The sequence below is a fragment of the Pseudophryne corroboree genome, chromosome 9 (genome assembly GCF_028390025.1).
Source record: "Pseudophryne corroboree isolate aPseCor3 chromosome 9, aPseCor3.hap2, whole genome shotgun sequence".
NCBI classification, from domain to species: Eukaryota; Metazoa; Chordata; class Amphibia; order Anura; family Myobatrachidae; genus Pseudophryne; species Pseudophryne corroboree.
In genome coordinates, this window is record NC_086452.1 from 209713859 (window position 1) to 209785947 (window position 72089).

Consider the following 72089-nt stretch of genomic DNA (forward strand, 5'->3'; position numbering starts at 1 on the left):
CTGCACCAGCCAATCAGAACGCCATCAGCCTTCTCACTCCCTCCTCCATTATAAGTAAGTCCAAGGGTCCTAGTGCCTGTCTGCTCACTGGTCCTGCTGGCGTCTCCCAGGCAACAGCAGAAGGGAGTGTTAACCCCTTCAGCATTAACAGGATGGGTAGTAATCGAAGCTCAGCAAGGGGGAAATTAGGGGACATTTCTCATGTCTTATCCAGTCTGACAGTTGCCTGCAATGCATACTCTTTGTAGTACAATTTAAGGGGGTCCAGTTTAGAGTGTCACACTGACACTGCGGGTCCCAATTTCCCTCCTCCCCTGCCAAGCAGGTCCGCGCCGGTGTCTGTCTTCCTTCACTTCCTGGATTGGTTACATGACCAACCCGAGCTGTCCATCAGAGCTCACACACGCCCCCACTGTGAGGCATGCCTCACATTTCTCTGGTCTATGCGGTCTGATTGGCCGCTGTGTAGCCCCGCCCATCTGTAGAGGCAGTGTCTGACAGTGTAAGAGATGAGGCTAAGCTGCTGCTGCCTCATCTCTATCTCTCCCTGCAAATCTGGTAAATTGTATCTATAAAGATGATTGCAAAAGTACAAAGAATATGCTTACACTGTAAATTATAAATATCTTCCTTGTGATCTTCCAATCATTTTTAAAATGAGAACTCTGAGTAGGATAGGGAACATGACAGTTAAGGCTCTGCCTCCCCTGACTGCCTGTCCCTGTCCAGCACCCCCACTCAGGCAAGACTTTGTATATTCAACATACACTGACATGTTTGTCGCAATATGTGGTATACCAACTTTTGTGCCCCTGTGGCCTGTCATACATTGAGTAAAACTGAACGGATGTTCAAAGAATGTATGAGAGCCCGCAGGTCAGCAATAAAGGTTGATAATGTCGATATTATCTTAAACCATAAAGCTATACCTTTAAACATACTTTTACCATGGAGCCGCTGCGGCCGCTAGACTTAATACACACGCTACGTACTTTGTACGCTATTTGCATACAGAGCCCCGTACCGTGTATGTACTTAGCATACAAACGCCACGCTGGGGGTACAAAGTACACACAGCGCATACACACTCTTGATATACTTTAAACCTTATTAGTAATGCAATGCAATGATATTATTACACTTTAAACCTTATGCAGCAACGCACTGCAATGATGTTACACCTTAAACCTTATGCAGCGCTGACGGTACAAAGTACCCGCAGCGCATACACACCTTATCAATACACTTTTAAACCTTATACAGTTAGGTAATGTAATACGCTTTTAACCCTAGCAGGGAAAAGAGGACACAACTCCGATTTGTAGTTAAACACTGGGCTCCGACACCTCAGCGTATATATCTGGAAGGGGATAACAATACAATTTATACACTACAATACAACAGAGTAAATGGCTACAGTCAATGTACATACGTGAGAATATTCGCATGCGCTTCCTGGTCCAGTCCTCCGCTAATCAGGTAGATAGCATTAAGAGTCTTCTGACCGGCCAGGCAGCAACAGGCTTTTTATACACTACTTCCAAAAGCAATGCAATGGATACTGTAATCCCTTTGTCCATTGGACACAGGGATGCATCTTTACATTACAGGAGAGGTCATAGGTTGATTTGAAAAGGTGGGCGATGTCTTTCTCAACTGCTCTTGTGGGTGGTCTCCTCTTGATTCCCGCCGCATACATAATATACAGTAAATACAGTTTATATCTATATTCTACTTCTGCACATAACTATACGCAGGAACATGTGATCTTCCTCTAACCAACACCGGAATGTTACCCTTAAAATACCCTACAGCTGGATACCAGACATCACCTTAGTCTGTCCCTTACTATCATGCAAAAGTGAATCCCTAAGTCCTGGAATCATTTAAACTGTTGATACTTGCTGATGTGGTGCAGGGGGGCTATGTGTACAATGTGCACTATTTGGATTAAATATGTAATGTTTTGATAACCCTCTATGCGCTCACAAACTCCGCGGTAAATACCCATACCACGCGCAGGACCGCGGGAGCGACCATACGCAAATTGCGGATATGTGCACGCACGGCGGAACAAGTGCACGCGCAGCGGGCATGTATGTGTTGTTACTTAGTACGTGGTGTGTGTACTGGAATATTTTTGACTTTGACAGTCCACCTTTTGGCAGTCAACAGTAACTGCCACTATCTAAAACATTAAACAGAAAAATATACAATACAATATCTACAGATGATTGGATGGTAGGAGGAGAGGTGTAGGTGGGAAATGTATGACCTAGTGGGATAGTAAAAGCATGTATGTATGAATCCATGTCTGAGGGGCATGTATCATTGTGCCGTATATGTTCTAGATAAGCTTCGAGGTATTGCGAAGTATACATTAAATCCTTCTTATCCCGTATTAAGGGTCTGTAAGTGGGCCAACAAACACTACTGAGCTCTTTTCGGCTTCTTGTTCCAACAAATGGGGTGCACATTTAGTTGATGATACATGAAGTGGGAACATATGTGAGTGCTAATATATGTGGATATCACCTATCGACTATGTGTGTCACTAACTGAAGATTGTAGAGATGAAGATAAGACACATATCTAAAATACATTCACATAACATTTTCGTAATCATTCTTGGGTGTAGTCGGTCTTTTCCGGATCAGTGTATCTGGGCAAAGGGGGAGACAAAGGAAAAACGGGTGAAAGAAACAGGCCATGGAATTCATTTGCAATCCTTATCATAACATTGTCTCTATGGATGGGTCGTAAATTAAATCTGCTGCTGTAACAATGCCCCCGCTCCTTAAACTCATCAATTTTGTGCCGTGCTTGCGCTGCATCAGAATTCGAACACACCTAAATATCAAACCAAAAATTATGACGACTCCCAGGATACAAAGGAGAAACTTTCCTACACTCATAATAATATTTTGAGCCCACTCTCCTAATCCTGAGAACCAATTTCGTGGGTTCAACCATGAGACCCAGCCGGTCAGTTCATTACTCACAGCCGTCAGGGTAAGGTTGTGTCTCTTTCGGAACTCCCACTTCAACTACAAGATATCGTCCATATTTTGATCGATGATCTCGGTTGGGTCATCAGTGCTGTTTGTAATATACGTGCAGCACTTCACACCATATTGAGTTGCCAAAGTGACACAGTACCCATTCGTCACTGCTGTGATATAATTGAGGACCATCCTATGCTGGATCAGTTCTGTCTTGTAAGCTTGCAACTCCCTACCCATATACCTGAAGGTGTCGTCATACATCTCAGTGATATTATCTATCAAGTTAGCTAGCGCATGGATATACCTATAATTTATAATTCCTCTGGCAGTACGGGTGATGTCTAATGCGAGAAAGAATTGAATCCCGGTGGATTCGTGGATCAAATCAGAGGCTACGTGCTCTGTCCTATCTATGAAGTGTCTCTTGACGATGTGTTCATAGTGAGTATGAGTATAAGGAGCCTGAGCACTGCGGTGAACATCTTTCATCTTATCATGGGTTATGGTCATGACCTCTGGCAACACTCTTCCAACATAACACAATCCCTCTGAGTTTGGGGCAAGCCACTTATACGCCTTCCTCCCACATATGAAATAGGCATCATCGGGGAGAACATATGGGACAGAATATGACATTACCATATTACAAACTTTCCAAGTGAAAAACCCAATCCCTAGTTCTCCCATCTGCTCAGTACAAGTATCAGGCTGGATGATATGAGCACAGTACCCTGGTGATACTTCTCCAACCCACATGGTCTTGCTTCCTCGAGTATACCTATACCGAAAATACCTTCCACTGTTGGCTATTTAGCGTACAAGTTCAGAGTCTATGGGTATCCTATCAGCTCTATGCGAAAAGGCCATGGTCTGGTTATTCCATGTCACCTCCCAATTTCCTGGTTTTCGGTAATTGGAAATGTTGAAGCATAATAAGGATCTATCTACATAATACTGGTGGAGCTTCAAACTAGGGGGCCTAGAAATATTGAATTTCTTGTCCACCGGTCTCCCACCCCGTAATTCGAGTACCTCATCTATTGCTAAAGGGTACGGTACTAATCCTGACTTGCTCTGACCTTGAGGTACTTGTGAGCACACCCAGCATTCTGTTTGTTTTAAGACCTTACCCACTAGTAAGTGGTAATCATTCAATGGATGACGGTCCATGTTGATATTAAGGCTGGACTGACATCTCTGGATGCACCCATCCTCCACTATGTTCTCACAATTCTTACAAATGCAATTTTCCTCAGCCAATAACCCTTCACAGTGCCTCCGAGCTCCCTGACTACCAGATCGTTTTCTGATACTCACCTTTTCTCGAGTGATGTGTTGCTCTTGGAATTCTACAAATCCATCCTCGCCATCAGAACCCATTCCAGATCCTTTCTCGACCTCTCTGGGACTCTCACCGAAACAGACTGTTCTGGTCAACAACAGGGTTAACAGGAAAACCCAGAACGCAGTCTCTTGGGATAAGTCCATCTTGTTAAGGGAAGAGAAAGGAAACAAGAAGGGGGGAGGAAAAGGGAAGGAGAGAAGGAGGGTAGTGGGAGATGGAGAAAATAATAAAAAGAAAAATAAAAACTGGTGCGACAACCGCCTCTGGTCTTGTTGTTCTCCGCGCTCAGGTGCCGTGACAACAGTCCTGCCTCTCAACCTTTCCGGAACAGACACTCCAGTGATACGATGTTCTCTACACTCTGCTCTTTGTCACGGGTTCTCTCTGGGTCAGCGACCTTCTTACAGTGGGACGAGTGGACCCAAGTCTCTCTTTCGGCAACCTTTAATGCTGTCGTGCTGGTTAGTAAGACTTGGTACGGTCCTTCCCTCCTGTCATTGAGGCAACCTAAGCATAGAAATTTTCGAATCATCACATAATCACCAGGTTCAATGTCATGACAATTACTGTTTGGCAGGTCAGGAATCACCAGCTTTAGATTTTTGTTTTGATTCCTCAGCTGCTGGCTCATCTTAACCAAATATTTTACAGTCACTTCGTTATTGCATTTCAAATCATCCTGGGGGTCTATCATTACATGGGGCTGTCGACCAAAAAGAATCTCAAAGGGTGATAGGTTAAGGGGGGACCTGGGAGTGGTTCTGATGCTGTACAATACTAGTGGCAAAGCTTCTGGCCACAACAACCCAGTTTAAGCCATCACTTTGCTCAGCTTATTCTCAATAGTGCTGTTTACTCTCTCCACCTTCGCACTCGCCTGTGGGCGGTACGGAGTGTGCAGCTTGCTATTAATTCCCATCAGTTTGCACATAACCTGAAAGACTTCACCTGTAAAATGGGTACCCCTATCGCTTTCAATTATTCTAGGGATACCATATCTACACACAAATTCCTCCACAATTTTCTTTGCAGTGAACGTAGCAGTATTTGTGGCAGCAGGGAACGCTTCTACCCAATTGGAAAACACATCAATACAGACTAATACCTTTTTTAAATTCCTACAGGGTGGTAACTGTATGAAATCAATCTGTAAACCTGAAAAGGGCCGTCTGTCGGCAGGATATGGGATGGTTCTGTTGGTATTGACTTTCCAATATTCTTCCTCAAGCAAATAAGACATGTCATTGCTCTCTTACCCGCATGAGAAGAGAATCCTGGCACACACCAGTAGACTCTCACCAGCTTACACATACCCTCTTTACCCAGATGAGTCAGACCGTGTGCTGCCTCAGCTAAGCTTGGAAGATATGCTCTGGGGGCCACTGGCTTACCCTGTCCACCTGTCCAGAGTCCTGAGGACTGCTGGCCATATCCCTTTGACCTCCAGACCGCCTTTTCCTGTGAAGAACACAAATTTTGCATTTCACTTAATTTTTGTGTGTTGATGGTGTTGAATATCATCAGTGATACTGTCACAATCTTGACTATAATTCTCATATTTGGTGACTTACCCCTGCTTTCTGTCCTGGATCCTGTGTCTTTTCACTCACGGAGTTAAACAGCTTGTCAGCACTGAGTTTCCTGAGTTCTCTGCCCGAGAGGTAATCAGCTCCACCTGTGGTGATCTCCTGTGTGAGGCTGAATTCAGTAATCTAAAAGCAAGCATCCTGTGTTTTGCAGAAGTCCAGGCTTCAGTGTTCTCTTGGCCTGCTAGGCCTCATTCTACATCACAGCCTTGGCTAGAGTAGTCACATGACAGTGACATCACCTAATCCTGCCCACCAATCATCAAGGACCAGGAAGTATAAATCAGGAGGCTGAGTTGGAATCTGGGCCATTTCCTCGTGTCACATACAGCCTTGTGAGAGTCTTTATGCTGAGCTCCCTTAAGGTAACCATTGTACCTAAGTTCCTGTGGAAACTCTGTTCCCTTGTTCCTGTATGGTTACTTGTGTGTTGCCATTTGATTTCACCATTTCCCTGAGTCTCAATGTAAAGGCACAGCTGCAATGTTTCGTCTTAAAGGCACAGTACTGAATTCCATGTTCTCCACTGAAAACCACAGCTGTCGTGTTTCAGTTTTACTACTGTTGTAGTTGGGATCTCCAGAGCTCAGTACTTCCGTGCTTCCAGCACCTCCGTGACTCAGCATCTCCGTGCCTCAGCACCTCAGTACCTCCGTGCCTCAGGACCTCCGTGCCTCAGTACCTCCGTGCTTCCAGCACCTCCGTGCCTCCGTGCTTCCAGCACCTCCGTGACTCAGCATCTCCGTGCCTCAGCACCTCAGTACCTCCGTGCCTCAGGACCTCCGTGCCTCCGTGCCTCAGTACCTCCGTGCTTCCAGCACCTCCGTGCCTCCGTGCTTCCAGCACCTCCGTGACTCCGCATCTCCGTGCCTCAGCACCTCCGTGCCTCAGTACCTCCGTGCTTCCAGCACCTCCGTGCCTCCGTGCTTCCAGCACCTCCGTGACTCCGCATCTCCGTGCCTCAGCACCTCCGTGCCTCAGTACCTCCGTGCTTCCAGCACCTCCGTGCCTCCGTGCTTCCAGCATCTCCGTGACTCAGCATCTCCGTGCCTCAGCACCTCCGTGCCTCCGTGCCTCAGCACCTCCGTGCCTCAGTACCTCCGTGCTTCCAGCACCTCCGTGCCTCCGTGCCTCAGCACCCCAGTGTCTCTACGCACTCGTGTCTCTACGCACCCCAGTGTCTCTACGCACCTCAGTGTCTCTACGCACCTCAGTGCCTCTACGCACCTCAGTGCCTCTACGCACCTCAGTGCCTCTACGCACCTCAGTGTCTCCAAGTACCTCAGTGTCTCCAAGTACCTCAGTGTCTCCAAGTACCTCAGTGTCTCCAAGCACCTCAGTGTCTCCAAGCACCTCAGTGTCTCCAAGCACCTCAGTGTCTCCAAGCACCTCAGTGTCTCCAAGCACCTCAGTGTCTCCAAGCACCTCAGTGTCCCCAAGCACCCCGTGCCCTTTAGCACAGTTGTACCTGTTATTCTTCACTGATTCATCAGCGCCTTTCCAGTTCTGTCTTTCAGGAGACCTTCAGCGCCCACACGTGCTTCCTGTCTGCCGACCTCATCCTGCATGAGGAGAACCTGGATTCGGCCATCTCTGCCGCGGTTCCTCTTCCCAGTCACCGGAAGAGACCCCGAGTCCACAACACTTCCAAAACCAGGTCAGTGGTGGTATTCGTGTAGTCCTCCAGTCGCCCGCGCAGACTTCGCTAGCACCGGGTTCACAAAAACCTTAGTCATGATAGTAGGAAATGGCCCCATGGACCCGGCCGAAAGTGTTTGTCTGACGCAGGACCTCCTAAGCAATATTGCAGGACGCTTGGAAGGTCTGGAGTCGACTCAGCATCAATTGGCACAGTGTCTGCAGCGGAATTCTTTCTCCAGAGATTCTCTGACCTTCTGCTCTAAGACTCCTGACCAACTGCAGATATTCTACCAGATGTTATTACAGTTACAAGAACTTTTGCCTAGTATTCTCTCTGTAATGCCTGATCTCCTCAGGAATACTACCAACGTTGTTGATCCTGTTTTGTCCCAACCAGTTAATAGAGTCTCTTCCTCTGTGCAAGGAAAAGTTGTTCATCAGAGCTATCCACGGCCCAAGCTCTCTGAAGCTGAACGTCAGCGGCGTAGGGAGCTACACCTCTGTCTTTACTGTGGAAATTCCGGTCATTTTGTTAAAGACTGCATTCTTCGCAAGCCAGGGAATGGTGACAAATCGCAGTATCACAGTGCTCATGTCTACAAGTCATCCACAGTAGCCGATCCTGCTACTGCTGACGGGGGTATCAAGATGGCTACTCGGAAAGAGACTCAAATTTATGACTGGGGTCCGGTGATTAAAAGACCTTATCCCAAGTTGGGTGTCCAGAGAAGAATATTCAAGCCATTTAGAGTCACAGAGGAGTCAGAGTGTCCAGCCCCAGGGGGGGCGTCCGTGTCTTCAGCCCCAGGAGGGGCGTCTTCAGAGTGTCCAGCCCCAGGAGGGGCGTCTTCAGAGTGTCCAGCCCCAGGAGGGGCGTCTTCAGAGTGTCCAGCCCCAGGAGGGGCGTCTTCAGAGTGTCCAGCCCCAGGAGGGGCGTCTTCAGAGTGTCCAGCCCCAGGAGGGGCGTCTTCAGAGTGTCCAGCCCCAGGAGGGGCGTCTTCAGAGTGTCCAGCCCCAGGAGGGGCGTCTTCAGAGTGTCCAGCCCCAGGAGGGGCGTCTTCAGAGTGTCCAGCCCCAGGAGGGGCGTCTTCAGAGTGTCCAGCCCCAGGAGGGGCGTCTTCAGAGTGTCCAGCCCCAGGAGGGGCGTCTTCAGAGTGTCCAGCCCCAGGAGGGGCGTCTTCAGAGTGTCCAGCCCCAGGAGGGGCGTCTTCAGAGTGTCCAGCCCCAGGAGGGGCGTCTTCAGAGTGTCTAGCCCCAGGAGGGGCGTCTTCAAAGTGTCCAGCCCCAGGAGGGGCGTCTTCAAAGTGTCTAGCCCCAGGAGGGGCGTCTTCAGAGTGTCCAGCCCCAGGGGGGGCGTCCGTGTCTTCAGCCCCAGGGGGGGCGTCTTCAGAGTGTCCAGCCCCAAGAAGGGGTTCTTCAGAGTGTCCAGCCCCAAGAAGGGGTTCTTCAGAGCGTCCAGCCCCAGTGAGGGGTTCAGAGCGTCCAGCCCCAGTGAGGGGTTCAGAGCGTCCAGCCCCAGTGAGGGGTTCAGAGCGTCCAGCCCCAGGAGGGGGTTCTTCAGAGGGCACAGCCCCAGGAGGGGGTTCTTCAGAGGGTCCAGCCCCAGGAGGGGGTTCCGAGGGTACAGCCCCAGGAAGGGGATCCGAGGGTCTACAGAGTGCTGCCCAGCCAGAGGGTCTACAGAGTGCTGCCCAGCCAGAGGGTCTACAGAGTGCTGCCCAGCCAGAGAGCCTTCAGAGCGCTGCCCAGCCAGAGAGCCTTCAGAGCGCTGCCCAGCCAGAGAGCCTTCAGAGCGCTGCCCAGCCAGAGAGCCTTCAGAGCGCTGCCCAGCCAGAGAGCCTTCAGAGCGTTGCCCAGCCAGAGAGCCTTCAGAGCGCTGCCCAGCCAGAGAGCCTTCAGAGCGCAGCCCAGCCCCGTGAAGTGGGGGCTCTTGCCTCAGCCCAGCCCCGTGAAGTGGGGGCTCTTGCCTCAGCCCAGCCCCGTGAAGTGGGGGCTCTTGCCTCAGCCCAGCCCCGTGAAGAAAGGACTCAGTCCGTCCCGGTTCCAGCCGGTCCAGCAATACTCCAGGCCCAGCCTGGTCAGTCCGTCCCGGTTCCAGCCGGTCCAGCAATACTCCAGGCCCAGCTTGGCCAGTCCGTTCCGGTTCCAGCCGGTCCAGCAATACTCCAGGCTCCGCCTGGTCAGTTCGTTCCGGTTCCAGCCGGTCCAGTGTTACTCCAGGACCAGCCTGGTCAGTCTCCTTTGGTTCAAGCCAATTCAAGCATCCCCGGATCCAATCCAGTCCTACTCGTCCAGTCAAAGATTTCTCCAGTTTCAGCCTCTAAGCTTTCGTCTGATGGTTTACCACCTATTTACTTCGATGGAGATTTACTGCAATATGCCGCTTTGGTTGAACAATTTCTGTCTCTGATGGAGTCTGATCCTTCAGGTGCAGTAACTCCTTCCAACGTTACTCGATATCTGTTCCTGGCATTCAGAGGAAGAGCTTTGGAGTGGGCCAACATGCTTTTTGAGAGTAATGATCCTGTGTTCCATGACTTACAGAATTTTAGTAATGCTGTGGTTAAAGAATTTGGTCCTAAACCTATGGAATCTGACTCGGTAAAGAAATCAGGCTCTAAAGGGAATGCAGAAGGAAGTTTGTGCTGTCCTCCCAGGGATAATCTAAGAATCTCCTTCAGTAAGAATCCGACCATTAAAATTGCTCATGTTGGAGTCTCTCCTAGCCCAGAGAATTTAAATCTCCAGTGCACCTCATTTTCATCTGCAAACTGTGTATCTATGGGAGATTCATATCTTCCATTAGACTTGGACTCAGACTCTGAATTTGATCCAGTCCATGATGCTACTCCTTTCTTGGGAGCCCCCATGTTTTCTAAGGAAGGTTTTTCTTTACAGGAGATCCCGCGGTCCTTGGTCAAAACCAAACGTTCCCATAAGAAGAAGAGGCATCAACGAAGGTCCTAAATTCTTCTGTATGAATTTCTCAAGTTCCCCTAAGATTAGATGGGTGTCCGGAGTCCACCCTCGAAGAGGGGGATACTGTCACAATCTTGACTATAATTCTCATATTTGGTGACTTACCCCTGCTTTCTGTCCTGGATCCTGTGTCTTTTCACTCACGGAGTTAAACAGCTTGTCAGCACTGAGTTTCCTGAGTTCTCTGCCCGAGAGGTAATCAGCTCCACCTGTGGTGATCTCCTGTGTGAGGCTGAATTCAGTAATCTAAAAGCAAGCATCCTGTGTTTTGCAGAAGTCCAGGCTTCAGTGTTCTCTTGGCCTGCTAGGCCTCATTCTACATCACAGCCTTGGCTAGAGTAGTCACATGACAGTGACATCACCTAATCCTGCCCACCAATCATCAAGGACCAGGAAGTATAAATCAGGAGGCTGAGTTGGAATCTGGGCCATTTCCTCGTGTCACATACAGCCTTGTGAGAGTCTTTATGCTGAGCTCCCTTAAGGTAACCATTGTACCTAAGTTCCTGTGGAAACTCTGTTCCCTTGTTCCTGTATGGTTACTTGTGTGTTGCCATTTGATTTCACCATTTCCCTGAGTCTCAATGTAAAGGCACAGCTGCAATGTTTCGTCTTAAAGGCACAGTACTGAATTCCATGTTCTCCACTGAAAACCACAGCTGTCGTGTTTCAGTTTTACTACTGTTGTAGTTGGGATCTCCAGAGCTCAGTACTTCCGTGCTTCCAGCACCTCCGTGACTCAGCATCTCCGTGCCTCAGCACCTCAGTACCTCCGTGCCTCAGGACCTCCGTGCCTCAGTACCTCCGTGCTTCCAGCACCTCCGTGCCTCCGTGCTTCCAGCACCTCCGTGACTCAGCATCTCCGTGCCTCAGCACCTCAGTACCTCCGTGCCTCAGGACCTCCGTGCCTCCGTGCCTCAGTACCTCCGTGCTTCCAGCACCTCCGTGCCTCCGTGCTTCCAGCACCTCCGTGACTCCGCATCTCCGTGCCTCAGCACCTCCGTGCCTCAGTACCTCCGTGCTTCCAGCACCTCCGTGCCTCCGTGCTTCCAGCACCTCCGTGACTCCGCATCTCCGTGCCTCAGCACCTCCGTGCCTCAGTACCTCCGTGCTTCCAGCACCTCCGTGCCTCCGTGCTTCCAGCATCTCCGTGACTCAGCATCTCCGTGCCTCAGCACCTCCGTGCCTCCGTGCCTCAGCACCTCCGTGCCTCAGTACCTCCGTGCTTCCAGCACCTCCGTGCCTCCGTGCCTCAGCACCCCAGTGTCTCTACGCACTCGTGTCTCTACGCACCCCAGTGTCTCTACGCACCTCAGTGTCTCTACGCACCTCAGTGCCTCTACGCACCTCAGTGCCTCTACGCACCTCAGTGCCTCTACGCACCTCAGTGTCTCCAAGTACCTCAGTGTCTCCAAGTACCTCAGTGTCTCCAAGTACCTCAGTGTCTCCAAGCACCTCAGTGTCTCCAAGCACCTCAGTGTCTCCAAGCACCTCAGTGTCTCCAAGCACCTCAGTGTCTCCAAGCACCTCAGTGTCTCCAAGCACCTCAGTGTCCCCAAGCACCCCGTGCCCTTTAGCACAGTTGTACCTGTTATTCTTCACTGATTCATCAGCGCCTTTCCAGTTCTGTCTTTCAGGAGACCTTCAGCGCCCACACGTGCTTCCTGTCTGCCGACCTCATCCTGCATGAGGAGAACCTGGATTCGGCCATCTCTGCCGCGGTTCCTCTTCCCAGTCACCGGAAGAGACCCCGAGTCCACAACACTTCCAAAACCAGGTCAGTGGTGGTATTCGTGTAGTCCTCCAGTCGCCCGCGCAGACTTCGCTAGCACCGGGTTCACAAAAACCTTAGTCATGATAGATGTTATATATGTTTGTATGGGGGTGCTGGCTGCTGATTTAGCAGCTTCGTCTGCCCGGCTGTTACCAAGTGAGATTGGATCTTGGTTGTAAGTGTGTGCTTTGCACTTGATAACAGCCGCTCTGTTGTATCGCTGTTAGAAGCCTTTTTATGTGTGATGCATGCGCTACAGTTGTGCCAGCTGCCGTCATGAAATTTCTGAGGCGCCATAGGGCCCCAAAATCATGCACTACTCCAAAGGCATACCTAGAATCTGTATATATATTGGCTGACTTACCCTTGGCCAATTCACATGCTCTGGTTAGGGCGACCAGCTCAGCAACTTGTGCTGAGTGCGGTGGGCCCAGGGGTTCAGCTTCTATGATACCTCTGTCATCTATGACTGCGTATCCAGTACACAAGTCTCCCGAGTCCATCTGTCTGTGGCAACTACCGTCAGTGTAAAAGGTAAAATCTACGCCTTCCAGTGGGTTGTCACTAATGTCGGGTCTTGCAGTGAAAGTCTGGTTCAGATATTCCATACAATCATGTGTGTCAGTATCTGCACTAAATCCTCCTTCACCATAATTCTCATCCTCCACGCTTTGTGCCTGTCCAGGCACACCCAGCAGATAAGTTGCAGGATTTAGTGTGTTGCATCTCTTTATAGTGATGTTTACAGGGGCCATTAGTGCTAATTCCCACCTTGTAAACCGCGCTGATGAGACATGTCTGGTTTGAGCGGAGTTCAGTAAGGCTGACACTGCATGAGGCATATGGACTGTCAGGTTGTGTCCTAACACTACGTCTTCGCTTTTACTCACTAGCAAAGCTATCGCTGCAACACTTCGCAAGCATGTGGGGAGAGACCACGCTACAGTGTCCAACTATGCACTGTAGTAAGCTACCGGCCAGCTGGCATCACCATGTCTCTGGGTTAGGACAACTGCCGCACACCCAGCACTTTCCGTACCGTACAGTTCAAAGGGTTTCCCCTAATCTGGCATGACTAATGCAGGTGCCTGTGATAGGCACTGTTTGAGTCTCTCAAATGCCAGTTCAGACTCATCTGTGTGCGAGATCCGATCTGGTTTGTTTGAAGAGACCATTTTTTGCAAAGGCAAGGCCAGTATGGAGAACCCTGGGATCCAGTTTCGGCAGTACCCACACATTCCAAGAAAAGTGCGGATCTGTTGCTGGGTTTGTGGCAGAGTCATGTCGTGAATCGCCTGTATTCTATCAGCAGTAAGGTGTCTAAGGCCTTGCGTCAAGCAATGTCCCAAATATTTTACCCTGGTCTGGCACAACTGCAACTTATCCTTTGAAACCTTGTGTCCCGTATTAGAAAGGTGAAACAGAAGCTGTTTCGTGTCTTTCAAGGACGATTCGAGTGAATCAGAACACAGCAGTAAGTCATCTACATACTGTATTAATACTGATCCGCTCTCAGGTTGAAAGGATTGTAAACAGTCATGCAGAGCCTGGGAGAAAATACTTGGGCTGTCAATGAAACCTTGGGGTAGGCGAGTCCAGGTGTACTGTACTCCCCTGTATGTAACTGCAAACAGGTATTGGCTGTCAGGGTGCAGAGGGACAGAAAAGAAAGCAGAACAGAGGTCAATGACAGTGAAAAATTTTGCAGTAGGGGGAATTTGCATGAGGATGACAGCTGGATTTGGCATTACTGGGAATTGGCTCTCAACTATCTTGTTTATCCCTCTTAGATCCTGCACTAGCCTGTAACCCCTCCCCCCACTCTTTTTCATGGGGAAGATGGGACTATTGGCAGTGCTGGATGTCCTAACTAGGATGCCCTGTTGTAGCAAGCGCTCTATGACTGGGTACACTCCTAATTCCACCTCTGGCTTCAGAGAATACTGTGGGATTTTTGGAGCTATCCTACCATCTTTTATTTGCACTACTACGGGAGCTACATTCGCCATCAATCAAGTGTCTTGTCCATCTTTGGTCCAGAGGGATCCCGGTATTTGTGAGCTCATTTCCTCCACCTTGGATGGACACCTGTCTATACCAGCAGAGTGTGACATTAGCCTTTGTGGGGTGTCTAACATATCTTGCACTTCCTGAACATGATTCTCAGGTATATCCAAGAAAACACCCTCAGGAGTACAATATATAACACACCCAATTTTACACAATAGATCTCTCCCAAGTAGATTAGTCGGAGCCGATGCAGCTAACAAGAAGGAATGCTTGGTCTGCAGAGGCCCTATCGTAATCTCAGCAGGTCTACTCAAAGGGTAGTGTTGTACTACTGCTGTTACTCCCATTGCCGAAATTGTTTTACCTGTGGTTTTCATACCTACCATTGAATTTAACACTGACCTGGCCGCCCCTGTATCTACAAGAAAAGGTTGTGATCTACCAGCTACATCAACTGTGATCTCAGGTTCACTTCCAAGGCTAGCAATCAACTTCACTGGCTGCAGACTACAGGTGTGGCCCAACCCCTATTGTATATTGTGACCCTCCCACAGCGCACTGGCAGCTACAATATGTGAGGGGGTAGCTGAGAATTTTCAGAGGTCTGCCAGTCCCTCCTAGGTGGGTACCTCCTTGTTTCCCCTGCATGCGGCTCATAACTTCTCCTATGCGATCTCTGATCCCTATCATGTGTATTATAATGTGGTTCATATCCTGGTCTAGGGGGTCGATATACCGTATGTGTGCCTTTATAACTACAGTTTCGTGCAAAATGTCCTTCCTTCCGACAGTTATAGCATACTACTAAACGTGACTTACCATCAGGGGTCTGGGGTTTTGGCAGATGCGGTTTGGATGTAAGGGCATTTATACTTACTGTCATCAGCTTATCCCCCTGTGACTCCCTGTGCTTAATGACGTTCCGATCGTGCTCGATAGCGGACTCTCTTAATGCAGCCACCGAGATACCTTTCCAGTTAGGTTGAGTGGTTTGTACCCTTGTTCTTAATGTCTCTTTTAACCCGTCCATTAATACTGACACAGCTACCTCCCTGTGATGTACATTTTCCTTAATGTCCTCGACCCCAGTGTATCTAGCCATTTCCTGCAGTGCCCGGTGGAAATATTCAGATGCCGTTTCACCTTCTTTTTGTCTTATGGAAAAGATTTTATTCCATTTGACAACAGTAGGGAAATATACTCCTAATTGCAGATTGATTTGTCGTACATTCTCCTGAGTGTACTCATCAGTGAGAGGTACTTCTGCGTCTAATTTACAATCAGTAATGAATTTCGCGGGGTCAATATTGGAAGGTAAACATACTCGTAGCACTGTTCGCCAATCTTTGTTTGTGGGTTCGGTGGCGTTACCTAATTCTTTAACAAACCTCTGGCATGCGACTAAATCCTTTCTGGGATCGGGAAATTCAGACATAATTGTCCTCAATTCTGTCCGGGACCAAGGACAATGCATAGCAATGTTCCTGATGGGAGTGACTCCCTGAGCGTCAGTCTTCCTATTGGGGACTGCAATCACCCTGACAGGATTTAATTCAATTACATCATTCTGAGCTGACTCCACAATCTGAGGTGCTATTGTCTTTGCATAATGTATGGTACCGTACTTACCTGTGGACACGACCTCACTTATCCCTCCGCTAGGGGGCCTTACAACTGATCTTATTGGTTGGGCCATGCCCACCTGAGTGTTCTGTATGGTGGCTGCTAGAGAGAGTGCCGATATCGTGCTGGGCTCATCTTCTTGCTCACAGTCCTGAGGAAAGTTTAAAATGGGATACAACTTGCACGGTTTAGCATTAGTACATTTATCAACTATACTCTTATCAGATACCAATATGCCATTGTCTGTAGCCACTTTCTCCCCTACAATATATACGGTGGTGGTGGTGCGGTTGCCTTAATTTTCCTGCTAGGTTTGGAACCTGCTGCGTAAGCTAGTTCCCTTTGCATATCGCCCTCTTGCTGCCATAAATTTAAACAGTTTGTGTGTCTGACCCTTTGCTTTCGGGATTGTATCCGACATATCCTAATCCTTAAATTCTGCAATACCTCTGGTTCAAAACTGCCTACCTTAGGGAATGGTTCCCTATCTTCCGCAGTCATACGTTCCCATTCATTGCAAAAAAACTTCTGTGTGTGGTCCATGCTTCTCACACATTATGTACCTCGCCGACCCCCTGGGCCGCGGAATGTCAACCTGAACCCTGGTTGACTGTCCCTTACTTGAGCAACTGGCCCCCATATTTTGCAGGTATAGTCCTTTTGGCTAATCCCACAAAAATAACCAAAATACTCAATATAAGGCAACGGTGAAAGTAGTGATGAGCGGGTTCGGTTCCTCTGAATCCGAACCCGCCCGAACTTCAGTTTTTTCTTCACGGGTCCGAGCGACTCGGATCTTCCCGCCTTGCTCGGTTAACCCGAGCGCGCCCGAACGTCATCATCCCGCTGTCGGATTCTCGCGAGACTCGGATTCTATATAAGGAGCTGCGCGTCGCCGCCATTTTCACACGTGCATTGAGAGTCATAGGGAGAGGACGTGGCTGGCGTCCTCTCCGTTTAGAGAAGAGAGAGACACAGTAGAGACGAGAGAGACACAGTATTTTGGGGAGCATTATTACTATTAGGAGGAGTACTACTATACTACTATACTACTTGCTGAAGTGATATAGATTAGATAGTGTGACTGTGTATTGTATTAATTATCTGACTTGTGGGGGAGACACTGACAGTGGGGAGCAGTTAGAGTCTGAGAGCAGGACTCAGGAGTACATATAACGTACAGTGCACACTTTTGCTGCCAGAGTCAGTGCCACACTGCCATTGTTGTGACCACACTGACCACCAGTATAATAATATATTTTGTGATTGTCTGCTTAGGACTCGGAGTACTAGTTGCAAGTTGCAACGTGACCTGACCACCAGTTTAATAATCAATCACCACCAGTTTAATATATATATATATATAATTGTATATAATATATATATATATATATATATATATATATATATAATATTGTATACCACCTACCCATGGTTTTTTTTTTTTTCATTCTTCTTTATACATACTACTATAGCAGCTAACTGTAGCAGTCTGCGGTGCTGCTGACCTGACAGTGTCCAGCAGGTCCGTCATCAGTCATTACATAATAAATATATATAGTACCTGTCCGGCTGCAGTACTAGTGATATTATATTGATTTAATCTCATTATCAATAATTTATCATCCAGTCTAGACTCTATATTAGCAGCAGACACAGTACGTTAGTCCACGGCTGTAGCTACCTCTGTGTCGGCACTCGGCAGTCCATCCATAATTGTATACCACCTACCCGTGGTTTTTTTTTTTCTTTCTTCTTTGTACATACTACTATAGTATAGTAGCTTACTGTAGCAGTCTGCGGTGCTGCTGAGCTGACAGTGTCCAGCAGGTCTGTCATCAGTCATCATTACCTAATAAATATATTATCTACCTGTCCGGCTGCAGTACTAGTGATATTATATATACATACATATATATATTGATTTCATCTCATTATCAATCATCCAGTCTATATTAGCAGCAGACACAGTACGTTAGTCCACGGCTGTAGCTACCTCTGTGTCGGCACTCGGCAGTCCATCCATAATTGTATACCACCTACCCGTGGTTTTTTTTTTTTCTTTCTTCTTTGTACATACTACTATAGTATAGTAGCTTACTGTAGCAGTCTGCGGTGCTGCTGAGCTGACAGTGTCCAGCAGGTCCGTCATCAGTCATCATTACCTAATAAATATATTATCTACCTGTCCGGCTGCAGTACTAGTGATATTATATATACATACATATATATATTGATTTCATCTCATTATCATCCAGTCTATATTAGCAGCAGACACAGTACGGTAGTCCACGGCTGTAGCTACCTCTGTGTCGGCATTCGGCAGTCCATCCATAATTGTATACCACCTACCCGTGGTTTTTTTTTTCTTTCTTCTTTGTACATACTACTATAGTATAGTAGCTTACTGTAGCAGTCTGCGGTGCTGCTGAGCTGACAGTGTCCAGCAGGTCCGTCATCAGTAATCATTACCTAATAAATATATTATCTACCTGTCCGGCTGCAGTACTAGTGATATTATATATACATACATATATATATTGATTTCATCTCATTATCATCCAGTCTATATTAGCAGCAGACACAGTACGGTAGTCCACGGCTGTAGCTACCTCTGTGTCGGCACTCGGCAGTCCATCCATAATTGTATACCACCTACCCGTGGTTTTTTTTTTCTTTCTTCTTTGTACATACTACTATAGTATAGTAGCTTACTGTAGCAGTCTGCGGTGCTGCTGAGCTGACAGTGTCCAGCAGGTCCGTCATCAGTCATCATTACCTAATAAATATATTATCTACCTGTCCGGCTGCAGTACTAGTGATATTATATATACATACATATATATATTGATTTCATCTCATTATCATCCAGTCTATATTAGCAGCAGACACAGTACGGTAGTCCACGGCTGTAGCTACCTCTGTGTCAGCACTCGGCAGTCCATCCATAAGTATACTAGTATCCATCCATCTCCATTGTTTACCTGAGGTGCCTTTTAGTTGTGCCTATTAAAATATGGAGAACAAAAATGTTGAGGTTCCAAAATTAGGGAAAGATCAAGATCCACTTCCACCTCGTGCTGAAGCTGCTGCCACTAGTCATGGCCGAGACGATGAAATGCCAGCAACGTCGTCTGCCAAGGCCGATGCCCAATGTCATAGTACAGAGCATGTCAAATCCAAAACACCAAATATCAGTAAAAAAAGGACTCCAAAACCTAAAATAAAATTGTCGGAGGAGAAGCGTAAACTTGCCAATATGCCATTTACCACACGGAGTGGCAAGGAACGGCTGAGGCCCTGGCCTATGTTCATGGCTAGTGGTTCAGCTTCACATGAGGATGGAAGCACTCAGCCTCTCGCTAGAAAACTGAAAAGACTCAAACTGGCAAAAGCACCGCAAAGAACTGTGCGTTCTTCGAAATCCCAAATCCACAAGGAGAGTCCAATTGTGTCGGTTGCGATGCCTGACCTTCCCAACACTGGACGTGAAGAGCATGCGCCTTCCACCATTTGCACGCCCCCTGCAAGTGCTGGAAGGAGCACCCGCAGTCCAGTTCCTGATAGTCAGATTGAAGATGTCAGTGTTGAAGTACACCAGGATGAGGAGGATATGGGTGTTGCTGGCGCTGGGGAGGAAATTGACCAGGAGGATTCTGATGGTGAGGTGGTTTGTTTAAGTCAGGCACCCGGGGAGACACCTGTTGTCCGTGGGAGGAATATGGCCGTTGACATGCCTGGTGAAAATACCAAAAAAATCAGCTCTTCAGTGTGGAGGTATTTCAACAGAAATGCGGACAACAGGTGTCAAGCCGTGTGTTGCCTTTGTCAAGCTGTAATAAGTAGGGGTAAGGACGTTAACCACCTCGGAACATCCTCCCTTATACGTCACCTGCAGCGCATTCATAATAAGTCAGTGACAAGTTCAAAAACTTTGGGTGACAGCGGAAGCAGTCCACTGACCAGTAAATCCCTTCCTCTTGTAACCAAGCTCACGCAAACCACCCCACCAACTCCCTCAGTGTCAATTTCCTCCTTCCCCAGGAATGCCAATAGTCCTGCAGGCCATGTCACTGGCAATTCTGACGAGTCCTCTCCTGCCTGGGATTCCTCCGATGCATCTTTGCGTGTAACGCCTACTGCTGCTGGCGCTGCTGTTGTTGCTGCTGGGAGTCGATGGTCATCCCAGAGGGGAAGTCGGAAGACCACTTGTACTACTTCCAGTAAGCAATTGACTGTCCAACAGTCCTTTGCGAGGAAGATGAAATATCACAGCAGTCATCCTGCTGCAAAGCGGATAACTGAGGCCTTGACAACTATGTTGGTGTTAGACGTGCGTCCGGTATCCGCCGTTAGTTCACAGGGAACTAGACAATTTCTTGAGGTAGTGTGCCCCCGTTACCAAATACCATCTAGGTTCCACTTCTCTAGGCAGGCGATACCGAAAATGTACACAGACCTCAGAAATAGACTCACCAGTGTCCTAAAAAATGCAGCTGTACCCAATGTCCACTTAACCACGGACACGTGGACAAGTGGAGCAGGGCAGGGTCAGGACTATATGACTGTGACAGCCCACTGGGTAGATGTATGGACTCCCGCCGCAAGAACAGCAGCGGCGGCACCAGTAGCAGCATCTCGCAAACGCCAACTCTTTCCTAGGCAGGCTACGCTTTGTATCACCGCTTTCCAGAATACGCACACAGCTGAAAACCTCTTACGGCAACTGAGGAAGATCATCGCGGAATGGCTTACCCCAATTGGACTCTCCTGTGGATTTGTGGCATCGGACAACGCCAGCAATATTGTGTGTGCATTAAATATGGGCAAATTCCAGCACGTCAAATGTTTTGCACATACCTTGAATTTGGTGGTGCAGAATTTTTTAAAAAACGACAGGGGCGTGCAAGAGATGCTGTCGGTGGCCAGAAAAATTGCGGGACACTTTCGGCGTACAGGCACCACGTACAGAAGACTGGAGCACCACCAAAAACTACTGAACCTGCCCTGCCATCATCTGAAGCAAGAAGTGGTAACGAGGTGGAATTCAACCCTCTATATGCTTCAGAGGTTGGAGGAGCAGCAAAAGGCCATTCAAGCCTATACAATTGAGCACGATATAGGAGGTGGAATGCACCTGTCTCAAGTGCAGTGGAGAATGATTTCAACGTTGTGCAAGGTTCTGATGCCCTTTGAACTTGCCACACGTGAAGTCAGTTCAGACACTGCCAGCCTGAGTCAGGTCATTCCCCTCATCAGGCTTTTGCAGAAGAAGCTGGAGACATTGAAGGAGGAGCTAACACGGAGCGATTCCGCTAGGCATGTGGGACTTGTGGATGGAGCCCTTAATTCGCTTAACAAGGATTCACGGGTGGTCAATCTGTTGAAATCAGAGCACTACATTTTGGCCACCGTGCTCGATCCTAGATTTAAAGCCTACCTTGGATCTCTCTTTCCGGCAGACACAAGTCTGCTGGGGTTGAAAGACCTGCTGGTGAGAAAATTGTCGAGTCAAGCGGAACGCGACCTGTCAACATCTCCTCCTTCACATTCTCCCGCAACTGGGGGTGCGAGGAAAAGGCTCAGAATTCCGAGCCCACCCGCTGGCGGTGATGCAGGGCAGTCTGGAGCGACTGCTGATGCTGACATCTGGTCCGGACTGAAGGACCTGACAACGATTACGGACATGTCGTCTACTGTCACTGCATATGATTCTCTCACCATTGAAAGAATGGTGGAGGATTATATGAGTGACCGCATCCAAGTAGGCACGTCACACAGTCCGTACTTATACTGGCAGGAAAAAGAGGCAATTTGGAGGCCCTTGCACAAACTGGCTTTATTCTACCTAAGTTGCCCTCCCACAAGTGTGTACTCCGAAAGAGTGTTTAGTGCCGCCGCTCACCTTGTCAGCAATCGGCGTACGAGGTTACATCCAGAAAATGTGGAGAAGATGATGTTCATTAAAATGAATTATAATCAATTCCTCCGTGGAGACATTGACCAGCAGCAATTGCCTCCACAAAGTACACAGGGAGCTGAGATGGTGGATTCCAGTGGGGACGAATTGATAATCTGTGAGGAGGGGGATGTACACGGTGATATATCGGAGGATGATGATGAGGTGGACATCTTGCCTCTGTAGAGCCAGTTTGTGCAAGGAGAGATTAATTGCTTCTTTTTTGGTGGGGGTCCAAACCAACCCGTCATTTCAGTCACAGTCGTGTGGCAGACCCTGTCACTGAAATGATGGGTTGGTTAAAGTGTGCATGTCCTGTTTATACAACATAAGGGTGGGTGGGAGGGCCCAAGGACAATTCCATCTTGCACCTCTTTTTTCTTTAATTTTTCTTTGCGTCATGTGCTGTTTGTGGAATGTTTTTTGGAAGGGCCATCCTGCGTGACACTGCAGTGCCACTCCTAGATGGGCCCGGTGTTTGTGTCGGCCACTAGGGTCGCTTATCTTACTCACACAGCTACCTCATTGCGCCTCTTTTTTTCTTTGCGTCATGTGCTGTTTGGGGAGGGTTTTTTGGAAGGGACATCCTGCGTGACACTGCAGTGCCACTCCTAGATGGGCCCGGTGTTTGTGTCGGCCACTAGGGTCGCTTATCTTACTCACACAGCTACCTCATTGCGCCTCTTTTTTTCTTTGCGTCATGTGCTGTTTGGGGAGGGTTTTTTGGAAGGGACATCCTGCGTGACACTGCAGTGCCACTCCTAGATGGGCCCGGTGTTTGTGTCGGCCACTAGGGTCGCTTATCTTACTCACACAGCTACCTCATTGCGCCTCTTTTTTTCTTTGCGTCATGTGCTGTTTGGGGAGGGTTTTTTGGAAGGGACATCCTGCGTGACACTGCAGTGCCACTCCTAGATGGGCCCGGTGTTTGTGTCGGCCACTAGGGTCGCTTATCTTACTCACACAGCTACCTCATTGCGCCTCTTTTTTTCTTTGCGTCATGTGCTGTTTGGGGAGGGTTTTTTGGAAGGGACATCCTGCGTGACACTGCAGTGCCACTCCTAGATGGGCCCGGTGTTTGTGTCGGCCACTAGGGTCGCTTATCTTACTCACACAGCTACCTCATTGCGCCTCTTTTTTTCCTTGCGTCATGTGCTGTTTGGGGAGGGTTTTTTGGAAGGGACATCCTGCGTGACACTGCAGTGCCACTCCTAGATGGGCCCGGTGTTTGTGTCGGCCACTAGGGTCGCTTATCTTACTCACACAGCTACCTCATTGCGCCTCTTTTTTTCTTTGCGTCATGTGCTGTTTGGGGAGGGTTTTTTGGAAGGGACATCCTGCGTGACACTGCAGTGCCACTCCTAGATGGGCCCGGTGTTTGTGTCGGCCACTAGGGTCGCTTAGCTTAGTCATCCAGCGACCTAGGTGCAAATTTTAGGACTAAAAATAATATTGTGAGGTGTGAGGTATTCAGAATAGACTTAAAATGAGTGGAAATTATGGTTTTTGAGGTTAATAATACTTTGGGATCAAAATGACCCCCAAATTCTATGATTTAAGCTGTTTTTTAGGGTTTTTTGAAAAAAACACCCGAATCCAAAACACACCCGAATCCGACAAAAAAAATTCGGTGAGGTTTTGCCAAAACGCGGTCGAACCCAAAACACGGCCGCGGAACCGAACCCAAAACCAAAACACAAAACCCGAAAAATTTCCGGTGCACATCACTAGGTGAAAGTCCTCCGAGTGCTTTCACCCACTCACGCCACCGTTGGCCAGTACTACCATACACTGTTGATAGCGCAGGCAATGTACCCAACCTAGGGCCCCTACGTAACCTTTATTTACTGGAAGTATCTGGGAGTGACTTACCCTTTCCAGTAAATATTGGTCGTTGGAGAGTTCCTGAGAGAGACCAGCGAAAACTCCCTAAACCTTTATAATACACAAATCACGCTTGCGTATGCTATATCCAGCGCTAATGATCCCGCGATTTTACGCAAAACTCGTAAAAAGGGTATCACGTTGCGCTAAGTATTGCACCCACGAACGCGCGGTCCAATCGCACAGCGTATAGGTAACTGTTACTTATCCGCTGTATGACCAATGGAATCGATTTTTCAGGCTGCGAAACCTCTGCCGGAGCGTATCAAAAACAAGCCTATATGGGTAAACCTCGCTAACCCCCTGGGCTGCAGTACTCTAAACCTCGCTGACCTCTTTGGCCGCGGTACTCTAAACCTCGCTGACCTTCTGGTCTGCGGTACTCTGCTACCTTGCTCCTTTATACTTCAATCTATATTAACATGAGTCAGCTGCCTCACGCCACCGAGCCTCCACTCACTCGGTGTACCACTTCTACGGGATCCCGAATTCCCTGGGTCCACAAAACCTTTATTATGTTTGCTCACTCACGTTCGCTCACTCAAATACACTTTGGTTTTTCTGTACAGAAAATGAACTTTCATTCAGATAAACAGCCTTAGTACCAGAGGTAATACAGTAAAAAAGGTTTTATTTAAACTAAATTTTGGAAACTGAGCAATTTGTGCTATTGTAGCGTGGCTACTTGTTCTGCCCCTAAACTAAACAATGCTATTGTGTAATTTGTACTTAGCGGTCGTACCCTTACGCACGTTGCGTAAACACGCGACTGTGCGTATGTCTTTACGTTGCGTACGCAGTCCTGTACTTTGTCCGAGACACGTGTACAAAGACCGTACGTCCGCAACAGTACAAATCCCACACTTCTATAAATGTAAGCGATATTACCTATAATCGTTTACTTAACACAACACAGTTTCTTTCTGTATAAACCTGTTTAACTAGGCCAGACTGTATTTGTGTTTTACGTTTACTTCCTTAATATTTAGTCTATGTTTTAACTAAATAGCAACAAATTTCTCCGTACAGGTCTAAATGAATCTAGTAATCACTATTTATGGCAACAATATGAGCAGGTATACAAATACAAAGTACAGGTGTATGCTTGTGTTGTGTGCGCATTTGGCGCCAAAATAGAAATTCACAGATTTTTAAAATAGCTTTGCGTATTTACTTTACGGGTCCCACCAGCATCCCTACAAACCATGCAGAGCAGACACCATCTAATCAGCAATAACTTAGGGTTTCCGGTGTATTCTACGGCCAGGAAAAGGTTCACGTAGGATACCCTTCCGCCCTTTGCTGATAGATAAAGTCTGCTTTAACCTGCTAGGCTGCGGGTATGAGGAAAAACCGGACGATGCCCCAATTGATAATGTCGATATTATCTTAAACCATAAAGCTATACCTTTAAACACACTTTTACCATGGAGCCGCTGCGGCCGCTAGACTTAATACACACGCTACGTACTTTGTACGCTATTTGCGTACAGAGCCCCGTACCGTGTACGTACTTAGCGTACAAACGCTGCGCTGGGGGTACAAAGTACACACAGCGCGTACACACTCTTGATATACTTTAAACCTTATTAGTAATGCAATGCAATGATATTATTACACTTTAAACCTTATGCAGCAAAGCACTGCAATGATGTTACACCTTAAACCTTATGCAGCGCTGACGGTACAAAGTACCCGCAGCGCGTACACACCTTATCAATACACTTTTAAACCTTATACAGTTAGGTAATGTAATACGCTTTTAACCCTAGCAGGGAAAAGAGGACACAACACCGATTTGTAGTTAAACACTGGGCTCCGACACCTCAGCGTATATATCTGAAAGGGGATAACAATACAATTTATACACTACAATACAACAGAGTAAATGGCTACAGTCAATGTACATACGTGAGAATATTCGCATGCGCTTCCTGGTCCAGTCCTCCGCTAATCAGGTAGATAGCGTTAAGAGTCTTCTGACCGGCCAGGCAGCAACAGGCTTTTTATACACTACTTCCAAAAGCAATACAATGGATACTGTAATCCCTTTGTCCATTGGACACAGGGATGCATCTTTACATTACAGGAGAGGTCATAGGTTGATTTGAAAAGGTGGGCGATGTCTTTCTCAACTGCTCTTGTGGGTGGTCTCCTCTGGATTCCCGCCGCATACATAATATACAGTAAATACAGTTTATATCTATATTCTACTTCTGCACATAACTATACGCAGGAACATGCGATCTTCCTCTAACCAACACCGGAATGTTACCCTTAAAATACCCTACAGCTGGATACCAGACATCACCTTATAACCTTAGTCTGTCCCTTACTATCATGCAAAAGTGAATCCCTTGGTCCTGGAATAATTTAAACTGTTGATACTTGCTGATGTGGTGCAGGGGGGCTATGTGTGCAATGTGCACTATTTGGATTAAATATGTAATGTTTTGATAACCCTCTATGCGCTCACAAACTCCGCCGTAAATACCCGTACCACGCGCAGGACCGCGGGAGCGACCATACGCAAATTGCGGATATGTGCACGCACGGCGGAACAAGTGCACGCGCTGCAGGCATGTGTGTGTTGTTAGTACGTGGTGTGTGTACTGGAATATTTTTCCTTCATCCACTAGGGGTCACTGGACACTGGAGCGTAGTTACAATGGGGAAATAGTAGGCAGTAATTGGGAGCTGGCACTTTAAAATTCTCACACTGTGGCTAGCTCCTCCCCTACTATCTCCCCTCCAAGCCAGTCTTAGTTAGTGCCCGAGAGAGCTGGTTCACTTGGGTTTTAGCTGAAGATTTTTTTTCTTTTTTCTTTATTATTATTTTTTTCTTTCTTACACACACAGACTGGCAGCTCTGCCACTGCCAGTCTGCACCGCGGGAGCTGCCGGCGGGGTCCCATCGCAGCTGCGTGCGGCTCAGGATGGGCCCCGGCTGAGGGAGACACTGAGCTCTCCTGAGCTGGCCGGACGCCGCTGCGTGCGGCGCGTGTCGGGGCCGCTCCACCAGCAGAAGATTCCGGCATCTTGGCAGCAGTAAGTATATGCGGCCGGACACCGCTCCACCAAGAACAGCAGCAGTGGTGAGTAATCTGTACTTTATTTGAGGTGGCTGTTATCAATGCACTTTTTTATTGAAACTGTACAACCCACTCCAGAAGGGCTCTCTGGGGCTGTAATGTACTGAGTGTTACAACAATAGGTGCGGCCCCCCCCTCCGTTCCCCCCACTCTCCGGTGGCTGTGGCTCACCTCCCCGCTCCCCCCGCACGGATCTCCGCTCATCGCGACTCACAGAGCCGGCACAGGGATCCCGCTGGAGCGCAAAGCAATTTTTAAATTTGGCGCCTTGTACGGAGGGGGCGGAGCTAAGTCCCGCTCTGTATAGCGGGCTCAGCGCTCCCTGCTCCCCGGCGGCGACTCGCGCTCTGTACAGCGCAACACTCCCCGGAGGCGGCTCGCAGACACAGGGCTCTGCCAGCTCTGTATAGCGGGCTCAGCGCTCCCCGCTCCCCGGCTGCGACTCGCAGGACCACCTGGGGGTACAGGGCGCTTCCCGCTTTGGTAAACGTAGTTTTTAAATAAGGCGCCATAACCGGGGGGCGGAGCTAACTCCCGCTCTGTACAGCGGGCTCAGCGCTCTCCGCTCCCCGGCCGCTGTTATAGTGTAGTGGCCATTTATCTGAGTTCATTGATTAATGCGGGGCACATGTTTTATGCTGTGCGGCAGTGCAGACAGGTGGTGCTGGTGAGAGTGTAATATACACTATGCAGTCAGAGTGGCTCAGCACTAATCCAGTTATCCACTATATTGATTTTATCTCCTAGCCCAGAGGAATTTCACTCTGGCGGCCATTTCCTCCCTGCAGGGGAAACCTCTGCCACATCCAGGTACAGACCTTGGTTGATATTTGCAGTGTCTCCTGTAGCCTAGTGGGCTAATCTTGCATACTCAGAGACAAATAGATAAAGTCCCATGTATATTGAATGTTCAGTTATAAGAGTTAACATAGCTCCGCCTTGCCACATAACATTTCTCCCCGGCTTTTATCACTGGCTGACCGCCATTTTGGGGACCATCGGAGCCTCCGAGACAGGTTTTCCTTCCCTTTATTATTCCTTTGTTTCACTTGTAATTTGGGGAATGTGTGTGGCATCAGACAAGTACGCTAGTAGCGGGGACATCTGAACACAGGGACCAGGGTTGGGATCCCAACAAAAACCTACTTTAAAGCTCCTATAGCCTAGTGGCTAAGACTCCTGTCCCGCAGTGCAGCAGTGGCGGTAATAGCCAAGTGGTTAGAGCCACTGCCTAGCAGTTTCCAGCAGTATCCAGCACCAGGTTCAGGACCCACTTCCCACTACAATCGATATTTACGGTGCAGGTCTCCGCTGCTTCAGAAGGTTTATTTGAAATGTATCTGTCACTGCACGTTATAGTGCAGACATTACATAGGGCTACGCATCTTTAACCCACCTTTTCTCCTTTCGTTCATATCACCTGGACAATCAGAGAAATCCCTGTTAGGTAGGGATTGTGCGGGGCAGCCATCTGTTCAGCCCTTAACGCAGCTACAGCACGCTCCTGTTTGAACAGCTCAGCATTACGCAGGTAAGGTCACTGTTAACCAGGGACCCTGTCCGTCATTTCCCCTCTCCAGATTTCTAAAAGGAGGTTGCTAACCTTCCATTTTACACGACTGCGGATGAGAGGCCTCTCTTGGAGGAGGCAAGAGCTGTCCAGGATACTGATGATGTCTGGTTTCTGTGTAGTCTGAACCAGTATCTCAGGATATCGAGGCGCATTGTACAGCAGTTCGTCTGGTACTGCAGGTAAAGGAGTCGGACACTTCAGGTCCCCCGGGGTTTGACGCCAATGAAGAAATGACAGCGACTTGTTCAGTTTCGGATGAGCTGGACATGCTCCGGTAGGCGGCCTGGAGACATCCGAATGCACAATTTCAGGTATCAAACAATGTTTGTTTTCCTATCCTTTTCCCGCAGACAGCAGGAAACGATATTAGACCTCTCCAAGGGTATACCCCTCGATGTATCGCCGGTCCAACAGGCTGCCATTTTCCTGAGGCAACCTTGCTGAGGGATCCATCTGAGAGACATTTGCAGCAGCAGGGGTTCTACCTTGTCCGGAGCAGGTAGGTTGTGGAACAATTGTCCTCTAGGTTACAGGATGGTTTGCATCAGGATAAACTGATTCTTTCAGACAGATCAGAGTCACGATTCTGCTTTATATTCTTTTGAGGTCTCCAAGGACATCTGTATACTCAGAGCCTGCATTTTCGCTTGGGCTGTCTTAACCCAACGACCTTTGGGGCTGCGACGGTGACAGGCGAACATGGAGCCCACGGGAAGGAACTTCCTGCATGATTTCTCCCATTGGGGGTAAGTCCACTTTTCTTTCCCCTACTGCTGCCCCAGCTCCAAGACGGACCTTTACCGGTCTTTCCTTTAGATCTTTCCGTGCCCTTCCCAGGTTTCAAGTCCATGACAGGGGCGGTATCTCCGTCACCAGGGGATCTCAAGTTAAAAGGCTGAAGCAGAGGTACAGCATCCTCTGACCAGTCTGACTGTAGGTCCTCCAACAACGGCCACACCACCCTGAACACACCCGATCTCGTCTGATCTCGAAAGATAAGCAGGGTCAGGCCTGGTAAGTACTTGGATGGGAGACCGCCTGGGAATACCAGATGCTGAAGGCTTTACACCGCAGGTCAGACCTTCCTACCACTTGGGAGGTCCCAGGGTGGGCGCATGTCTGTGGTCTTTCTGGGAGACCTAGGTATGCTTGAGCGGTTACAGACTCTATTTTGGAGTCCAACCGTCTCAGGGGTCCCACGCCATGGGTCGGCCGGTTTACGATGGCAATAGAGTCAGACTGCAGGCGGCGCTTCAGATGCTTCTAACCGCAGGGGTGTTGATCCCTGTTTTCACGCATCATTGGAATCAGGGCATTTTCTCAGGCCTTTGTTTTCTTTTCCCGTGCCGAAGCCAGTTGGCTCGGCCAGGCCTATTCTGGCATTAGAATCCTTTCAGTAGGAAAGAGGGGGTTTTACGCGTCCTTTGTTTTCAGGGATGCCGGTTTACTGATTTCCTATGGGTTTCCTCATCGGGCTTTTCTCCGATTCGTAGTACAGGATACTAATTTCCACTGTCAGACCTTTCCATTCGGTCTCTCTTCCGCTCCCACTGGGTTCATGAAGATCACAGGATGGCTCTTTTTCAAAGGCAGGGAGTGACGTTTGTTCCCTAATTGGACAATCTACTGCTGGAAGCCAACTCTGCAGATTAGGTTGCTTCTGAATATCCGGAGGCTCCAGGATCTTCTGATCGGAGGTCCCATTTATTCTCCTTGTAGACGGTTCTCAACTCGGTCCGTCAGAGGATTTTTCCTTCTCGGGACTAGTTCCCCCCTCTCTTCAGTCAAGTTGCGGCGCTGAGAGAGGTCGCCTACATTCTCCTCTGAGCAGAGAACAACAGTCTTCATTCCAGGTCAAGCCGCCAGGTCAGGCACCCGGGTGAGTGGACATTCCCCCGGAGTTTTGTCAGTTGATCCGCTGTTGGCGGAGATTTCGGATCGACCGCATGGTGTTCCGACTGACTCTTCAACCCTTTACTACTCTCGGACGTCTGCTCTGGCGGCAGTAGCCGAGGATGCCCTCACGGCTCCTTGGAGTTTCTGGTTAGTCTATATTTCCTCCTTTTCCATTTCTACCTCACTTTCTGTAACACGTGAGGGAAGAATGCGCGCTAGTCCTCCCAATGACTCCAGTTTGGCCGCGCATGTCTTGAAGATCCACCCTGCACCTGTTGTCAGTAGAGGAGCCTTGACTCCTACCTTTGCGGGACTGTCTACTTCAACAGGGTCCTTTTTCTTTGTTCAATCTTACACTGGTTTCATTTAACCGTGTGACTGTTCACGAGACCTCAGAGTTCGGTTAGGCCTACTGGGCCCCGATTTCAGAAGTCTGTTACCTCTTCTCGCTTTTGCCACTTTTGGAAAACTGTATGGGACATAATAAGGATAAAAGGGGTTTTTCCCTTTCTTTCAGTTACCATTCAGCCGTCATCTTTGGTTTCTCTGGGAGGTTTTGCTCCACTGCGCTTCAAACCACATTGACCTGAATTTTAGGTCTCTGCCTTTTTCGGTTTTCTTCCAAATGAGATTAGCCTGGTGGCCGTAAGTTCGGGCTCTCTTTCAGGGAGTACTCTATTGGCAACTCCCCCGGCTGAGCTTCGGCCTCAGCGGTCGTTTCTTCCAAAGGGGATGTCCGTTTTTCATATAAATCTGACACTAGTGTTTTTCAGTCCTCTTTGACCGTTGTCAGGGCTCGCCGACTCTCTCTACAGAGGTCTTAGGCTATTCGACTAAGGGTTTTTCTTCTTTGTTCTGTACGATGCTCCCGTACTAAATAGCCGGGATCCCAGCATATGCTGGGCTGTTGGATACATCTGACCATCAGAAAGTCTTCTTGGCGGTTGCTCGGGAGGCTCCGTTTTCCATTTCAGTGCACTTTGCGCGCGTTGTGGGACCTTCGTGGGCAGCTGCCCGTGGGGTCTCCATGAATACTTTATGTCGGGCGGCTACTTGGTCGGACCGACATTCGTTTTGTCAAATTCTACAGGTTTGACACTTGTGCGGCCTCTGCATCACAGTTTGGCCGAGCGGTTTTACAGGACTCTCAGCGCTCTCCCACTCGTTTTGGGAGCTCTGGGACGTCCCCATTGTAACTACGCTCCAGTGGCCCCTAGTGGATGAAGGAGAAATCAGGATTTTGGTACTTACCGATAAATCCCTTTCTCCGATTCCACAGGGGCCACTGGACGCCCGCCCAGCGCTGTTCCTCCTTGTTTTTTGCTTAACGGTTTGCAGTTCACCATATGACTGCTTGTTGAGTTCGGGCTAGCCGGTTGTTTGTTAGGTTCTGTTCCAGGTTTGGTTTGTGTTATCCTGGTTTACAGGGCTTCATTAACCTCCTCTACCTTACGGTTTGTTTATTCCAGCTCTCCTCTGGCACAGTTTTACGTAGACTGGCTTGGAGGGGAGATAGTAGGGGAGGAGCTAGCCACAGTGTTATAATTTAAAAGTGCCAGCTCCCAATTACTGCCTACTATTTCCCCATTGTAACTACGCTCCAGTGGCCCCTGTGGAATCGGAGAAAGGGATTTATCGGTAAGTACCAAAATCCTGATTTTTCGACTTTGACAAGGTGACTATTACCAAGGGGACCAGTCGCCAGATTCTTTTGCCAAGCACGACACCCACTGACCACTTTAAGATACCGTATGATCGACCAGGTTGATCATGGTGGCATACTGCTAAGGTTGGAAGCCCAGTGGACCCATTGTTTAAATACAGTGCATCCAGGGGGCTTAATGAGTATCATGGATATAATAGTTTCCTGTAATGATGTCTAGTTGTCCCTTGTCTACTTAGATATACACATAAGTCCATGTAACCCGATGGGTATATTATTATAGCTGCGTATCATATGACGTTGATCATGCAGTTAGTATCATAATGCATAATATGTGTGACAGAATGGAGTATGTTATCTTATGAATATACAGCACATGTCATGTTTTTTTTATACTGCGAGTAAGTGTTCAGTGGACTGGTATTGATGTATTTTTTAACCACATGCTTATATTTAAATTATGCTTGTACTTGATTGTGCCCATACAATGTTATTGTTGTAACTATGGTGATGGGAGCACTGAGGATGACGTACTATGTCTGACGTCATCGGATATGCGCCACCCGGCCTGGGCTGTGTCCCACTTTCCAGACACCGCTGATCACAGGGTGAAATGCCTTATTTAAGGTAAGATCTATTGTATGTATGGTTTAGCCTGAGGAAATTGCCTCGAATAAACCGGCATTGAAATGTTGCATAGTATGCTTGCCTGTAACGAGTGTTGTGTCAGACACCAGGAGTGCCATGCCTGTTGCCATTCTGTATTTCCACAGTATATGCAAGGGCACCCGGTGCAGATCTAAAAACAAGGGAGAGCTCGACCAGTGGAATATATCTATATATATATATTGTGACAAGAACACTGGGATAGTGTTTGAGGGCAGGTATATTTGTCCCAGGTTCTTGTCTTACATGTTTTAGAAAATGTTAACTTCTAGGAAAAATGCTTTTTGTTTTGTCTGAACCTTTTCAGTTTGCTGTAAAAGCTGGGTAAAGGCTCTGAGAGAGAGATACGGCGAGTTCTAGACATTGGGCCCAGTTCGGGTCTTTGGCCTCACAGAGGGCTAATCAGGGTTTCAGCTGTGTAAGTGTGTTATAGTGCTGCTAACCTGATTAGTATGGGCAGACTGCCTGGGAAGGCTGAGGGATCTGTATGTGAGAGACACGCTTTCTGATGCAAGTAAGCTATACAGTATGTACTGAAGAACTCTGTGTTTTGTTTAGTGACAGTTAGGAATATCTTATGTTTAGTTAGTGCCGGACAGGCAAGGTATTTTTATTTTGGGGTTTGTTTTATTTTCTGTTTCAATAAAACTGGCCGGGGTCAGTTGTACCAGAAACTGGACTTGTGTTGTTCCTCAGCTGCTGCGTGCTACCATATTCCCCAGGAAAAGGCGCCTTGCACCCCTACAGTGTTACAATATATATATATATATATATATATATATATATATATATATATATATATATATATATATATATATATATATATATATATATATTTCCTGATATTTTAAAATTTAGAGAAATGTTTTCACGCTTTTAAATTTGTGACACAGCGTATATTATATGATATTAATAATAATGGGTGTGTGGTATCCTCATTATCTGCACCCCAAATTTATCAGTGGGAAAAAAAATGTTTTGCTCCAGTCTTTTAATAAATAACACTACATGGTAAAGGCAATAGTCATCCCTCCTTTCTCATTGTACAGTATGTTCTTAGTATTGTGGCAGGTAAATGCAACTACAGTAGCATTACTAGTGTCTTGGTTTTAAAAAATAAAATAAATCATGAATCAGGCTATAGAAGAGCAGGAGTAACCCCGTGCTAGTGCTCTGGCTGCTGCCAGTCATAGTACTTCTTCAAGATTACTAGAGGTGGTTAAGGGGAAAGAAGGTGCACAAATGGGCACCTCAAAACAAAACAGCATTTTACAGTGGTTAAGAAGACATTACCTCTAAATATGGGCCTTACATTTTGAGTGGTGGTCCTGCTACTGTTACATGTAATAAAAGCCCTATTGTGAAACCAGGGCCAAACACAGATAGGCATCTTCTGCAACCTTCCTTTTAACAGCTTCTGGATCTGAGTCTATATGTGTCACCTTTAAAACAGACAAAACATTGCACAAAGAAAGTAGTACACCAAGGCTGAAGAATAAATTGTGTGCTCTGATACATCACTAATCCCTGAGGAGAGTCAAATGTTGTCCACAATAGTTATGTCTGAGTCTGGCATTTCTGATTCTGATACAGTAATCCTAGAAAAGCCTCTTACCATTTCTTAACCCTCTGCAAATGTGAGGATGAATAGTATTAAAAGTAAGGCTGGTAATGGTTTAGAGTCGGACATGGATATGGAGGATGCTACTACAGTATGAAAGTGCAACAAGTTTAGGGACAAATTTATGTATCTGATACTTATGAGTATGTTGATGATAAATGACCCATCTAATGAAGTCACCTGGCCGCGGTACATGGGCCCACATATTTGCGCAAATGTGTGCTAAGAACTTCAATTATACTCCATGTTAATTGTGAGGGTTTATCAAAATTATTTTTACTATCAGTGTTCTTCGTGCTTAGAGTATGCATCAGCATTTTTTTTCTCCAGTATGAGTAAGTTGGGTCAACCTTTTGTGTGTCAACCCTTTTTCATGTCAACCTTTTTGTGTGTCTACATGTTGTACCTGTCGACCTTTTTCATCATCTACATTTTACCTGTCAACCTTATGACTATGTCGACCTTTTCTTTGTCGACCATAAGGGGTCATCCTATTGGCAGTTGACCTAATTAGGGTCAACCTAATGATCCATACCCATGCTTATGCTAGTAACTGCGGACTGTATTGTGTTGAGAGCATGTACTGTACTTTTGCATATGCGTTTATGTTGCACGTGCCCCGATAGTCCTGCGAAAGCGGTCACAGAAAAGATTTATTCACAAGGACCATTTGGGTAACGTTACAGGGAAGGCGGCAAAAAGCTGCAATGACTACAGCCTCTTATTTCTTGCGGCCATACTGTGTGACCATAGGGCTATTAAGAACTTTGATAACTGACTGATCAGCATCTTTGTATGCAGCACCTGGGATACTCACTGCAAATCAGGGTGCCCATGGTGTTTGCATATTTTCACACAGTCACTGCATACGCATACACACACAGCTGCAGCAGTATTAGCAGACATCTTTTAATCAGGCACTAAATAACTTTATCACATCATCAGGGGGCACCATAGTAAATGTAGGGGATGGTCCTGCTGGTCCAGTCTTCTATCCATTGGTCCATTCTGCTACCAGTGTGGATGCTGGCATTTGTACAGATAATTCACAGAACAGCAGAGTAGGGAATTTTGGTGGGTGAACCAGTATTTATGGGCACCACATACATCTGTGCCCCATAGTGGCTGCTAACAACTCAGTTGTGAAAGTTCTGCCTGGACAGCAAAAAAATTGAACTTTATTGATAACTTTCATGTTGCATATTTAGAATCTTCCAAAGAGACAATGGCCTGATTCTGATGTAGTTGGAGGTGCTATCACTGCTTCCTTGGCACCTGCAATGTTCCAGAGACTAAATCCCTACTGTGCATTCATGGCGGCCATTTTGCCTGTGATTTCAATGTGTGCGGAGTGGGCTACACCAATAATCATTACTTTGCGCATCCCATAGCAGTTGCTTTGGGATCTGAATAATGAGCCTACACTGTAATTCATGTTTGTACGCAAATGCATTTGCAATGCAATTTTCTCGGCTATGGAATTGCTAATGTTCGCAAGTAAAGCTGTCTCCCAGATATTAAAATAGATACCCGCTGGAGCCATCACATATTAATTTGCAATTGCATACATCTTCACAGACTATGGACCTGATTCAGAGATGGACACAGATTGCTGCATATGCAGCCAGATCCGCGTCCATCTCCTCACATACTGCGGGCCGCTCAGCACAGGGCAAGTATGAGCTTGTAGCTAATGGCGATACACTCCTTGAGAATGGAATGACACCTGCGTTTCTCCAACCATTCCGTGTTAACGCCCCCAAACGGTCACTTCCTATCAATTATTTATTTATTATTTATTCATTAACAGTTTCTTATATAGCGCAGCAACTTCCGTTGCGCTTTACAATCAATCACTTCTTCATTACATTTTCATTGTGAGCAAGATTGCAGTGGTATCTTGATACATTCGCAGCACATGCGCAGTCTGTTCATTATCTATCTGTTGCATGAATTGGCCATTGGGCCATTGTGTGCAAACATGAATAAGGCCCAATACTAATGGCACAAGAAAACAGTACTACGGATTGGGGGAAGACACTGTGTTTTTGAGGTACGCAACAAACTACACATGTACAGCACAATAAATAAAGTTTGTGATGTGCTGTATGTTATGTTACCAAAAAATCGGATAATAAAATAGATTTTTTTATCCCCCACCCCCTTCCCCCGCACTTTCCTCTTACAAGGCTCATAATAAAAATGTTTTATAAAAACTTAACTATTATACACTATCTGCTGGTATCTTTGTCATGGGCCCCTGTCAATGAAAATGTCTCTTTACTTAACAGATGTGTCCTAGAAACTTAACCCAGGGGACTGTTAATATATGCTATATTTTTTCAATTTGTATTAATACTGCAGATTATGTTTCTGTTTTCATATTTACCCTATTTACATTTGCATTATTGCTGTATTAAATATTGGTATTAATGCTTCTATCAGTACATTTCAGTTCAAAATTATCTATGTGTGTATACACTTATTTAAAGCATTGTCTGCAGGTTCATAATGTTTATATACATGTACAGTGACTAAAGACAAGGGAATTAATATTGCAATATAAAAGTCATGAAACAATGATAGGGTGCTTTGGAAAATTGGATTAGGGGCAGAAAAGATTGTAAATCCTGCCGTGCCAGCAGTATAAAAGTGCTCAACATCTGCAAGTGGGAGAATCCTATCTAATGCTGAGAAAATGCCAAGGGCAGGTTACAATTAAAAAGTCATGTTTAATGGGGAGACAGGACATAAAGGAGAGTTAATAAAACATGAGCTAGTCTGAATTGAGTATTCAGTCACCCCCTGTGGGACCTGCGGAGTTGAAGTCATCTCTTTAAATATATATAAATATATCTTGCCCACTGCAGTTTATTCAGCAGAGGTGACAGCCATTGAAAGTAACACTTTCACGACCAATGAAGCCAGTATATTGTATAATGCAGGGGCTGCATATTCCATTTACATTACAATCTGAGAATTGTTTGAAAAGGGGTGGGGAGAGAGGGACTTTAAGGATGGATTATTGGATGTGAGCTGGAAAAAACTACATCTGATAGGCGACCATAGTAAACAACCAATCAATATGTTCTCTCCAATCGAGAACATCCCATCCTTTCAATCCTAACTTGGGATAATCACATTGAAGCACAGGGACTGTACAATCCAAATTTTGAAAAGTTTGTATCACTGTTGTAAGCAAACAAAATGAGCATTACTGTTATTAACTGCCCAGGATAATAAGAGTCATCTTATGCAGGGTCGGATTTAGCTTTGGTGGGGCCCCCGGGCACTTAAGACGGGGAGGGGGATCCTGTGGAAGGGGAATGTATATTAGATTTGTGTATACCCCCCAACATGACCCATTCCTGGAGTGAGAAAATGCTCCCTACCTAGACTTCCCACTTAATATATGATTTTTGTCACTTGTGTGTAACTATTTAATTGATAAGAAAGGTATTTCAACACAGGTGATTGCAGCCATCAATGAGGATGGAAGTTCAGGTAAGAGGGTAGAGAGCATTTTGTTCCTCCTGGAATAGGTCATGTTGGGAGGTATTGATTGTGTATATTAAATTTAAACCAATGGTGTATATTAGACTTAAACTAATAGTTTAACAATGCCTGGGTACTGTTTATAGCTCCACCTATTTGAGAGGCAAATATTTTATAAAGTTTTTTTGTAGTAGAACAAAGACAACTTTAACAACTTTAAAATAAAAATTAAATAAAAAATGTATTTTGTCATATGCAGGAATAGCAGCAGCCTCTGTACAACTTACACACTGGGACAGGACTCAGGAGGACACTGTGTGTTTCTCTCTCTAGACTTGAATGCTGTCATTAGATAACAGGTTACACAGGACCCAAATACCCCAACAGGGAGGAGGAGAAGCTTGGATCCCCGTGTCACTTACAGCTCTTTCCCGCCTCCTATCATTCCTCTGATCAGGAAGTTTCATTGATAACTCATGAAACTTGATATTCCTGTGCCTGCACTGTATACTGTCCTGCTTGCATTCTGACTGCCTGGTTTTGCTGCTGCCCAAGAGGGAGGGCTAGTGATGTGAGAGTGTGCTCCAGCTGGAGTGCCCGAGGGGGACCCAGGATACAGTATCTCCTGTGCGCCCCTTAATATACATCCATATCTATCTATCTATCTATCTATCTATCTATCTATCTATCTCTAATGTCACGCCACAATTGACCACATTTCTGTGGGATCAGCTCCCTTTAAGAGAAAGGAAAACAAGACCTGCAGTGGAGAGTTTATAAAATCTGCACCTTCAGTGGAAATGTATAATTCTGGGCTTTCTGAGTTGCGCAGCTGGAGAAACAGAGGTTCCAGGTTTTCCAGCTCACCCAGAGACAGCAGGAAGTCAGGTGCAGGAGAGGGGTTTAAAAATCCAATTTACCAACAGTGCATGGCTTTAATGCCTATTAAGGGCCAGTGAGCAGGGATCAGTTTGCAGCGCCAGGGAGTATGGACATTTGCCGAGCCTGAGAGCATGGCATGTGTGTAGCTGCAAGCCACTACATGGGACTGATGATGGAGCACAAGAAGTGCTAGGACTTTTTATGTTTGTGTTTTTATTTTTCTGTTTTTATCTGTGTGACCAAGCCCAAGCCTGAATATACTCTTTACAGTGTCTGCTACTAGTAAAGATGCTGTGTTGTAACTTGTAACCGGAATACCTGCCTGTGAGTCCTTTTTTCAGAACCTGTGTTACTATATAGGACCCATCTTTGCCACCAGAACACCCTGAAGAAACTGTGCTCTATTACATAATTATTTGTCAACTGAACATTTATGCTGCAAATCTCCAATTCTACCACATCCCAAAGACTGTATTGGTTTTAGAATAGTTGACTGTTTAAACCATTGGAGTAAACTGAACTCATTATGACTGAATGGATACTGAGTTTATGTGCGCCTTGCTAACTTGACAAAGGCAATTGTTTATAGCAAGCATCGTATCCCAGTACCCTGCAAGTCCCAGATCACTCAGGAAAGACACAATAGCAAAGTTACACTGGCACCTTTGTTTTATACTGCACACAAAGTAACAATGTAAAAGCATGGAGAAGTTGCTAAGAGAAATATCACTAAGACAGATCCCATTTCTGTTGCCCTGCTGGGAGGCTGTTTGTTCATACTCAGTCATGATTATCCCATCTGCTTACCCTCTGTTACTGTAGTAGAGACTCGGTTGTCAGTCAGCCTCCATCCGTGGGGTACATGTAAGTCCATGCAAGGATCAAGCCTTGGGGGTGCCCGAGGGCACTTTAAACAGGGGGGCCCCGGTGGAAGGTGGGGGGGGGGTTGTATATTAGATTCTGCATACCTCCCAACATGTACCATTCCAAGAGGGACAAAATGCTCTCCACCTGGACTTCCCACTTAATATATGATTGGCGTCACCTATGTTGAACTATTTAATTGATAAGAAAGGTATTTCAACACAGGTGATTGTAATCATAAATTAAGAAGGAAGGCCAGGAAGAGAGCATGTTGTCCCTCCTGGAATGGGTCATGGTGGGAGGTTTACAGTAGATTGTGTATATTAAATTTAAACTAATGGTCTATATTAGTTTTAAGTAATAGTTTAATAATGGCTGGGTACTGTTTATCGCTCCACCTATTTAAAAGACTATTATATAACATTTTCTTGAACAAAGACAACTTAACCTTAAAATACACATAGAAAAATAAAATAATTTATCTTGTCACATGCAAGAATAGCAGCAGCCTCTGTACTACTTACACACTGGGACAGGGCTCAGAAGGACTGTGTGTGTTTCTATCTCTAGTCCCAAATGGTTTAGTTGCATAACGGTTTACACAAGACTCAGACACCCAGGCAGGGAGGAGGAGAAGCTGGGATCCTTGTGTCACTTACAGCTATCTCCACCCTTCTATCAGTAGCTCATGAAACATTATACTCCTGTGTCTCTGCATTCACTGCATACTGTCCTGCTCACATTCTGGCTGCTGGTTCTGCTGCTGCTTAAGAGGGAAAGCTAGTGATGTCAGTGTGCTCTGGCTGGGTGGCCCCCTGACAAAGGAGGGCCCGGGTACAGTATGCCCTGCATCCCCCCCTTAATCTGCCTATGAGTCCATGCTATACCTGGCAGAAGCTGCAACTTCGACTTCAGTTCCCGCCCAGAAAATGTATCACTACTACTTAACTCCTGAGACTCTCCATGCACCCTTCCTCATGTCCAAGTATAAGTTACCATTTCCATTGGGAGTCACTGTCAGTTTGCAACATAGATATTGGTCAGTTCTAATTCACTGTTATTATAACTAGTGTCTCATTTATTACCTTTTATGGTTACAGGTGCTTTAAAGTCTGGTGATGTCACACTTGAGAACAACAGATACCTTTCAATTCAGATCTCTCTGCTTGCACTTACATCAGTGTTTCCCAACCTCGGTCCTCAAGGCACACTAACAGTCCTGGTTTTAGTGATTTCCAGGCTTGAACACAGGTGACTTAATTAGTACCTCAGTTATTTTGGTTTAACCATCTGTGCTGAAGCCTGGATATCACTAAATCCTGCACTGTTGGTGTGCCTTGAGGACCGCGGTTGGGAATGCCTGACTTACATACTAAGTAGCCAATTCCCTGGGTGAGATGAGATACAGCACAATATTAATGACAGAATAGTGGACACTCATCTTGTCACAGCAATGTTCATGGAACCAGTTTGACATAACATGTCTGGTTCTGAGTTGGACACGTACACAGCCAAGGCGGTCTTTTACCACAGTAACTTATGTGCCTTTGTGCGAAAACCGCTACAATGTCCTTCCCTGCTGTACAGTACATCCCTGTGTCCAAAGGTGCAAGGACACTGGGGGTCATTCAGACCTGATCGCACACAAGGATTTTTCGCTGCACTGCGATCAGGTCAGAACTGCGCATGCATATGCACCGCAATGCGCAGGTGCGTCGTACGGCTACAAAGCTGATTATTGCTGTCAATGGATTGTACGAAGAATCCATTTGCACAGCCGATCGCAAGGTGATTGACAGGAAGAAGGCGTTTGTGGGTGTCAACTGACCATTTTCTGGGAGTGGTAGGAAAAACACAGGTATGTCCAATTATTTGCAGGGTGGGTGTCTGACGTCAATTCCGGGCCAGAACAGGCTGAAGTGATCGCATAGGCTGAGTAAGTTCTGAGCTACTCAGAAACTGCACAAAACTTTTTTTGTAGTGCTGCACATGCGATCACACACTTGCAAAGCTAAAATACACTCCCCTATAGGCGGCAAATATCTGATTGGAGTGCTGCTAAAAATAGCGAGCGATCAGGTCTGAATGACCCCCATTGTGTCATCATACATTATTGTAGGCGGTAGCAACAAACATCCCTTCTTGCCCTGCCAGGTCCCATGCAATTCGGCTTGCGTTTAGTGTATTTTTTATGCAAGTGCATCTCTCAGTCACAGCTAAGATTCACATCTGCATGAATAAAAGACGCTACACCACTCACCACTGCTCACTTGCGCCAGGCGTCTCATGCTACATGGTGTAAAGAAGGTGTATGTGCACCGGACACTTTTCAGGTTTTGTGTTTTGGATCTGGATCTCCTTTTTGCCAAAACCACCCTTTCAGGTTTCGGTTTTGGATCTAAAATCACAGGTTTTTTTTTTTTTTTTTTTTTGTGGCTACAGTATTATTATCCTCAATAACATTCATTTCCACTCATTTCCAGTCTATTCTGAACACCTCACAATTTTGTTTTTAAGCCAAAAGGTTGCCCCAAGGTAGCTGGATGACTAAGCTAAGCGACACAAGTGGGCGGCACAAACACGTGGCCCATCAGGTATGGGTCGTTGGGTCGACACAACTTAGGTCGACAGTCATTAGGTCGACCACTATTGGTCGACATGCATTAGGCCGACATAGTCACTAGGTCTATATGGTCATTAGGTCAACATGTACTAGGTCGACAGGTCAAAAGGTCGACATGAGTTTTTTTTTCTTTTTTTGGTGTCGTTTTCTTCGTAAAGTGACGGGGAACCCCAAATAGTGCACTGTGTCCCCTCGCATGGCTCGCTTCACTCACCATGCTTCGGGCAAGGCACCTCGCTATACTCCCGCTGCACTCGGCACAGGATACCGTTCCCAATTGTATTCCACATGGCTCGTAAACTATGAAAAAGTCCAAATATTTAAAAAAATGTAAAAAACTCATGTCGACCTTTTGACCTGTCTACCTAGTACATGTTGACCTAATGACCATGTCGACCTAGTGGCCCTGTCAACCTAATGCATGTCAACCTATAGTGGTTGACCTAATGACTGTCGACCTAAGTGGTGTCGACCTAATGATCGTATCCCAGCCCATCTACGAGTGACACTGCAGTGGCAGACAGGATAGCAGTTTTAAAAGCTAGGCCCCAAAAAGCACATACAGTAATGCAAAGAAAAAAAGAGGTGCAAGATGGAATTGTCCTTTGGCCCTCCCACCCACCCTTACATTGTTTAAATAGAACATGCACAGTTTAATAAATCCATCATTTCAGCGACAGATGGTTCCCCTGTTTAAAAGCTCGCCAAGTTCTCCGAATCATAACTACCTACAAACATACCATTCTGAGAAGAGGCAAGAGGAAGAGGCCAGTGTCAAGGAGGTGATTAAAAATTAGAGCGGCACATTCAATCAGGAACAACACACAGGCTTTCTTCACTGAAAAACTAGGGGCCAAAGCCTCCAAATTTGTACCCCCTTCTCCATTTTTATGGATTACGATTATCTTGGATTTAATGATGGGATTCATATAAACTGGTTTATACCACAGGATCAAGAGTGGATATTCTCTCCTCCACGGAGTCTGGCGACTTATTTTGTGGAAATGTCGTGGTTTTTTTTTTTTTCCATTTCTTTATTGCATTTTTATTTACGTATTTTGAGGCAGATGCCTTATTTTCATTTTTGACAGATCCTAGTTACACACATGTGAGCATACCTGTGTGTCTCAGTAACACACCTATGAGCATACCTGTGTGTCTTGTTTATTTTATTCATATTTTATTTTTAAATAAAGCAGCCCTTTAGATGTTTTAGCAGCCCCTCGTGAGCCGCCCCGGATTGGGCAAGATGAGTTCGGGTGGGTTTGGTACAGTGCTAAGCACGACTGTGCAGTGAATGTTTTGTTATTGAGCCCCTGGCCTAGTGGAGCTTACCGCTCTTCAGCCCAAGCTCATTTCATACTACAAGTAGTATTGTGGGAGGAAGCAATGCTAACCTCTGTGCCACCAGCAATCCTTAGCCTGGCAAGCCAGACAGATTCCTGGCTGTAAGCCACCATGAGACTCCATACTGGGCCCTTATTCAGTACCTGTTTGGGACTCACAGGATCTCCTGGACCATCTGGTGCTGCAGTGTAATGGATAGCTGAGATTTCACTTCGCAATGCAAGATCACTGAAACTCTGTTCTTCTAACACCGCAAGGTCTTGTGATAACCTTACGCAGCCCTTACATTGTAGAATTATTAAGGAGAAAACATTTACAAAATAAAGGAAAAGAACCCTCTACAACAAATGTGCATCTTGTAAATAATCCCAAAATGTTGAACATTAATAAATCAAAATTATGGTTGACTAATTGGAGCCATTCATTTGAGTCCCTAACATGAAATAATTGAGAAGAACCTCTCTCTAATGCTGAGTACACAGTGCACACTAGAAGATATATCTACTAAAGATGAGCGGGTTCAGGCAGGGCACCCTTGGAATTACATGGCAGACATATAGACATAGGTGTGTTTGGAAAATCTAGTTTTCTCCGTCAGTTGCCAGAGAAAATGAAGTAGGAGATGTTGACATGTCATATTCCACTGGATTATGATTCTGTCTATTCTGAGTCTGACTGACTTTGGCCACAAATATGGTCTCGCCCCACTTTATAGGAATTTTTTTTGTCAAACTTGGAATTTTCATTTCCACCTTTGCCGCGATATGTTTCCACAAATCTAGTTGTGACGTTGAAGCTTGTTTCATATTCTGCTCTAGGCTTTAGTTTAACCTAGGATTAAATACAGCAGCACCCCTGTAATTATTAGAGATGAGCGGGTTCAGTTCTCAGAGAACCAAACCCTACCGAACTTCACTAACTGAGCCCGGATCTGAGTCCAGCTCAGGTTTTGCCGCCTGACTCAGAAACCAGAACGAGGCAAAACATCATCATCCCGCTGTTGAATTCTCGCGGGTTTGGATACCATATAAAGAGCCATGCGTCGCCGCCATTTTCACTCCAGTCCTGGAGAGTGTAGTGAGAGGATGTGTCGCCATCCTCAGTGTCTGTGCAGGTGGGAAAGTGCAGTGGCGAATATAGTGCTGTCTTGTGCTGTTCAGTCCAGTGTAGTGTCTTAGCTGCATCAGTCAGTCCAGTGACCCATCACAGTGGTGGTGTCCTCTGCTGCCATATGTCCAGTGATGCTGTATAATAAGTCCCTTACAGTGTTGCTGTGTTTTCCTGCATCAGACCAGTGGTAGTGTCCTGTGCATCAGTCAGTCCAGTAACCAGTCACAGTTGTGGTGTCCTCTGCTGCCATATGTCCAGTGCTGCTGTATAATAAGTCCCTTACAATGTCACAGAGTTTTCCTGCATCAGACCAGTGGTAGTGTCCTGTGCATCAGTCAGTCCAGTGACCAGTCACAGTGGTGGTGTCCTCTGCTGCCATATGTCCAGGGCTGCTGTATAATAAGTCCCTTACAGTGTTGCTGTGTTGTCCTGCATCAGACCAATGGTAGTGTCCTGTGCATCAGTCAGTCCAGTGCTCAGTCACAGTGGTGGTGTCCTCTGCTGCCATATGTCCAGTGAAATGAAATGCCATCAATGTTGTCTGCCAAGGCCGATGCCCAATGTCATAGTAGAGGGCATGTCAAATCCAAAAAGCAAAAGTTCAGTAAAATTACCCCAAAAAATAAATTGAAATGGTCTGAGGAGAAACGTAAACTTGCCAATATGCCATTCATGACACAGAGTGGCAAGGAACGGCTAAGGCCCTGGCCTATGTTCATGACTAGTGGTTCAGCTTCACATCACGATGGAAGCTTTCATCCTCCTGCTAGAAAAATTATAAGAGCTAAGCTGGCAAAAGCACAGCAAAGAACTGTGCGTTCTAAGATGGTATCACAAATCCCCAAGGAGAGTCCAAGTGTGTCGGCGGTTTCGATGCCTGACCCTCCCAACACTGGATGGGAAGAGGTGGCTCCCTCCACCATTTTCACGCCCTTTGCAAGTGCTAGAAGGAGCACCCACAGTCCAATTTCTGATATTGAAGAGGTCACTGTTGAAGTACACCAGGATGAGGATATGGGTGTTGCTGGCGCTGAGGAGGAAGTTGACGATAAGGATTCTGATGATGATGTGGTATGTTTAAATCAGGCACCGGGGGAGACACCTGTTGTCTGTGGGATGAATAAGCCTATTGTGATGCCTGGGCAAAATACCAAAAAGGCCACCTCTTCGGTGTGGAATTATTTCTCCACAAATCCGGACAACAGGTGTCAAGCCGTGTGTTGCCTCTATCAATCTGTAATAAGTAGGGGTAAGGATGTTAAACACCTAGGAACATCCTCCCTTATATGTCACCTGCTGCCCAATCATCAGAAGTCAGTGTCAAGTTATGAAACTTTGAGTAAGAGCGTAAGCAGTCCACTGACACTTAAATCCCTTCTTCCTCTTGTACCCAAGCTCATGCAAGCCACATCACCAACACCCTCAACATCAACTTCCTCCTCAGTCAGGAACGTCAGTAGTCCTGCAGGCCATGTCACTGGCAAGACGTAGGAGTTCTCTCCTAACTGTGATTTCTCCGGAGGATCCTTGAGTGGTACGCATAATGCTGCTGTTGCTGCCTCTGCTGTTGTTGCTGCTGGAAGACGATCGTCATCCCAGAGGGGAAGTCGGAAGACCACTTGTACTACTTCAACTAAGCAATTGACTGTCCAACAGTCCTTTGTGAGGTAGATGAAATATGACAGCAATCATCCTGTTGCAAAGGAGATAACTGAGGCCTTGACAGCTATATTGGTGTTAGACGTGCATCCTGTATCCACCATTAGTTCAGTGGGACTTAAAGAATTGTTTTATGTAGTGTGTCCCTGGTACCAAATCCCATCTAGGTTCCACTTCACTAGGCAGGCGATACCGAGAATGTACAGAGACGTCAGAAAAGTGTCCTCAGTGTCCTAAAAATTGCAGTTGTACCCACTGTCCACTTAACCATGGATATGTGGAAAGTGGAAAAGGGCAGATTAAGAACTATATGACTGTGACAGCCCACTGGGTAGATGTATTGCCTCCTGCAGCAATGACAGCAGCAGCACCAGTAGCAGAATCTCGCAAATGCGAACTCTTTCCTAGGCAGGCTATGCTATGTATCACCGCTTTCCGTAAGAGGCACACCACTGACAACCTCTAACGGAAACTATGGGACATCATCGCTCAATGGCTTACCCCAATTAGACTCTCCTGGGGATTTGTGATTCAGACAATGCCACCAATATTGTGCGTGCATTACATCTGGGCAAATTCCAGCACGTCCAATGTTTTGAACATACAATTGATTTGGTGGTGCAGAATTTTTTGAAAAATGACAGGGGCATGCAAGAGATGCTGTAGGTGGCCCGAAAAATTGTGGGCCACTTTCAACATTCAGCCACTGTGTGCCAAAAACTGGAGCGCAATCAAACACTTCTGAACCTGCCTTGCCATCACCTGAAGCAAGAGGTGGTAACAAGTTGGAATTCAAGACTCTATATGCTTCAGAGGATGAAGTAGCAGCAAAAGGCCATTCAAGCCTATACATCCACCTATGATATAGGCAAAGGAGGGGGAATGCACCTGACTCAAGCACAGTGGAGAATGATTTCCGTCTTGTGCAAGGTTCTCCAACCCTTTGAACTTGCCACATGTGAAGTCAGTTCAGACACTGCCAGCTTGAGTCAGGTCATTCCCCTCATCAGGCTTTTGCAGAAGCAGCTGGAGAAATTGAAGGAGGAGCTAATACAGAGCGATTCCGCAAAGTATGTGGGACTTGTGGATGGAGCCCTTCATTCGCTTTGCCAGGATTCAATGGTGGTCAATCTGTTGAAATCAGAGCACTAAATTTTGGCCACCGTGCTCGATCCTAGGTTTAAAGCCTACGTTGTATCTCTCCGGCAGACACAGGTCTGCAGAGGTTCAAAGACATGCTGCTGAGAAAATTGTCAACTCAAGCGGAATGTGACCCGTGAACAGCTTCTCCTTTATTTTCTCCTGCAACTGGTGCTGAGAGGTAAAGGATAGGATTTTCAAGCCTACCCACTGGCGGTGCCATCTGGTCTGGACTGAAGGACCTGCCAACGATTACTGACATGTCTACTGTCACTGCATATGATTCTGTCACCATTGAAAGAATGGTGGACGATTATATGAGCATCCAAGTAGGCATGTCAGACAGTCCGTATGTATACTGGCAGGAAAAAGAGGCAATTTGGATGCCCTTGCACAAACTGGCTTTATTTTACCTAAGTTGCCCCCCCTCTAGTGTGTACTCCGAAAAAGTGTTTAGTGCAGACGGTAAGCTTGTCAGCGATCGGCGTAGGAGGTTACTTCCACAAAATGTGGAGAAGATGATGTTCATCAAAATGAATGATAAATTTCCCCGGGAAGACCTTTACCAGCAATTTCCTCCAGAAAGTACACAGGGACCTGTGATGGTGGATTCCTGTGGGGACAAATTAATACTCTGTGAGGAGGAGGATGTACACAGTGAAAGGGGTGAGGAATCGGAGGATGAGGATGAGGTCGACATCTTGCCTCTGTAGAGCCAGTTTGTGCAAGGAGAGATTGATTGCTTCTTTTTTGGTGGAAGCCCAAACAAACCAGTCATTTCAGCCACAGTCGTGTGGCAGACCCTGTCACTGAAATGATTGATTTGTTAAAGTGTGCCTGTCCTGTTTATACAACATAAGGGTGGGTGGGAGGGCCCAAGGACAATTCCATCTTGCACCTCTTTTTCTTTTTTGCATCATGTGCTGTTTGGGGACTAGTTTTTTAAAGTGCCATCCTGTCTGACACTGCCGTACAACTCCAGGGGTACTGCCATATAAGTCCAGTCCAGTGGTGATGTCTTGTGCTTCATCAGTCCAGTGGTGCTGTCTTGTGCTGCATCAGTCCAGTGGTGGTGTCTTGTGCTGCCATAAGTCCAGTGGTGGTGTCCTGTGCTGTATATTATTTACTCCAAATAAAAGGCTTATATACTGTACATTACTGATATTATTATCCAAATAATTTTTACAGGGTTTGCCCTGTGTGCTGTAGGGGTACGCTCGCCTGTGCTGCATATTATTATAATAGCTCCAAATAAAAGGGTTATAATTATCCAAATTAATTTTACAGGCTTTGTCGTGTGTGTGTGTGGTTTAGGGTCACGCTCTCCTGTGCTACCAATATTGTGCATGTATTACATCTGGGCAAATTCCAGCACGTCCCATGTTGTTTGTGCCGCACACTTGTGTCACTTAGCTTAGTCATACAGCTACCTCATTGCACCTCTTTTTCTTCTTTGCATGATGTGCTGTTTGGGGCCTAGTTTTTTTTATTGCCATCCTGTCTGCAACTGCAGTGCCATTCCTAGATGGGCCAGGTGTTTGTACCGCACACTTGTGTCACTTTGTTTAGTCATACAGCTACCTCATTGCACCTCTTTTACTTCTTTACATGATGTGCTTTTTGGGGCCTAGTTTTTTTAATTGCCATCCTGTCTGCAACTGCAGTGCCACTCCTAGATGGGCCAGGTGTTTGTGCCGCACACTTGTGTCGTTTAGCTTAGTCAGCCACTTCGGTGCAACCTTTTGGCCTAAAAACAATATTGTGATGTGTGAGGTGTTCAGAATAGAGTGGAAATGAGTGGAAATGAATGCTATTGAGGTTAATAATACTGTAGTATAAAAATATCCCCCCAAATTCTGTGATTTTAGCCATTTTTTTTTCTTTTTCAAAAATTATCCAGATCCAAAACCAAAACCAAAACACAAATGGGTGGTTTTGGCAAAACCAAGCCAAAACCAAAACACAAAAGTGGAATTAGAACCAAAACACAGAACACGAAAAGTGCCAGCCGCACATCTCTACTTACAATGTTCTCTGGTGTGCTGAACACTCAGAGTACACATTGGAGGGTGGGCAGCTTAAGTACTCCATACCTAATGTGTGCTATTTGCTCCAGATTTCCTGCATTTTCTCCCACAGTTCCAGTGGGCACTCTGTGATGTACAATTTTTTTACTGCCATTAAAGTATTCCTCTTCCTTCTACAAATTGACACCGCATCACAGTGAGATGTAGTAGAGCTATCACTGTCAGAATTGGGTATTTCAATTAAGTCTGCCCAGACATTATAACAACTTTTGGATTCATTCTCTGTGAAAAACTATTTTTTTTAACTTGTATTATTATTTATTATTATTATTATTATTATTACTACTACTACTAATAGCAGCACTTGTATTAGCTTAAGCAGAGGATGTGGCACTTTAGACTTGGTCAACTCTCTCACAAGGATCTCTTTACAAATCTTAAGATCTGGGTCATTTAAAAAAAAAAAGACATGGCATAGGACTTACAGGAAATCTAGGGTCATGTATTGTTGGCAAAATGTAGTCATCATGTAGTGAACGTTTCCCATTCATTGATTGCTCCATTATCAGATATGAGAAATCCAGAGAAGTATTTTAGTGGGATAAGATATTTGAATATAGCATTACAAAGTTTATGCACCATGTCTTTGTGAAGTCAATATAACATAAAGTAACTTGCCTGTGAATGAGTTGAGTTGGCACTGTGTACTAGCATTACCATGCTGATTGAATGAAGAGGGTGATTAAGGTACTGCTGATGTTATTGCTGGCACTGCTGCTGAGTGTGATACACCTATCCAGTAAACTGTCATGGTTCAAGTAGTCTTTTGTATGACCAGTGCCACTTGTCCACATATCCATAGTTAGGTGGGTAGTGGGTACAATGCGCTTTTCAAGGGAAGCAATCACTTTGGCTTTGACCTCCCTGTATAGCTGTGGGGTTGCTGTTTGAGAAAAATAGAATTGAGAGGCAATTTGATTGCTTGTAATCTGAACTAATTTGAAACCTGTTGCAATTATTACAGATATGGGACACAGATCCCGTGCCATCATGGCTGTCATGGCTTAGGTAATTCACTGTGCAACAGGATGATACTGTAGATGTCATATTGTACTTCCAATTTCAAATGAGTGTTTGAAAACAACTGTTGGAAACTAGGATTTCCCTGGTTCACCTGTTTAGATGATAATCTACCCCTAAAAGCAGCTGCCATAGTAACCAGAGATTCTTGGGAATTATGAATTGCATTACAGGAGTCAGATTGATCCTATGGTAACAGACTACTTAATAATGTTCCTTTGGTGATTAAAGATGAGGGTGTTGGCAGTGAAGATTGCATGAGGAAATGACCCATGCTGCTGGTAACTGTTACTGGACTTCTTATTGCACATGATTACACTTTTTGGGATGAATCACTTTTTGGTCTTGTGGGCAGGCATGACAACAATGCTTTTATAGTGGGCATGAGGTGGTTCCACTGGTGGCTGCCTTACATGGAGACATTCATCACCATCATAATCCTCTCTGTCAGGTACACAATTATCATCCTGTTTCAGATCAACAACATCTAAATTTCCATCCTCAACTCATACATACTCACATTTTCAGATGATTTATAAATTGTGGGTGGATAGAACTTAGTTTCAAAGTGTGGTCTGTATGACACACACATGCTGCCCCAGACACCCTTGGACTTTTCTTGTTCTTCAGTGTTATAATTTTCAGTTGGATATGTCTGTTTTGGAGGTGACAAAAGTCACACTGTTAGTACTTCACTTACAGGGAGAAGAATGTGCCTGGTAAGTTGCAGGAGATGCATGACTGTGTTGGTCAATCACTTTTGACCTGGGCTTGTTTCTACTGGTATTTATCATGTTGAGCAAAAAGTGTCCATGGTCTGAGCCTATCTTTGCCACTTCAGGTGGTGTATGGAATGACAGCTATTTTCCTTCATGTGGGCAAATCACTACAAGTTTCATCGATGACATTCTACTAATCAGTTACATCACCATGAGCTGATGTTTTATTCAACATTGTTCTGCAGGGAGGTAATCTAGACTGCACATCCTAACTACATGTAATGGGAGGGGCTGCCTTGCTGTAGCTTAAAGTGCCACATACAAAGAGAAAAAAGATGCAAGTGCATTAGTCAAACATTACTAAGTAGAATTATACAACAATTTGCAATAACTTTTGCAATAAATAGATGTTTCTCATACGTCCTAGAGGATGCTGGGGTCCACTTCAGTACCATGGGGTATATACGGTTCCACAGGAGCCATGGGCACTTTAAGACTTTTCCAGAGTGTGAACTGGCTCCTCCCTCTATGCCCCTCCTCCAGACCTCAGTTTAGAAAATGTGCCCAGGCAGACTGGTCGCACTCTAGTGGAGCTCTACTGAGTTTCACTAAAAGACTTTATGTTAGGTTTTTTATTTTCAGGGAGACTGCTGGCAACAGTTTCCCTGCTGCGTGGGACTTAGGGGGAAGAAGTAGGAACCAACTTCCTAAAGAGTTTCATGGCTCTACTTCTTGCTGACAGGACACCACTAGCTCCTGAAGGGAACTGAACACTAGCTGCGGCTATGCGCTCACTCCCACAACACATCATCACCCCCCTAATAGAGCCAGAAGTCAGAAGACGCGTGAGTATTATTACTGGAGTTCTGCAAGAGGGATCTCCGGTCATCGTGACGGCTCAAGGTACCGCGCAGCGAGCGGGAACGCTGCGTGGACAGGCTATCCATACACAGTGCACAGCAGGGCGCAGGGGAGTGCGCCCTGGGCAGCATGAAACCCTACTCTGACTGGCAAAAAGGTAGCATATTGGGCCGTGGCACAATCCTACACCCCCGCCAGTATAAATATTACCTCATGTTTTCTGAGAAGAAATGTGCCATTGCAGGGGGCGGGGCTTTCCTCCTCAGTCAGCCAGCGCTGCTCAGCACCATTTTCTCCAGGCAAGCTGCAGGGAGAGGACACGCTTGCCCTCCTCCACGTCTGAATCAAGTATCAGGGTGTATATTAGGGGGGGCAGAGTGAAAAGTGGTGCTTTAATTGGCATATAAAAGCGCTAAAGGTCTCTGTAGATACACAGCAATTGTTTACATTAGTGCTGAGTTGTGAACTGGCAAGTCCCTTCTGTGTCCTTCTGACAGATTTACTGTGGGTCTGTCCCCTATAAGACCCGCAGTGTCTGTGGTGTGATTGTGCACATGTGTGACATGTCTGAGGCAGGGAGCTCTTTCCCTGAGGGAGCCATTTTAGGGACACAGAGTTGTAATGTGGTGGCGCTGCCAGCACACCATGAGCCTGAATGGGTGAAAGAATTACGTGATAGTGTGAATCATATCAGTAAGAGATTGGATAAGTCTGAGTCTCATGCAGAAAGTTGGAGAAAATCTGTTGAAGATGTGATTTTTCAGAGTTCTGCTTTTTCATCAACAGGGGACCCCTCTGGGTCACATAAAAGGTCATTTGCACAAGTTGTACAAACTGATACCAACACGGACTCTGACTCCTGTGTCGACACTAGTGATTCCAGGGGAATATATCCAAAGTTAGCAAAAAACATACAATACATGATTATTGCTATAAAGAAGGTGTTAGAAGTTACAGAGCCCCCTCCTTTACCACAGGAGAAGGCTTACTTTTATAAAGAAAAGAAGATTAATGTAACTTTTCCTCCATCTCATGAGCTAAACAGTCTCTTTGAGGGAGTCTGGGCAAACCCTGAAAAGATATTTCAGATTCCTAAAATAATTCAGGTCGCTTACCCTTTCCCTGCAGAGGACAGGAAAAGGTGGGAGTTACCTCCCGTTTTAGACAGTGCCCGGTCACGGTTAACAAAAAAGGTGATTCTCCCCCTGGGACGGCTTCACTAAAAGAGCCGGCAGACCGCAAGTTAGAGACTACGTTGAAATCTATTTATGTGGCAAATGGGACATTTTTAAGGCCTACCATTGCCTGTTCGTGGGTGAGTAGTGCTATTGAAAAGTGGTCAGAAAACTTGTCATCAGAAATTGACACAATAGATAGAGACGAGATAATCCTAATGTTAGGTCATATCAAAGACGCTGCTGCGTATATGCTAGAAGCCATGAAAGATAGTGGTCTCTTGGGATCAAGAGCCGCTACCATGGCAATCTCAGAGGGCGGAGGGCGTTGTGGATTTCCCAATGGAATGCTGATGCAGATTCCAAAAGGAATATGGAGGCTCTCCCGTACAAAGGTGAGGCCTTGTTTGGAGATGGGCTGGATGCTACTGCAGGTAAGTCGACATTCTTGCCTTATGCTCCTGCACCGGCGAAAAAGACACATCACTCTCAGATGAAGTCCTTTCGGCCTAATAAATACAAAAAGGGTAAAGGTTCCCCTTTCTTTGCGGGTAGAGTAAGGGGAAAAGGAAAAAAGTCGACAGTGTCTCCAGGATCACAGGAGCAGAAATCAACCTCTGTTCCTGCCAAAGCTTCAACATGACGCTGGGGCTCCCTTGCGGGAGTCCGCTCAGGTGGGGGCACGTCTGAAACTCTTCAGTCACTTCTGGGTTCAATCTGGCCTGTACCCATGGGTCATGCAAATAGTGTCCCAAGGGTACAAACTGGAGTTTCAAGACATTCCCCCATGCCGATTTTTCAAATCGGCCTTACCAGCTTCTATCCCGGACATGGAAGTGGTTGCAGCAGCAATACAAAAATTGTGCCAGGATCAAGTCATTGTCCTGGTTCCCTTGTTACAACAAGGAGAAGGGTTTTATTCAAGCCTATTTGTAGTTCCGAAGCCGGACGGCTCGGTCAGACCAATTCTAAACCTTAAAAATCTGAATCTCTACCTGCAAAGGTTCAAGTTCAAGATGGAATCTCTGAGGGCAGTGATTTCAAGCCTGGAGGAGGGGGAACTCATGGTGTCAGTGGACATAAAAGATGCTTACTTACATGATCCCATTTATCCTCCGCATCAAGCTTATCTGAGATTGGCAGTACAGGATTGTCATTACCAATTTCAGACGTTGCCGTTCAGACTCTCCATGGCACCAAGGGTGTTCACCAAGGTGATGGCTGAGATGATGGTCCTCCTTCGACAGCAAGGAGTCAATATAATTCCTTACCTGGACGATCTCCTGATAAAGGCAAGGTCCAGGGAAAGGTTGGTGCAGAACATTGCACTCTCCCTGACAGTACTTCAACACCACAGTTGGATCATAAATTTTCCAAAGTCACAATTGGAACCAACGACAAGATTGTCCTTCCTGGGGATGATACTGGACACAGAAGTACAGAGGGTATTTCTTCCAGTAGAAAAGGCTCTGGAAATCCAGAGAATGGTCAAACAAATTCTGAAACCAACAAGAGTGTTGATTCATCAATGCATTCGGTTGTTGGGAAAGATGGTTGCAGCCTACGAGGAGATACAGTTTGGCCGATTCCATGCCAGAGTATTCCAGTGGGACCTGTTGGACAAGTGGTCAAGATCCCATCTACACATGCATCAGAGGATAATCCTGTCATCCAAAGCCAGAATTTCGCTCCTTTGTTGGCTACACAGTTCTCACCTCCTAAAGGGACGCAGGTTCGGGATTCAAGACTGGATCCTGGTGACTACGGAGGCAAGTCTCCGAGGCTGGGGAGCAGTCACACAGGGGGAAAGCTTCCAAGGAAGGTGGTCAAGTCAAGAAGCTTGTCTCCACATAAACATTCTGGAATTGAGAGCCATTTACAACGGCCTTCTACAAGCGGTCCATCTTCTTCAAGATCAACCCATACAGATCCAGTCAGACAATGTAACAGCAGTTGCATACATAAACCGTCAGGGCAGAACAAAAAGCAGAGCGGCAATGGCAGAGGTGACAAAGATCCTCCTCTGGGCAGAAAGACATGCAAGAGCTCTGTCGGCAATTTTCATTCCGGGAGTGGACAACTGGGAAGCAGACTTCCTCAGCAGACACGATCTCCATCCAGGAGAATGGGGCCTCCACCAAGAAGTCTTTGCAGAGTTGACAGGTCTTTGGAGAGTTCCTCAAGTAGACATGATGGCATCTCGTCTCAACAAGAAACTTCAGAGATATTGTTCCAGGTCGAGAGACCCTCAAGCAATAGCAGTGGATGCACTAGTGACCAAGTGGGTGTTTCGGTCGGTATATGTCTTCCCTCCACTTCTACTCATTCCGAAAATTCTCAAGATCATAAGAAGAACAGGCGTTTGAGCAATCCTCATTGTCCCAGACTGGCCAAGGAGGGCTTGGTATCCAGATCTTCAGGAGTTACTCATAGAAGATCCTTGGCCTCTTCCTCTTCGCGAGGACCTGTTGGAGCAGGGGCCGTGCGTGTATCAAGACTTACCGCTGCTACGTTTGACGGCATGGCTGTTGAGCGCCGGATCCTAGCCTGAAAGGGTATTCCCAAAGAAGTCATTCCCACTCTTATTCAGGCCAGGAAGGGAGTAACATCTAGACATTACCATCGTATTTGGAGAAAATATGTATCTTGGTGTGAAACCAAGAAGGCTCCAACGGAAGAGTTTCAGTTAGGACGTTTTCTCCATTTTCTCCAGGCGGGTGTGGATGCGGGCCTACAATTGGGTTCAATCAAGGTCCAGATTTCGGCCTTGTCCATTTTCTTTCAGAAACAATTGGCCTCCCTTCCAGAAGTTCAGACATTCGTAAAAGGGGTTCTGGACATCCAACCTCCATTTCTGCCTCCTGTGGCACCATGGGATCTTAACATGATGTTTCAGTTCCTTCAATCGGATTGGTTTGAACCTCTACAGGAGATAGAGTTGAAGTTTCTCACTGGGAAAGTTGTCATGCTGCTGGCCTTGGCATCCGCAAGACGGGTGTCTGAGTTGGTGGCCTTGTCGCACAAGAGCCCTTACTTGGTTTTCCATGAAGACAGGGCTGAGTTAAGAACTCGTCAGCAATTTCTTCCAAAGGTGGTTTTTTTCTTTCCATATAAACCAACCTATTGTGGTGCCAGTGGCTACTGACACCTTCGCTGCTTCAAAGTCTCTGGATGTGGTCAGGGCTTTGAGAATCTATGTCCCAAGAACAGCTCGGATACGGAAAACAGAGGCTCTGTTTGTCCTGTATGCTCCCAACAAGATTGGGTGTCCTGCTTCTAAGCAGATGATTGCGCTCTGGATCAGAGGTACGATTCAGCATGCTCATTCCACGGCAGGATTGCCGGTACTGAATTCGGTGATGGCCCATTCTACTAGGAAGGTGGGCTCATCCTGGGCGGCTGCCCGGGGGGTCTTGGCATTACAGCTCTGCCGAGCAGCTACTTGGTCAGGGGCAAACACGTTTGCTAAGTTTTACAAGTTTGACACCTTGGCCAATGAGGACCTACAGTTTGGTCAATCGGTGCTGCAGGGTTATCCGCACTCTCCTGCCAGTACTGGAGCTTTGGTATAACCTCATGGTACTGAAGTGGACCCCAGCATCCTCTAGGACGTATGAGAAAACAGGATTTTAATACCTACCAGTAAATCCTTTTCTCCTAGTCCGTAGAGGATCCTGGGCACCCAACCCAGTGCGTAAATTTGCCTGCAGTTGTTATTTTGTTATAGTACACAAGTCTTGTGTTCAAATTATTTTCAGCATGTTGCTGCAATAGTTCATGCCCGTTGGCATGTGTTCTGTTGAATGCCATGTTGTGCAGCATGGTTGCAGTGTGAGCTGGTATGAATCTCACCGTTAACTTAAAAGTAAATCCTTTTCTCGAAATGTCCATCTCCCTGGGCACAGTTCCTATACTGAGGTCTGGAGGAGGGGCATAGAGTGAGGAGCCAGTTCACACTCTGGAAAAGTCTTAAAGTGCCCATGGCTCCTGCGGAACCGTCTATACCCCATGGTACTGAAGTGGACCCCAGCATCCACTACGGACTAGGAGAAAAGGATTTACCGGTAGGTATTAAAATCCGTTTTTTTAGAATTTTTAGCATAAACATGATCAATGTTATGGGCAACGTCCTGGTAACATAAATGGGTAAGTCCCTAACATTATAAAGGTTCATGTCTGCGGTGTGGGACACCCCCAAACTAGTCCATCCAAGCCACCTACCATTGAGTAAGGTTTATGTAATTTGGAATTACATCACTTAAATTTTCTTTATCCTACATAAACTTTGTTAAGTTTGTTTCCACCAGTAGAAGGCATGGAATTACTAGTACTACTAGTGTCATTGCTGCTAGTACTAGTATAACACCCCGGAGAAAGGAAGTGACTACAGTGCCAGGACTTACTTCTTTTTCTTCTACACTGTTCTGTCTCCTTCCTTGCAATTTTAGATTTGGTTGGTATGAGAATGAATTTTGGTGACAGATGGGCAATGGTACTGGCAAGGCTTAATCACTACCAAGTCAATAATCGACATTAAGAACATTTAACCTTTTATTTTCTGGATCAAAGAGGTTAAGATGGGAAAAAGCAACTTAGAAATAATATGAGCAATAACACATTGGATAGACAATTAAATTTCCTTGGGCCATTCAGTAATCCATTTGTTGACAATTAAATAGATGCTTAAATAGACAAAGACATGGATATTCAATAAAATAAATAAATAAATAAATATATACTTTAATAAATAACAATTGGCAGTGTACAATAGTTACTTAGGTAGATGAAGTCATTGTGGTGTATCATTTCCCACAGTGATAATAAAGTTCCTTTTAATTAGAGATGAGCGGGTTCGGTTCCTCGGAATCCGAACCCCCCCCCGAACTTCACCCATTTTACACGGTTCCAAGGCAGACTCGGATCCTCCCGCCTTGCTCAGTTAACCCGAGCGCGCCCGAACGTCATCATCCCGCTGTCGTATTCTCGCGAGATTCGTATTCTACATAAGGAGCAGCGTGTCGCCGCCATTTTCACTCGTGCATTGGAGAGGATAGGGAGAGTACGTGTGCAGCGTTCTCTCAGTTGTGTTCAGTGTGCTGCAAATATCTGTGCTCAGTGTTCTGCAAATTTCTGTGCTCAGTGTGCTTGCAAATATCTGTGCTCAGTGTGCTGAAAATATCTACGTTCTCTGCCTGAAAAACGCTCCATATCTGTGCTGCATTGTAGTATATAGTAGGAGGACAGTGCAGAATTTTGCTGACCACCAGTATAACTATATATATATATATAGCAGTACGGTACAGTAGTCCACTGCTCTACCTACCTCTGTGTCATCAATTATACTATCAATCCATACCTGTGGTGCATTTCAGTTTTGCACAGTTTGCTGACCACCAGTATATAATATATAGCAGTACGGTACAGAAGGCCACTGCTCTACCTACCTCTGTGTCATCAATTATACTATCAATCCATACCTGTGGTGCATTTCAGTTTTGCACAGTTTGCTGACCACCAGTATATAATATATAGCAGTACGGTACAGAAGGCCACTGCTCTACCTACCTCTGTGTCATCAATTATACTATCCATCCATACCTGTGGTGCATTTCAGTTTTGCACAGTTTGCTGACCACCAGTATATAATATATAGCAGTACGGTACAGTAGGCCACTGCTCTACCTACCTCTGTGTCGTCAATTATACTATCCATCCATACCTGTGGTGCATTTCAGTTTTTCACAGTTTGTTGACCACCAGTATATAATATATAGCAGTACGGTTCAGAAGGCCACTGCTCTACCTACCTCTGTGTCATCAAGTATACTATCCATCCATACCTGTGGTGCATTTAAGTTGTGCGCAGTATATATAGTAGTAGGCCATTGCTATTGATATATTACTGGCATATAATTCCACACATTTAAAAATGGAGAACAAAAATGTGGAGGGTAAAATAGGGAAAGATCAAGATCCACTTCCACCTCGTGCTGAAGCTGCTGCCACTAGTCATGGCCGAGACGATGAAATGCCATCAGCGTCGTCTGCCAAGGCCGATGCCCAATGTCATAGTAGAGAGCATGTAAAATCCAAAAAACAAAAGTTCAGTAAAATGACCCAAAAATCAAAATTAAAAGCGTCTGATGAGAAGCGTAAACTTGCCAATATGCCATTTACGACACGGAGTGACAAGGAACGGCTGAGGCCCTGGCCTATGTTCATGGCTAGTGGTTCAGATTCACATGAGAATGGAAGCACTCATCCTCTCGCTAGAAAACTGCAGTGCCACTCCTAGATGGGCCAGGTGTTTGTGTCAGCCATTTACAGTAGGTCGCTTAGCTTAGCCATCCAGCGACCTTGGTGCAGCTCTTTTTTTCTTTGCATCATGTGCTGTTTGGGGACTATTTTTTAAATCTGCCATCTGTCTGACACTGCAGTGCCACTCCTAGATGGGCCAGGTGTTTGTGCCGGCCACTTGGGTTGCTTAGCTTAGTCACACAGCTACCTCATTGCACCTCTTTTTTCTTTGCATCATGTGCTGTTTGGGGACTATTTTTTAAATCTGCCATCCTGTCTGACACTGCAGTGCCACTCCTAGATGGGCCAGGTGTTTGTGTCGGCCACTTGGGTCGCTTAGCTTAGTCACACAGCTACCTCATTGCACATCTTTTTTCTTTGCATCATGTGCTGTTTGGGGACTATTTCTTAAATCTGCCATCCTGTCTGACACTGCAGTTCCACTCCTAGATGGGCCAGGTGTTTGTGTCGGCCACTTGAGTCGCTTAGCTTAGTCACACAGCGACCTCGGTGCAAATTTTAGGACTAAAAGTAATATTGTGAGGTGTTCAGAATAGACTGAAAATGAGTGGAAATTATGGTTATTGAGGTTAATAATACTACGGGATCAAAATGACCCCCAAATTCTATGATTTAAGCTGTTTTTGAGGGTTTTTGTAAAAAAACACCCGAATCCAAAACACACCCGAATCCGACAAAAAATTTCAGGGAGGTTTTGCCAAAACGCGTCCGAATCCAAAACACGGCCGCGGAACCGAATCCAAAACACAAAACCCGAAAAATGTGCGGTGCACATCACTAGTTTGTGTACAAATCTGAATCAGGCCCTCAGTCTCTAGTATTAATTTAAAGACATACTTGCCCATACCACAACTCCCAACATCTGGACTCCATAAAAATGGACTCATGGCTTTGCGGACATGCCGCGATCGCCTCCAATTTTCGTAGCTCGTAGGGCATGGCCAGCGCTCTGTGAGCTGTTGGCATACCCCTAGTCCCTCTATGTCATGTGAATAAACAATGTGCGCATGCACACACCGTCTATTAACCGCTGCTCTGCTAAGCAGAGCAGCGAGTGCAGGAGCTTTCCAGCTTACCCCCCCCCCCCCCACCACCACCACCGCGGGACACTGCTGTCCGCTAGTGGGACAGCGGGACACTCCCTTGAAAATCGGGACAGTTGGGAGGTATGCTGTATTGTAGCTACAGCAATGCAACAGAGGATACTTGTGCAACCCATAGACCACAGTATAGGACGGAGTTGCTGTTGTTTTTGGATTTGAGTCCTGACACCGAAGCTGCAATAAAGGGCCTAATTCATATCTTATTGCAGCAGCAAATATGTTAGTGAATGGGCAAAACCATGTGCACTGCAGGGAGGGTGGGCAGATATAACATGTGCAGAAAGAGTTAGATTTGGGTGGGGTGTGTTCAAACTGAAATCTAAATTGCAGTGTAAAAATAAAGCAGCCAGTATTTACCCTGCACAGAAACAATATAACGCAGCCAAATCATACTTACTGACTTTATGGCTGCTCTCTCCAGGGGGTATATTTACTAAGCTCCCGATTTTGACCGAGATGGTGTTTTTTCTTCAAAGTGTCATCTCGGTCATTTACTAAACACAAATCTCGGCAGTGATGAGGGCATTCATATTTTTTTGAAGTCAACGAAAAAAAATACGAATGAATACACCATCGGTCAAATACGCCTGTTATTTGGTAGAACTTGGTAATTTACCAATAATTCGTATTTGTATTTTTCACCGTGAAAGGTCCATTACGTTCGTGTTCAAGATAGAATCGTAAAAATATACGACGAAAAAATAGACCTGCTTTTGAAAAGCGTGTTTACATGTGTTGGACCCTCACCAAAAATTACACATATAATTGTGATACTTTAAAAGGTCAAGAAGTACAAGATTAACATCTCACCCTCAGAAATGGTAGAAATAACGATTATCCACAACATTTTTATGTTTAAACCACAAATATGTTTATTAAAGTGCGAAAGTGTGTACATTGCAAACGTCAACTGACAGTGTTAACCCCACTTATGCATCTGCCATCTGCAGAGGCTGGCTTTGTTTTTTTCGTGTAGCCTTGGAGGCTTCACAGGTGGGGCCAGGGACATGAGCTCTTGATCTGCTTGACCTCCTTATTGGGGAGGTCACTGGGGTATTTATTGGAGTTGTAGTTCCTGAGCTAGTGCTCGCTTGTTGGGAGTGTAAAGCACTTATGTTGTGGCTTAAGTTAGTGAGTGTAGCATTTAATTGGTTATTGGAGGCTGTGTTATTGTCTATAATTCTACCCAGACTTTCTGTAAGGCTATTGTTCCTTTCAAGGAGATGCAGGTAGTTTTGGTGTTGCCTCATTTGTTCATCCAGAATTCGCTGTAAAGTGGTCATCATGGTGCTGTTTTCTGCCCGCATTTGCTCCAGACAAGTCGCCACATGACTGGTTTCCAAATGTTCTCTGCTGAGATTTCGACTTATGCGTGGCATGTAATGTGGCAGACTTGCCAGCAGCTGATTTTGTCTTTGGAAACACTCTGAATTGAGCCTCTGGTGGTTTGCTCAGTTGGCCCAAAATGTCTGCTCTTCAGTTTGAGCCAGTGGTGTACTTGGGCTCATTATTGGTTGCGGACTTGTTTGTTGTGGAGGCGGGGCCACAGGTACCGTGCTAGGTTGCGTTGTCTGTAATGGGCGGAGATCCAGAACAAACGTGGCATCAGTTTGCAGTGTCTGCTGGTCCGTGGGCATGCTGTCATCATCTGTGTGTGGTATAAGAATACAACATTGTAGTAATATGCAACATGTATTTTATACTTCTATCATATTGCATTGCATTTATTATTCTGTTTGTCAAAAAATAACACACATATGTTTGTAACAAAAGCCACAACAAATATTTTTCTTAACGGAAGACCCTATTTTGTTTTAGGTTCGTGGTTTTGATTGATTTAAAAACATTAGACAATCAGGAATAGACAAAAAAACAATCATGTACAAACCCTGTTGAAGTAAGATGAGGCAGAAAACACAACATGAATGGCATAGTAGACCAACATTTTTTTCTTTTTTGTAAGGTCGCAGGAGCAGGGACTTCTTTCCTCATGTTCCTTTACTTTAATTATTTTCACTATCTTATACTCAATACTCCCTTTGATGGCACCTAACACCGGCTTTTCTAAACCTGTCCTATTTTGTCCTGTAGTATAACTGTGCTTTTCAAGGTTTGCAGATTTAATTATGTACTGTGTTATGGGCGCTGCGGATCCCTTGTGCCACCATATAAATCAAGGAAAATATTAATAATAATATTAAAACCCAATAAGCAATGATACTCATGTGCTGAAGCTTGCCCAGCAGATTATGGTGTGCACTTTAATAAGCATTATATTACTGTATACCTCAAGTGTGCACTCATGTAGTTTGGTTGCTTTAGTGAGGAGGTGTTCAGCCCTTTACATTAATGTTTTGTTTTTAGTAGAAAAAAAAATTATACTGACGCTGCATTACTGTGTGTTTGTTTCGTTGACATATTATCAGAAGTACACTGTGTTTGTAAGTGTTCAGATGTGTTATTTTATGGACTCACCAGTAGAGATGAGCGGGTTCGGTTTCTCTGAATCCGAACCCGCCAGAACTTCATGTTTTCTTTCACGGGTCCGAGCGACTCGGATCTTCCCGCCTTGCTCGGTTAACCCGAGCGCGCCCGAACGTCATCATGACGCTGTCGGATTCTCGCGAGGCTCGGATTCTATCGCGAGACTCGGATTCTATATAAGGAGCCGCGCGTCGCCGCCATTTTCACACGTGCATTGAGATTGATAGGGAGAGGACGTGGCTGGCGTCCTCTCCGTTTAGAATAGATTAGAGAGACACTTGATTTACTAATTTTGGGGAGCATTAGGAGTACTCAGTACAGTGCAGAGTTTTGCTGATAGTGACCACCAGTTTTATTTATAATCCGTTCTCTGCCTGAAAAAAGCGATACACAGCACACAGTGACTCAGTCACATACCATATCTGTGTGCACTGCTCAGGCTCAGGCCAGTGTGCTGCATCATCTATTATCATAATATCTATATATAATATTATATATATCTGTCTGACTGCTCAGCTCACACAGCTTATAATTGTGGGGGAGACTGGGGAGCACTACTGCAGTGCCAGTTATAGGTTATAGCAGGAGCCAGGAGTACATAATATATTATATAGTGAGTGACCACCAGACACACAGTGCAGTTTATTTAATATATCCGTTCTCTGCCTGAAAAAAGCGATACACACAGTGACTCAGTCAGTCACATACCATATCTGTGTGCACTGCTCAGGCTCAGGCCAGTGTGCTGCATCATCTATATATATTATATATCTGTCTGACTGCTCAGCTCACACAGCTTATAATTGTGGGGGAGACTGGGGAGCACTACTGAAGTGCCAGTTATAGGTTATAGCAGGAGCCAGGAGTACATAATATTATATTAAAATTAAACAGTGCACACTTTTGCTGCAGGAGTGCCACTGCCAGTGTGACTAGTGACCAGTGACCTGACCACCAGTATATATATTATTAGTAGTATACTATCTCTTTATCAACCAGTCTATATTAGCAGCAGACACAGTACAGTGCGGTAGTTCACGGCTGTGGCTACCTCTGTGTCGGCACTCGGCAGCCCGTCCATAATTGTATATACCACCTAACCGTGGTTTTTTTTTCTTTCTTTATACATACATACTAGTTACGAGTATACTATCTCTTTATCAACCAGTCTATATTAGCAGCAGACACAGTACAGTGCGGTAGTTCACGGCTGTGGCTACCTCTGTGTCGGCACTCGGCAGCCCGTCCATAATTGTATATACCACCTAACCGTGGTTTTTTTTTCTTTCTTTATACATACATACTAGTTACGAGTATACTATCTCTTTATCAACCAGTCTATATATTAGCAGCAGACACAGTACAGTGCGGTAGTTCACGGCTGTGGCTACCTCTGTGTCGGCACTCGGCAGCCCGTCCATAATTGTATATACCACCTAACCGTGGTTTTTTTTTCTTTCTTTATACATACATACTAGTTACGAGTATACTATCTCTTTATCAACCAGTCTATATATTAGCAGCAGACACAGTACAGTGCGGTAGTTCACGGCTGTGGCTACCTCTGTGTCGGCACTCGGCAGCCCGTCCATAATTGTATATACCACCTAACCGTGTTTTTTTTTTTCCTTCTTTATACATACATACTAGTTACGAGTATACTATCTCTTTATCAACCAGTCTATATATTAGCAGCAGACACAGTACAGTGCGGTAGTTCACGGCTGTGGCTACCTCTGTGTCGGCACTCGGCAGCCCGTCCATAATTGTATACTAGTATCCAATCCATCCATCTCCATTGTTTACCTGAGGTGCCTTTTAGTTGTGCCTATTAAAATATGGAGAACAAAAATGTTGAGGTTCCAAAATTAGGGAAAGATCAAGATCCACTTCCACCTCGTGCTGAAGCTGCTGCCACTAGTCATGGCCGAGACGATGAAATGCCAGCAACGTCGTCTGCCAAGGCCGATGCCCAATGTCATAGTACAGAGCATGTCAAATCCAAAACACCAAATATCAGTAAAAAAAGGACTCCAAAACCTAAAATAAAATTGTCGGAGGAGAAGCGTAAACTTGCCAATATGCCATTTACCACACGGAGTGGCAAGGAACGGCTGAGGCCCTGGCCTATGTTCATGGCTAGTGGTTCAGCTTCACATGAGGATGGAAGCACTCAGCCTCTCGCTAGAAAAATGAAAAGACTCAAGCTGGCAAAAGCAGCACAGCAAAGAACTGTGCATTCTTCGAAATCCTAAATCCACAAGGAGAGTCCAATTGTGTCGGTTGCGATGCCTGACCTTCCCAACACTGGACGCGAAGAGCATGCGCCTTCCACCATTTGCACGCCCCCTGCAAGTGCTGGAAGGAGCACCCGCAGTCCAGTTCCTGATAGTCAGATTGAAGATGTCAGTGTTGAAGTACACCAGGATGAGGAGGATATGGGTGTTGCTGGCGCTGGGGAGGAAATTGACCAGGAGGATTCTGATGGTGAGGTGGTTTGTTTAAGTCAGGCACCCGGGGAGACACCTGTTGTCCGTGGGAGGAATATGGCCGTTGACATGCCAGGTGAAAATACCAAAAAAATCAGCTCTTCGGTGTGGAGGTATTTCACCAGAAATGCGGACAACAGGTGTCAAGCCGTGTGTTCCCTTTGTCAAGCTGTAATAAGTAGGGGTAAGGACGTTAACCACCTCGGAACATCCTCCCTTATACGTCACCTGCAGCGCATTCATAATAAGTCAGTGACAAGTTCAAAAACTTTGGGTGACAGCGGAAGCAGTCCACTGACCAGTAAATCCCTTCCTCTTGTAACCAAGCTCACGCAAACCACCCCACCAACTCCCTCAGTGTCAATTTCCTCCTTCCCCAGGAATGCCAATAGTCCTGCAGGCCATGTCACTGGCAATTCTGACGAGTCCTCTCCTGCCTGGGATTCCTCCGATGCATCCTTGCGTGTAACGCCTACTGCTGCTGGCGCTGCTGTTGTTGCCGCTGGGAGTCGATGGTCATCCCAGAGGGGAAGTCGTAAGCCCACTTGTACTACTTCCAGTAAGCAATTGACTGTTCAACAGTCCTTTGCGAGGAAGATGAAATATCACAGCAGTCATCCTACTGCAAAGCGGATAACTGAGGCCTTGACAACTATGTTGGTGTTAGACGTGCGTCCGGTATCCGCCGTTAGTTCACAGGGAACTAGACAATTTATTGAGGCAGTGTGCCCCCGTTACCAAATACCATCTAGGTTCCACTTCTCTAGGCAGGCGATACCGAGAATGTACACGGACGTCAGAAAAAGACTCACCAGTGTCCTAAAAAATGCAGTTGTACCCAATGTCCACTTAACCACGGACATGTGGACAAGTGGAGCAGGGCAGGGTCAGGACTATATGACTGTGACAGCCCACTGGGTAGATGTATGGACTCCCGCCGCAAGAACAGCAGCGGCGGCACCAGTAGCAGCATCTCGCAAACGCCAACTCTTTCCTAGGCAGGCTACGCTTTGTATCACCGCTTTCCAGAATACGCACACAGCTGAAAACCTCTTACGGCAACTGAGGAAGATCATCGCGGAATGGCTTACCCCAATTGGACTCTCCTGTGGATTTGTGGCATCTGACAACGCCAGCAATATTGTGTGTGCATTAAATATGGGCAAATTCCAGCACGTCCCATGTTTTGCACATACCTTGAATTTGGTGGTGCAGAATTTTTTTAAAAACGACAGGGGCGTGCAAGAGATGCTGTCGGTGGCCAGAAAAATTGCGGGACACTTTCGGCGTACAGGCACCACGTACAGAAGACTGGAGCACCACCAAAAACTACTGAACCTGCCCTGCCATCATCTGAAGCAAGAAGTGGTAACGAGGTGGAATTCAACCCTCTATATGCTTCAGAGGTTGGAGGAGCAGCAAAAGGCCATTCAAGCCTATACAATTGAGCACGATATAGGAGGTGGAATGCACCTGTCTCAAGTGCAGTGGAGAATGATTTCAACGTTGTGCAAGGTTCTGATGCCCTTTGAACTTGCCACACGTGAAGTCAGTTCAGACACTGCCAGCCTGAGTCAGGTCATTCCCCTCATCAGGCTTTTGCAGAAGAAGCTGGAGGCATTGAAGAAGGAGCTAAAAGGGAGCGATTCCGCTAGGCATGTGGGACTTGTGGATGCAGCCCTTAATTCGCTTAACAAGGATTCACGGGTGGTCAATCTGTTGAAATCAGAGCACTACATTTTGGCCACCGTGCTCGATCCTAGATTTAAAGCCTACCTTGGATCTCTCTTTCCGGCAGACACAGGTCTGCTGGGGTTGAAAGACCTGCTGGTGACAAAATTGTCAAGTCAAGCGGAACGCGACCTGTCAACATCTCCTCCTTCACATTCTCCCGCAACTGGGGGTGCGAGGAAAAGGCTCAGAATTCCGAGCCCACCCGCTGGCGGTGATGCAGGGCAGTCTGGAGCGACTGCTGATGCTGACATCTGGTCCGGACAGAAGGACCTGACAACGATTACGGACATGTCGTCTACTGTCACTGCATATGATTCTCTCAACATTGATAGAATGGTGGAGGATTATATGAGTGACCGCATCCAAGTAGGCACGTCACACAGTCCGTACTTATACTGGCAGGAAAAAGAGGCAATTTGGAGGCCCTTGCACAAACTGGCTTTATTCTACCTAAGTTGCCCTCCCACAAGTGTGTACTCCGAAAGAGTGTTTAGTGCCGCCGCTCACCTTGTCAGCAATCGGCGTACGAGGTTACATCCAGAAAATGTGGAGAAGATGATGTTCATTAAAATGAATTATAATCAATTCCTCCGCGGAGACATTGACCAGCAGCAATTGCCTCCACAAAGTACACAGGGAGCTGAGATGGTGGATTCCAGTGGGGACGAATTGATAATCTGTGAGGAGGGGGATGTACACGGTGATATATCGGAGGGTGAAGATGAGGTGGACATCTTGCCTCTGTAGAGCCAGTTTGTGCAAGGAGAGATTAATTGCTTCTTTTTTGGGGGGGGTCCAAACCAACCCGTCATATCAGTCACAGTCGTGTGGCAGACCCTGTCACTGAAATGATGGGTTGGTTAAAGTGTGCATGTCCTGTTTTGTTTATACAACATAAGGGTGGGTGGGAGGGCCCAAGGACAATTCCATCTTGCACCTCTTTTTTTCTTTTTCTTTGCATCATGTGCTGATTGGGGAGGGTTTTTTGGAAGGGACATCCTGCGTGACACTGCAGTGCCACTCCTAGATGGGCCCGGTGTTTGTGTCGGCCACTAGGGTCGCTAATCTTACTCACACAGTCAGCTACCTCATTGCGCCTCTTTTTTTCTTTGCGTCATGTGCTGTTTGGGGAGGGTTTTTTGGAAGGGACATCCTGCGTGACACTGCAGTGCCACTCCTAGATGGGCCCGGTGTTTGTGTCGGCCACTAGGGTCGCTAATCTTACTCACACAGCTACCTCATTGCGCCTCTTTTTTTCTTTGCGTCATGTGCTGATTGGGGAGGGTTTTTTGGAAGGGCCATCCTGCGTGACACTGCAGTGCCACTCCTAGATGGGCCCGGTGTTTGTGTCGGCCACTAGGGTCGCTAATCTTACTCACACAGCTACCTCATTGCGCCTCTTTTTTTCTTTGCGTCATGTGCTGTTTGGGGAGGGTTTTTTGGAAGGGCCATCCTGCGTGACACTGCAGTGCCACTGCTAGATGGGCCCGGTGTTTGTGTCGGCCACTAGGGTCGCTAATCTTACTCACACAGCTACCTCATTGCGCCTCTTTTTTTCTTTGCGTCATGTGCTGTTTGGGGAGGGTTTTTTGGAAGGGACATCCTGCGTGACACTGCAGTGCCACTCCTAGATGGGCCCGGTGTTTGTGTCGGCCACTAGGGTCGCACACAGCGACCTCGGTGCAAATTTTAGGACTAAAAATAATATTGTGAGGTGTGAGGTATTCAGAATAGACTGAAAATGAGTGTAAATTATGGTTTTTGAGGTTAATAATACTTTGGGATCAAAATGACCCCCAAATTCTATGATTTAAGCTGTTTTTTAGTGTTTTTTGAAAAAAACACCCGAATCCAAAACACACCCGAATCCGACAAAAAAAATTCGGTGAGGTTTTGCCAAAACGCGTTCGAACCCAAAACACGGCCGCGGAACCGAACCCAAAACCAAAACACAAAACCCGAAAAATTTCAGGCGCTCATCTCTAATCCGTACATGGAGGCTCAGTTGTTGTTCATACTGTTAACTGGGTATGGTTATCACAAGTTGTACCGGAAGAGCTGACACAATAAGGAAGGATTTTGAATCCCGGGTAAGACTCATACCAGCCACACCAATCACACCGTATAACTCGTGATACTATACCCAGTTAACAGTATGAAATATAACTGAGCCTCTCAACAGATGGCTCAACAATAACCCTTTAGGTAAACAATAACTATATACAAGTATTGCAGACAATCCGCACTTGGGATGGGCGCCCAGCATCCACTACGGACTACGAGAAATAGATTTACCGGTGAGTAAAATCTTATTTTCTCTGACGTCCTAAGTGGATGCTGGGACTCCGTAAGGACCATGGGGATTATACCAAAGCTCCCAAACGGGTGGGAGAGTGCGGATGACTCTGCAGCACCGAATGAGCAAACTCTAGGTCCTCCTCAGCCAGGGTATCAAACTTGTAGAATTTTGCAAATGTGTTTGACCCCGACCAAGTAGCTGCTCGGCAAAGTTGTAAAGCCGAGACCCCTCGGGCAGCCGCCCAAGAAGAGCCCACCTTCCTCGTGGAATGGGCTTTCACTGATCTAGGATGCGGCAGTCCAGCCACAGAATGTGCAAACTGAATCGTACTACAGATCCAGCGAGCAATAGTCTGCTTTGAAGCAGGAGCACCCAGCTTGTTGGGTGCATACAGGATAAATAGCGAGTCAGCTTTCCTGACACTAGCTGTCCTGGAATAAATTTTCAGGGCCCTGACTACGTCCAACAACTTGGAATCCTCCAAGTCTTTAGTAGCCGCAGGCACTACAATAGGTTGGTTCAAATGAAAAGCTGATACCACCGTAGGGAGAAACTGGGGACGAGTCCTCAATTATGCCCTATCCATATGGAAAATCAGATAAGGGCTTTTACATGACAAAGCCGCCAATTCTGACACACGCCTGGCCGAAGCCAAGGCCAACAGCATGACCACTTTCCACGTGAGATATTTCAAATCTACGGTTTTAAGTGGCTCAAACCAATGCGACTTTAGGAAATTCAACACCACGTTGAGATCCCAAGGTGCCACTGGAGGCACAAAAGGGGGCTGAATATGCAGCACTCCCTAAACAAATGTCTGAACTTCAGGCAGTGAAGCCAGTTCTTTCTGGAAGAAAATCGACAGAGCTGAAATCTGGACCTTAATGGAACCCAATTTTAGGCCCATAGTCACCCCTGACTGTAGGAAGTGCAGAAAACGGCCCAGCTGAAATTCCTCCGTTGGGGCCTTCCTGGCCTCACACCACGCAACATATTTTCGCCATATGCGGTGATAATGGTTTGCGGTCACTTCTTTCCTAGCTTTAATCAGCGTAGGGAAGACTTCCTCCGGAATGCCCTTTTCCTTCAGGATCCGGCGTTCAACCGCCATGCCGTCAAACGCAGCCGCGGTAAGTCTTGGAACAGACAGGGCCCCTGCTGCAGCAGGTCCTGTCTGAGCGGCAGAGGCCATGGGTCCTCTGAGATCAGTTCTTGAAGTTCCGGGTACCAAGCTCTTCTTGGCCAATCCGGAACAATGAGTATAGTTCTTACTCCTCTTTTTCTTATTATCCTCAGTACCTTGGGTATGAGAGGAAGAGGAGGGAACACATAAACCGACTGGTACACCCACGGTGTCACCAGAGCGTCCACAGCTATCGCCTGAGGGTCCCGTGACCTGGCGCAATATATTTTTAGCTTTTTGTTGAGGCGGGACGCCATCATGTCCACCTGTGGCCTTTCCCAATGGTGCACAATCATTTGGAAGACTTCTGGATGAAATCCCCACTCTCCCGGGTGGAAGTCGTGCCAGCTGAGAAAGTCTGCTTCCCAGTTGTCCACTCCGGAAATGAACACTGCTGACAGTGCTAACACATGATTTTCCGCCCATCGGAAAATCCTTGTGGCTTCTGCCATCGCCATCCTGCTTCTTGTGCCGCCCTGTTGGTATACATGGGCGACCGCCGTGATGTTGTCTGACTGGATCAGCACCGGCTGGTGTTGAAGCCGGGGTCTAGCCTAACTTAGGGCATTGTAAATGGCCCTTAGTTCCAGAATATTTATGTGTAGGGAAGTCTCCTGACTCGACCATAGTCCTTGGAAGTTTCTTCCCTGTGTGACTGCCCCCCAGCCTCGAAGGCTGGCATCCGTGGTCACCAGGACCCAGTCCTGTATGCCGAATCTGCGGCCCTCGAGAAGATGAGCACTCTGCAGCCACCACAACAGCGACACCCTGGCCCTTGGAGACAGGGTTATCAGCCGATGCATCTGAGATGCGACCCGGACCACTTGTCCAACAGATCCCACTGGAAGATCCTTGCATGGAACCTGTCGAATGGAATTTCTTCGTAAGAAGCTACCATATTTCCCAGGACTCGCGTGCATTGATGCACCGACACCTGTATTTGTTTTAGGAGGTCTCTGACTAGAGATGACAACTCCTTGGCCTTCTCCTCCGGGAGAAACACTTTTTTCTGTTCTGTGTCCAGAACCATACCCAGGAACAGTAGACGCGTCGTAGGAACCAGCTGCGACTTTGGAATATTCAGAATCCAGCCGTGCTGTTGTAGCACTTCCCGAGATAGTGCTACTCCGACCAACAACTGCTCCCTGGACCTCGCCTTTATAAGGAGATCGTCCAAGTA

General features: G+C 46.3%; 1 pseudogene; it reads left to right on the forward strand.

Annotated features, from left to right (window-relative positions):
- The first annotated feature begins 29415 nt into the window (after nucleotides 1–29415).
- Nucleotides 29416–29534, forward strand: LOC134961974 (5S ribosomal RNA; annotated as a pseudogene).
- Nucleotides 29535–72089: the final 42555 nt, after the last annotated feature.